The sequence below is a fragment of the Pinus tabuliformis genome, chromosome 4_2 (genome assembly GCF_031772625.1).
Source record: "Pinus tabuliformis cultivar Carrire ecotype Pingquan chromosome 4_2, CPIR1, whole genome shotgun sequence".
Lineage (NCBI taxonomy): Eukaryota > Viridiplantae > Streptophyta > Pinopsida > Pinales > Pinaceae > Pinus > Pinus tabuliformis.
The window spans coordinates 1,118,712,838-1,118,784,926 of NC_142304.1; positions in this window are offsets into that span (position 1 = coordinate 1,118,712,838).

The window sequence follows — 72,089 nt, forward strand, 5'->3', positions numbered from 1 at the left end:
TTTGTTCAAGAAAATCAAGAGGTGAAAGAAGTGGAGTCGCCACTTGAACAATGAATCTAATTCTAGGATCCAAAAAGCAACCAACAAGCAGATATGAGGGAGGCTTCTTGTCTGGGAAAAAATAAATGAAAAGAAATGGAGTTGCCACCCAAACAAGAAACGAACTGAAGAGTAGGTGCTGATATGACAAAAGATAAGGCGATGAAAAGATCCAAATGATGCCAAAAAATGTTGACTTTGCCAACTCAAATGAAAGATGAGAAAGATGAAAGAATGATGAATGTCAAATAAACCTAGGGCAAAAAAAACTCTATCCCTGGCAACGACGCCAAAAAATGTTGTCGTTGCCGGTTCAAATGAAAAGATGAGAAATGAGAAGAATGATGAGGAAATGTTGTTGAAACGCCCAGAATAAAATGTTTCTGGCAACGGTGCCAAAAAATGTTGTCGCACAGACTATCTAGGCAGCACAACAACGCTCAGACCCGGGGCTATCACCCTGATCCCCGATCCCTCCGTTTAAGCCGTCTCCTGAGGCTAAGGGGGGTAGACCCTGGGATAAAGGAAGACCAACTGGGGACCAGTTGGGTTGGGAGACACAACAAGACAATTTAGTACTTGATTGATTTAGAAATTAATGTACCAGTGCCTTATGGAGTTAATGATTAAATGATTATTTATTAAATGTCGCAGAAATATGAACCTTGTAAATCAATAATTTATCATCAAATAATCCAAGCGATGCAAGATGTTCAATAAATGCACAATGCTTTAATAATGAAAATCAAATTCTTTAGATGATCATAAAATTTAAATGTTGACCAGTTAACACTTTCATATAGCTAATCTGCAAATAAACATTTAAGCATGTTTAACTATATAAAAATGATAAATATTAATCCCGCAACAGAAAAAAGACATGGAAAGGTATTTTCAATTTTTAATTAGTCTTTCTTCAAAAGTTTTTATTTTTAAATATTTTTATTTTTAATGACTTTTTGATTTACTCTAAAATAAAATAAAACTAAACTAAAATATAACATATCTGATTTTAAGACCAAAAAGAAACCTAAACTACATGAAACTTAAAAGTAAATAATAAATAAGAATCTTAACACCTAATAGTATCGAATATACAATATAAAAAAAAATCAAATTTCTTTTTATTATTTTTATATTTTTTATGTTTTTTTTTAATAGATTGTAAAATTCTAAATTTATAATCAAAACAGAATAAAACTAAAATCTAATGAAAAATAAAAAAAAATCTAAATCCTAACTAAAACTAAAATATTAATCTAAACTAAACTCTGTCTAAAAAAAAATACTAAAGATACTTGAAAAAAAAACTTTTATGATTTTATTTTATTTTAATTTATTTTTTTATGATTCTAAAACTCTAAATAGAAGAATTAAAATCTAAGTTAAATAAAATCAAAAGTAAAAAATAAATACAAAAAATCTAATTCTAACACCTAATCGTATGAAACAAGAAAAAAGATTTAACAGACATCTCCTAAAAATATATACGCTAATCTAAAAACCAAATGTTATCCAACTTATACTTACACTAACCCTAAGCATGAAATCAAAAGATATAATAAAAAAAAATCGGAGAGTTGTGTGTGCGTGCAGGTGAAGCGGTTGAGAGAAAACCTCGACGGCCAAGGGGCGAATGGCTAAGGAAAAGGCTGCGGCTGGAACAACGATGGAAGCTGCGGATGATAGACTCGAAGGCAGCGTGCAGGATGGGTAATTAAAATGGCAGCAAATCTGGAGCAGCAGACTTTGGTGGATAACACATAGGTTTAGGAGCTACGAATTTGTTTAGCAGGTATGTTGATGGAGCAAGGAACAACGAAAACCGTGGGATAGTCTGCGTGAAGGGATGACGTGAGGCAGTGTGGAGCTGCAATGAAGAAATCCGTGGGGAGATGAGTAGCTCGGAGGTGCAGAGAAACCTGGACGGTGGCGGAAGAGATGCAGGTCTGAGGGTTTTGCTTGCAGCATGGGAGAAAGAAAAAGAAAACGTGAGATGACATCGTAGGGATGACTGTCAGGTTTGGGAGCTGCGTAGGGAGATTGGATGGACTTGGAAGCGTGAAGGAGGTGGACGGCAGCAAAATGCGATGGCGCTGGAGTAGCGGATGCGTTATGGAGGCTATGTAGGGAGATTGGATGGACCTGGCAGTGTGAAGGAGGTGGGCGGCAGCCAAATGCGATGGCGCTGGAGCAGCGGATGCATTATGGATGTTGCGTATGGCATCAGTTGAGAATTTACTGCAAAACACTTCCAAATTCTCCACTCCAGTAAATTTTAAATCATATTGCTTTAGATTTGCACAATGGAAACCCTGATCAGATTTCCTGATGGAAAACCCTAAAGAATTTTCAAAATTTGTACCTGCAACCTGCAAAAATTGAACACCGACAAATAAAATGTGCAAGAAACAAAACTAAAAAGAACCTAAAACCAACTAAATAATTACAGTAATTATAGCCCAGAGGCTCTAAATAGCCAGATTTGTCAATATGCCACAAAAATATTTTCATAATTTTAAATTTAATGTGAGATGCTTCAGAAAACTCTTCATGCATTCATAATTTTTTTTTCAAATTATAAGCCCAGGATCAAAACTGGCTGGGCTCTTTCAGAAAACGCAATCCAGGAGTTGGTTGGTTTAGCTGAGAACTTCCCCGAATGCCCGGTAATCCAAAAAAAGGATTTCCTGCACAGTTTAAATCAACCATTAATATAGAGGGAGAAAACAACAGTGAAATTTAGATCAAATGGAGATACCTATCATTATATTCAGAAATTAAACTATCATTCAAACCCCAGAGATCATACAAGATACCTGTGCCTAAATCAATCTTCATCAAGCTATTATCAATGGCTGAAAATAAAATTATGCAGAAAAATAAAACATCTTACAACATTTCCAAAAGAGTAACACTAGCAAGATTTTCAATCCCAAAGTCTTTCTTTATTACACAAAAAATGACTACGAGAGAGCTTTCTTTAGCACCAGACTCTCAGATTCAATGATCTCAAATGACCCGACACCCTATTTAAAGGAAAAATTCCCAACGGCTAGTTCGAGTGATCCATGTCAAACTAATCTCGACCGTCGATGAGGACCAAAATCCCTTTCAATCTCATCCATCAAAATTTTAAATGCATTTTAATATATTAAAAATTAAAATTTTGCATTTATTTTCTCAAAATTTTGACTTATTATTGTTTTTCAATTTTATTTATTTTATTTTATCTTTTTATTTTTTTAGTTATTTTTTAATTTTTAATTTTTGGATCTTCGAACTTAGCCTTTGGAAAAATCACCTAGGACCTAGGACTTAGGATTTAGGATTTATGAGGGGATAAAACCTTTTCTAACCCTCAAGATACTCTACATCATGACTTTTACAATTTTACATTTCAAGGGGGGGAACCCATTTGACATAGACCCTCATAGACCACCTAGTTCTGCGACACAAATATAATCTAGCAGATCAAGCAATTTGTAATAACCTAACCAAATAATTATGATTATTTCCAAATTACTTTTACATAGACTCAAAGCACACTAAGAATCCCCTAAGATTCTAATGACAGAATTCATTCCAGCTTTGGGGTTAGGCTGAAGGAAAACTTTTCCGATCATGGATCGGTGAGACAGAAAACCTTCTGGAACGTAGATTATTACTAGAAAATTAGGTTTGCCTAGGCAAATACATACATGGCACAAATCTGCTAAGATTATTTACAATTTACACATGCAGACTGGGTTTACAACATAACATGATCGGGCTGATGATGATAGTCGAATGGCATGGACATATCGATCAAGCGCTATCCCTTTTGCGAAAAAGGGGGTGTACTGCTATGGGTAGTTGACACATAGCGGTCAACAAGGCTCATAAACTTTTGATAGATGACAACCTCGACCATATTATTTCCATTATGGTCCTTATCATTTATGTCATATGTTATGGCCTCTATAAGATTATAATTAGTAGGTAATGGAGATTGATGAGATGGTAAAACATAATTAGGTCGCCCATGATGATCATACCAAAAAGGGGGGATTATAAACTGATCATGATTTTGAGGGTGTGTCAAAGGAGATAAAGAATAGTCAATGAGGGGTTCTTCATTGACACCATACTTAGAAGGGGGAAGGGATCATGGTCACTCGGGGTCATTTGAAAAGGGTTGAGGGAATTAATTTTGGAATACTTGAAGTGATGAACAACAGGATAAGACACAGGGGAGGGTGAAGTATTATATTCAACGGGGTTTTCCTCCTCAAAATAATCCTTTTCATGTAAGGGAAAATAATGACCCTTCTTCTTAATGGTATCGATGGATATGTCATCATAAATAATGTCTAAGAGAAAGGGGATACCACTCTCAACCTCATCTTCTTTGTCGGTGTCATAATTCGGAGCACAATCAAATTGAGGACCAACAATTTCCCATTTCTCATTTTCAATGTGGAAGTAATCTTCAATGTCATCTTCCAAGGGGCTAATGGGGTCACCTTCTTCAAAGTTCTCAAAAGGAGATTCATCGAGAGCAATATCCTTGACAAAGGTAAGGTTAGACTCAACTTCACTTTCCATGGACTCATCCTTCCCAACACGTGCTCTCAAAATCATTATTTTCACCATGTGGACCCAAGGTGGACTCATCTTCCCATTCATCACTTAGATTCTCAAGGTCTTGATGATGCTTGATGAAGCCTTGCTCTTGAATGCTCAATGCGGGGCATACTTGAAAATGCCTAAGAAAGCCATCAACGAACTCCTCAATAGATGAGATGCTCCTAGGTTTGTGATTTTGCAACCATGAGTTATGACCATAGAGAGAACTAAAGAATAACAACATAAGGACATCCTAGTGGACCACTTTCTCCTTTGAAGTATGTGCATTAAATATTTCCACATGGTCAATTGCGGAGCTTGGGTCACCATCAAACATGGGTACCCGACATACCATCCTTCCCATGACATGATTGGTGTGCCTAGGGACGTTACCAATGTTAAAATCGTGAAAATCATCAAAGAAAGACACCTTCATTCGGTTATACATGTAAATTCTATAGGAGTTGCCAAGGTGATTTTAAAGATATCTAGAAAAATGCTTGCTTCACCCTATTGAAATTTGATGACTGAAAAAAGTTTCCAACAATCCCAACCCGGTTTTAATTTCACCTTATCACTCCCATTTAGTTAAACGCCCTTTCCCATAAACATACATTCAACATATAGAATTCTGGAAATGAAATTTTCAGATTAAAACACATGGGACTGTCAACACATGTTGAAAATAAATATGGACATAACTAGACTAGCAACACACATAAAAATACACACAGATTTTTGGTCAACTTAGACCTAGGCAAAACCCATTCAATCTTTTCCGGGGAAAACCTGTTAGAGAGCTCTTCAAATTTATTTATCATTCAAGTTTAGGAAAAATACATTTGCAGACAAAACAAAACAACAAAATTCAACTTATTTCTTCAACCCAAAACTCCTTGAAAACCGTGCCCACTTTGCTTCGATTTTTGTGCCCATTTGAAGCTAAAAATATGTACTGTATGGATACGATTGTACGGTCTATACGGATTTTTTTATTTTTATTTTAATTTTTTTAAAACTTCTCTCAAACGACGTGAAACTCACAACATTTAATGTTGTTTGTATTGTACTTTCTGTTATCTTAGAAACCTTGATTTCCATGCCCAACTTTGCCCAGAAATCACTCCTTCAACTTGTTGCATCAAATTTCTCCTTCAGAACTTTTCTTTAGCTCTCAACCTTCTTTCTCCAATTTGTTCATGAAGAATGAATGTAGTCTCTCTTTTCTTTTCCCCCTTTTGTTTTCCTAAATGAATTTTGGGCAACCCTAAGATCTAATGGCTCAAATTCATTTAGATCAAGGGATGAGAATAAATTTGCATTTAATTCTCACTTCTATTTTTTAACTCACCCATTAAATAAAGTAACCACATGGTACTTTATGTCTAAAGTCACTTTTCACTTTATAATTTAACGTTGACCTTACCACTTATAAATTCACTTTCACTTTATAAAGTCACACTTAGGAAGATAACTATTTTGGAAACCTTTCCCTAGGTAGAGACTAACCCATGGGAAACCACTTGTCCAAGGTACATTAAAAATAAATACTCCCTCTTACTGAGGAAAGTGTTTCTCACCACACCCATTTTGTCCTTGAAATGGACATGCTTGCCTCTTGGCAAGGACTTCGTGAGAACATCAACCACTTGCTCATCTGTTGATACATACTCCAATTTCAGTGCCCCCTTCTGAACATAGTCCCTGATGAAATGATATCTGATGTCAATGTGTTTGGACCTGTCATGAAACACTGGATTCTCTGTGAGTTTAATGCAACTTTGATTATCACAGTGAATAATCGTTGGTCTCAACTCCTAATCAAATAATCCATACAACAACATGCGAAGCCAAATAGCCACACAACTAGCTAGCTAGCAGCCATATACTCAGCGTTAGAAGAACTCAAAGCATTGTCTTTTTCTTTCGACTGAACCATGACACAACTGCCGAACCCAATCCAAAGCAACACCTTGAAGTGCTTTTCCTGTCATAAGCACAACCTACCCAATCTGAATCTGTGTAACCTGCCAACCTCACTCCATCTCCCCGCCTATAGTCCATACCATAATCAACAGACCCCTGCATGTAGCGAAAATGTGCTTTGCAGCTACCTAGTGAACCTTTTTGGGCTCAACCATTAACTGGCTAAGTGTGTTCATTGCAAAGCATATATTTGGCCTAGTGTTGACCAGATACATCAAGGACTCAATAAGTTGCCTATACAATGTGGGATCCACCAAACTAGAATTTCAAGCATAAAGCTTCTTCCAGTTGGTGATCATAGGTGTATACATGGGTCTACAGTCTGCCATGTGAAATCTTCTCAACACATCCCAACATATCACCCCTGCCCTAGAAAGATATGCCCCTCCTCCTACCACACCTCAAGCCCCAAAAAGTAATGCATCAACCCAATGTCCTTGTTAGGATATTCCGACACATAGGAAATAATTAAGTTCAACTTGGTCTAGTATAGAGTTAGGTAAAGTGTGTTTCTTTACCGTTGTACATTTTGTAACTTACAATCCGACGGTCACGATATGTAGTGATCCGACAGTTCACTCTCTCCTCGGTATTACCGACACTTGATCCGTGACTTGACACCCGATTGGTCCATGAGTTCTGTTTAAAGCGCATGGAGGGTCATTGTTCGGGTAATCCGTCTATGAGAGAAAGCTTATGTAAATTTTCATTCTTTGATTAATAAATTGCCTGAAGTGGCCACGTTGGCTCAGGCCATGGACTGTTTGCCTCTTTGAGGGTTTTAACCACGTCAAAAATACTGGTGTATTGATTTGAGATCTGGTTGTGAGCGGTGTCCTTTTGGTGTTCTTTCTGAGGAACTTACCCTGTAAATTCCTACATGGTATCAGAGCTATTTGAGGGCCGCGTCCGTTGGTGATCCAAATCTGAAGCCAGTAGAACTGCATGCGGCTGTCGTTTCCTAGATCTACTATTTTTGACTGCTTTCGGGTCGAGAGGAATGCTCTGTTGTGTTCGGAGCATCTGTTCCAGTGAGGAACCCCTTTCGTTTCACGCGAAAAGGTTTCCGGTAGCCCTATCTGCGTCATTTTTAAGATCTAGAGGTATACAGTGTTTATCTGCAGTTTACTGTTATTTTCTCTTTGGTTATTTCGGTTTCTGTTTATTTAGCTTTTTTTTATTACCGGATCTATACCTTTCATTTCTGCGTATGCTCTTTGCCTTGCGACTCTGTGCGATTTGGGCAAATCAGAAACAGAAAGGAAGTTTTTTTTCTCATGCGTATGCTCTTTTCCCTGCACCTTAGTGTGATCTTGGAAAATCAGAAACATTGAGAAAAATATTTAGTTTCCGGCTAAAGCTAACTTTGAGCCGTAAGGTTCGTTTTTCTTTGCATATTCGTGTTGGATTTTGTGCTTTTGTTTTGTAGGAAAAAAGAGCTTTCTCAAGGCAAGCACGCAACCCAAGGCCCCCCCCTCTCTCTCTCTCTCTCAAATTTTTTGTATAGCTCAATTGGTTCAAAGCTATTTTAAGAGAGTAGAGGTCTTGGGTTCAAATCTCCATTTTGTGGGGGCATTTTTTCATTCCCGCACATTCGCGCACTTTGCCGGCAACTTCAACAATTTTTTTTCAAAAAGCCATAATTTCTTCATCCGGAAGCCTTTTTCAGAGCCGTTTTTTTTAAAACAGCCTAATTTTTCAAGATCTATCCAATGGAATACTTACTTTCAGAATTTTCAGCTTCAGTTTTTAAAAAAAATGGAAAGTCCATGCCAAGTCATTCTTGACAGCACTAACTACTTCCAATGGATAGCCTACATGGAAGATTTACTTAGAAGTAAAGGTCTCTACAGAATAGCCACAGGCCAAGAGAAGAAACCAAAAGATGAAGACAAGGCTGCAAAATGGGAAAATAGACAAGATCAAGCACGTGGTTTGATGGGGATGTCTATTTCTCATGATCTTAGATTCCATATTGCAGAACTTTAGACTCCTCATGAAGCATTGGAACAAATCACTAAAGTTTTTGGGATTAAAAATGAAATTAAAGCCCATCAACTTGAAAATGAGTTGCTTACATTGGATCCTAATAATTTTTCTTGCATTGAAGATTTCTTGTCCAAATTCAAGACCCTTAGATATCTCTTGGAAGGTGTTAAGGTTAAGAAAGAAGATAGTAACCTTATTTATTCCATCCTTACTAAGTTGGGACCAGCCTACTCTGTATTTGTTTCCACCTTCCATTCTACAAGGGAAGCTTTCATTTGTCAAGGAAAAGACTACAAGACCCCTTCCTTTGACTCTTTTTGTGATTCTTTAATAAGAGAACAAGAAAAACTCTTACACCTTGGTTTTCTTAATCTTGGAAACTCTTCCAAGAAAGCGTTAGCCGCCCAGCAGCAACCAAATTCAAAGAATCCTAAGAAGTCATATCCTAAAAAGAATGGTCCTAAACCAAACAAGGGTCCTAAGAAAACTCAACCTCAAAATGAAAGATCATTTCAGCAAAATGATAGGACCAATAAAAACAAATGGAAGAAGACTGATAGACATTGTAACTTTTGTAATCGAGATGGCCACTTAGAATCTAAATGCTTTAAGAAGATGGAAGCCTTGGAAGCCGCAATGAAGAAACATAACATCCATGTGGAGCATTCTTCAACTTCAACTTCAAGTTCATCTTCAGGAATGTCACTTTCTGCATGTCGTTGTCAATCATCTCAGTCTGGTTATGCATTAAATGTATCTTCTTCTTCTCATTCTCATGAGTGGCTCATTGATTCTGGAGCCTCTTATCACATGGCCAAAAACAAAGCCATGTTTTCTTCTTTAAATGATTGTAACACCAAAAATATATATGTTGGTGATGATAGATCTCTTAATGTTGTAGGGACTGGAACTGTTCATCTAGACAATGGTCAGTTTAATGATGTATTATGTGTTCCAACCTTATCCTGCAACCTTCTATCTGTATATCAGATAACTCATTCAGGTGAAGGTAAAATTGTTGAATTTTCACCTCATGATGTTGTAATCAAGGATCTAAGAGATCCTAAACAGATTCTAGCTACTGGTATTGCTGATGATTCCACAAGGTTGTATAAGTTTCACAACTTTGGGTCATCAAATCTTCCCTCAGTATTTGTTTCTCATAATGATGAAGTGAGCAAACTTTGGCATGAGCGATTTGGTCACTTAAACTATCGCTCCCTTCAGCATCTATGCAAAGAAAAAATGGTGACAGGTCTTCCTATGGTATCTTGCAGAGATGGTGTTTGTTCCGGATGTGTACTCGGAAAACATCATCGGGACAGTTTTGAAAAACGTGCCTCTTGGCACGCCTCAACCCCTTTACAACTTGTGCACAGTGATTTATGTGGTCCACTTCCTGTTGCTTCATTCTATGGCTGCAAGTATTTCTTAACTTTCATTGATGATTTCTCCAGACGCACTTGGGTATACTTCTTAAAACTCAAGAGCGAAGTATTTAACACTTTTTTGGCCTTCAAAGCCTTTGTTGAAAAACAATCTAGACATCAAATTCTTAAGCTAAGAACTGATAATGGTGGAGAATATGTTAAAAACACATTCATCAACTTTTGCACCGAAAATGGAATTCAAATGAAACATACTGTTCCATAAACTCCACAACAAAATGGTGTAGCTGAAAGGAAAAATCGCACCTTAAAGGAAATGGCTAATTGTCTGCTGCAATATAAAGGACTCAGTCTTAGTTTTTGGGTTGAAGCAATTAATTGTGCAAATTATATAATCAATCGCACTCCTACTAAGGTTCTAAAGAATATCATTCCAGTAGAAGCTTGGAGTTCCATTAAACCAGATGTAAGTCACTTTCGTGTTTTTGGAAGTGAAGCATGGGCCCATATTCCAGATGAAAAGCATAAAGCTTTAGAACCTAAGAGTGAGAAATGTACTTTTGTTGGATATTCTGAAGATGTAAAAGGTTATAGACTTATTCCATTTAAGTCCAAAAATGTTATCATTAGAAGAGATGTAAAATTTGATGAAAATAAATCGGCTTGCGAGCCTAGTCCGGCGGATGTGCCACCTCTTCCTATCTCTTCTACTTTTGAAAACATTTCTTCTTCAGATGATGAAAGTGAGGATGACAATCCTCCCCCACCTTCTCAGGATCCTCAACTTCCAAGATGGGTCCGTGCTACTCGGGATGCAGCAGGTGATCTTGCCGGTGATCCTACAGATCAGCGACGTACACGTTCTCAGTTTGAAAGAGCCTCTTCTTTACTGGCTCAAGCTCCAGTAAATCATGATCCTGACACTTTTGCAGAAGCTTCAGGCCATCCACATTGGGAAGCAGCTATGAATGAAGAATATCATTCATTGTTGGCAAATGATACATGGGATCTTGTTCCTCTACCAAAGGGACGCAAACTTGTTAGATGTAAATGGGTTTACAGAACCAAGTATGGACCAGATGGGAAAGTTGATAAACATAAAGCTCGTCTTGTTGCTAAGGGCTTTTCACAGGTTGAAGGCATTGACTACACTAAAACCTTCTCCCCTGTTGCCAAAATGAACTCTATATGCCTTGTTCTTTCCCTTGCTGCCTCTTTAAAATGGGAAGTCCATCAGATGGATGTTAAATCTGCCTTCTTGCATGGGGACTTGCATGAAGAAATCTATATGGAACAACCCATTGGCTTCATCCAAACAGACTCCAGCCTTGTATGTCGACTTAAGAAATCTCTTTATGGTCTCAAGCAAGCTCCTCGGGCTTGGTATGCCAAAATGGATAGCTTTCTTTTAGAATCTGGCTTTTCTAGGTGTTATTCTGACAATACTGTCTACACCAAGAAAGTGGGCAACTCTCTTATCATCCTTGTTCTTTATGTTGATGATCTTATTCTTACTGGTAGTGATCCCAACCTTATAAACCATGTGAAGTCCAGCCTTAAAAAGAAATTTGAAATGACAGACTTAGGACACTTACACTATTTTCTCGGTCTTCAAGTCTTGCAATCCAAGGAGGGTATTTCCCTTTCCCAGTCCAAGTATGCTTGTGATATTCTTCGTCATTTTCACATGGAAGACTGTAAGCCAGCCCCTTCTCCCTTTCAGTCTGGAGTCAAACTTTCAGTCTCTTGTACTTCTCCTGAAGTCGATGCTACCTTATACCATCAACTTGTAGGAAAACTCTTGTATTTAACCCATACTCGTCCTGACCTTTCCTTTGATGTTGGCCTTGTTGCTCGTTTTATGCAAAACCCCCGTGAAAGTCATTGGAAAGAAGCTAAAAGAATACTTCGTTATGTTTGAGGTACAATACAGTTTGGGATTCATTACAGTGTCAAAGCAGCTCCTCTATTAGTTGGTTTCACTGATTCTGATTGGGCTGGTGACCTTGATGATCGGAAGTCTACTGCCGGTTATGTCTTCACTCTTGGTTCAGGACCTATTACATGGGATTGTAAGAAACAGGCTGCCATTTCTCTTTCATCAGCAGAAGCAGAGTATCGTGGTGCCGTGGAAGCTAGTAAGGGAGCCTTGTGGCTTCGTCAGATCCTATCAGAGTCTGGCTTTGAGCAGAAGCATCCAACCACACTTTGGGGTGATAATCAAAGTGCCATTCAGCTATGCAAAGATCTAGTCTAGCATCAGCGGAGCAAACACATTGAACTACACATGCACTTCATCAGAAAGCTCATTCATGACCATGTTCTTGAAGTGCAATATTGTTCAACAGATGATCAGGTTGCAGACATCTTCACAAAGGCTGTCACAGAGGCGAAGTTCACTAAACTTCGATATATGCTTGGAGTTCAGGAAGTTGTCACTAAGGGGGGATAGGCTCTAGTGCCTCCTTCCTTCTCCTATTGTGTCATATTTGTAAATCCTTCAATCCTATCCCAAGTTGTTCTTAAGGGGGGATGTTAGGGTATTCCGACACATAGGATATAGTTAAGTTCAACTTGGTCTAGTATAGAGTTAGGTAAAGTGTGTTTCTTTACCATTGTACATTTTGTAACTTACAATCCGACATTCACGATATGTAGTGATCCGACGGTTCACTCTCTCCTCGGTATTACCGACACTTGATCCGTGACTTGACACCCGATTGGTCCATGAGTTCTATTTAAAGCGCATGGAGAGTCATTGTTCGGGTAATCCGTCTATGAGAGAAAGTTTATGTAAATTTTCATTCTTTGATTAATAAATTGCCTGAAGTGGCCACGTTGGCTCAGGCCGTGGACTGTTTCCCTCTTTGAGGGTTTTAACCACGTCAAAAATACTGGTGTATTGATTTGAGATCTGGTTGTGAGCGGTGTCCTTTTGGTGTCCTTTCTGAGGAACTTACCCTGTAAATTCCTACAGTCCTTCATCTCAAACTCCATAGCAAGATCCTCCTTACAACCACTAATTAGTCTCTTTTCCCTAGTAATGAACAATTCATCAACATACAACACAAGAATGAGCGGATCATCCCTTAAAACAATGTAGTATAGGTTTGGATTTGCATCACTCTTCGTGAAACCCATCTACTGCAAGTATGTATGAATACTCAAATACCAAGCTCTCGGAGCTTGCTTAAGTCCGTAGAGTGCTTGCCTTAACCGGCATACATGGGTCTCCTGCACAAGTACCTCAAAACCCTGTGGTTGCTCAACATACACCTCCTCCTCTATAACTCCGTTTAGAAATGCGGTCTTCACATCCATCTGATGGATCTGCCAACCCATTTTTGCAACAATAGAAATAAGAGATCAGATAGAAGTGTATCGAGCTACGGGAGCAAAGGTCTCATCATAGTCAACTCCCTCTATTTGTGAGAACCCTCTAGCCACAAACCTCGCCTTGAACTTCTCAATGCTGCCATCTGCAACATGCTTGATCTTGTAGAGCCACCTGGAAGTCACAACTGACTTGCCCTCAGGCCTAGGCACCACTTCCCAAACATTGTTCTTAATGATATAGGCATACTCCTCCACTGTAGCCTCTCTCCATACCTCCTGGCTGGCAACCTCCTCATAGCTAGTAGGCTCAGAGTCAATAACGTTGGTAGCCTTGGCTACATAACTGCAAAACCGCTTAGGTGGCACGCTCTCCCTATTCACCCTTTTCGGAGGACCAACAAACTTTGCTTCCTTCAAGGTGCCTTGAAGCCACTTGGGCCTCCTCTTCCCTGAAGAAGCTTCCCCATAGGGAACCTCATCCTCTGTCCCCCAGTCTGGTGAACCTAAAGGTCTGCCAACTGACCTTGGTGTGCCTGTACCAACACCTGTCCTCAAAGAACCTGTACTGGCACCTGTTCCTGTGTCAGTTGAAGTGCCATGTGAACTCTGTACCAATGGACTCCCTAAAGAAGTGCTCGGTGAACTCGCCACTGGTGCCCTAGATGTCACTGACATTGAAGTACCTCTTGCACTGGTCGATCCAGAACCTTGAGGTCATGCTCCCTGTATTTGACCTCCCCGTTGAGGAGAAGTTTGTGACTCTCTCATCATACTCCCATGATCTCCGATAGGCCCTCTCCTCCTCAAACTTCGCATCCCTCCTAATCATCACTCTAAATTTAAAAGGAATGAAGATCCAATAGGCCTTCGAAGTTTCATTGTAACCCATAAAGATACCCTTCTCTGCCATGGGGGTCCAGTGTCGTCCTCTACTCCTTGGGGATATAAGAATATGTGAGACATCCAAAGATACGAAGATGTGCCACATGAGGCTTCTCTCCAGTGAAAGCCTCCTCTAGAGTCATATTCCCCAATACTCTGTGAGGACTCTTGTTTTGAAGATAAACAACAGTATTGCAGGCCCGAGCCCACAAAAACAAAGGCAACCCCTGATCATGAATCATCGCTCTAGCAACCCCAACAATAACTTTGTTCTTCCTTTAAGACACCCCATTCTGCTGGGGGTTGTAAGGAACCATGAACTCTCTCCTAATGCCCTCCTGTGCATAGAAGTCAGAAAACCCACTATCTGTGTATTCACCACCATTGTCTGACCTCAAGACCTGAATATTCCTACCTGTCTGCTTTTCTACAAGAGCTTTGAACTCTTTAAAGCTACTGAAGACCTCACCCTTGGTCTTCAGGAAATATATCCAAGTCCTCCTAGAGTAGTCATCAATGAATATAACATAACACTCATAACTACCCAAAGACACATGAGGCATACAACCACTAACATCAATATGAATAAAGTCTAGTATATTTGTAGATCTGTTGTCGCTTGTTGGGAATGGTAACATGGTGTACTTGCCCAAAGCACACCCTCTGCAGACCTCATAATGCTTGACAATGAATGAGGAACTCCAGGTAGTGATCTCCCTCAGTACTCTCAAAGCTCCATGATGCATATGTGCCATCCTCTGATGCCATAACTCACACAAGTCTCTACTGCTAGTGGTACTAGTGTGAGTGCTACTAGATGTGATACTCACCAATGCTCCTGCCGATTGAAAATTGAACCTGTATAGTTTTCTAGAGCGGACTCCAATCACTTTGGCCGAAGTCATGGAAGCTCCCCTGCGATGCATCCATACCTGCCCTCCTGAGAAAGTGGCATTGTTGTCGCACAAAGTGTCTAAGCACTGCGACAAGCTCAGAGTAAGGGTTGTCACTCTTGATCCTTACTACCTCCATTTAGACTCTCTCCTAGGGAAGTCAAGGGGGGTAGTCCCTAAGGTAAATGGATGAGAAAGCCTATGGAACACGGGCTCTAAGAGATTTTAATGATGGACAACTTAACAAATTTAAATGAATCTTGATTAACTCAGATTAACAGATTAAACACTAATGTAACCAAGACACGACCACCAACTAGAGATAATTATAGACCAGTGCTTTTAATTTGAATTAACCATAGGTCAAGTAAGAAAACAAGTCATCCAGAATATTTTTCCAATATGTGACGAACAATGACAATCATGAATGATTAATATAAACACCTAGAAAAATAAATGAAATCCCAGAAACCCTAATCAGAGAAATTAAAAAATTTACATATCTATGCACAGGGACAATCGATTTATCAGATCTGGCGAGTGTGAGTCCAACTCCACTCCCAAATCTGATAATCTAAGGCTCTTAAAAGCCAGAGTTTATCAATTTAGCACAGAAAAAATATTTTTTTTGAATTTTAAAGGAGGTACTGAGCTCAAAACCTTTCATGCATCACCCACAAAAAAAAATCTTATGATAAACCCGAGATCAAATTTAAGTTGGGCTCTTCAAAAAACGTGGATCGGGAGTTGGTTGGTTCAACTGAGAACTTCCCCGAATGCCCGATGATCTAAAAAAAAATCAAGACTTTCTTGCAAAACTCAATTTAGCCATCAACATAGAGCGAGAAAATGATAATAAAATTTAGATAAATAGAGATATCTGCTATTATATTCAAAACTTAAATTATCATTCAAACCCCAGTGACTAAGCAAGATACCTGTACTCAAATCGCTCTTTAGAAAGCTATCATCAATGGCTAAAAAGAAATTACGCATGAAAACAATACATCTTACAACATTCCATGAAGAGTAACATCGGCAAAATTTAACCCCAAAGTCTTTCTTTATTGCTCATAAAAAGATTACAAGAGAGCTTTTCGCTTAGGACACGATCTAGCGATCACCTACATTGGCTGACAAATGACCTCCTATTTAAAGATAAATCCTCCAATGGCTAGTTCTAGTGATCCTCGTCAAAGCAATCTCGATTGTTGATGAGAATCAAAATTTCTTTTAATCCCATCCGTCAAAATTTTAAATTATTGAGGAAATTCGAATTTTTCAATTAAATGTATTTTAAATAATTCAATTTTTTTTTTTTTTTTTGAAGTAATTTCCTTAAAATTTTGACTTTGACTTAACTCCAGAGACCAAAGACTTAAAATATAACACAACAATTAATTTATTTAAGTCCCTGGACCTCTTAAACTTTAATTTTTTAAGGATCAACGAATTTTACTTTTAGAGAATTTAAATTTAGCTAGGACCTAGAATTAATTAAATTCCTGGATTAGGATTTTAATTAATTTTGGCCATAAAATTTAATTAATTAACATACGAGGGGATAAATTATTTTTCCAACCCTAAAGACACTTTATATCACGATTTTCACATTTTTTATATCTCAAGGGAAAACCCATCTAAAAAGGACCCTCACAAACTACCGAGTTCTGTGACACAAATATAATCTAGCAAATCAAGAAATTTGTAATCAAATAACCTAACCAAATAGTTAAGATTATTCCCAAATCACTTTTACATAGACTCGATCTAGAACACTAGAACTCCCCTAAGACCTTAGTGACAAAATCCATTCCGACTTTGGGGTAAGGCTGAAGGAAAACTCTGCCGATTATCCGAGAATGGATTGGTGAGACAAAAAACCTCTCGAAATGTAGATCGTCACCAGAAAAATAGGTTTACCTAGGTGTTGACATACACGATACTAATCTGCTGAGATTATTTACATTATACACATGCAGACTGGGTTTACATTATAAAATGATGATCAAGTTGATGATGATAGTTGGACGACACGAACACATTAATCAGGCACTATCCCTTTTGCGAAAAAAGGGGGTGTACTGCTATGGGTTGTTGACACATAGTGGTCAACATCTGGCTCTACTTGGGGACACGTTGCTACACTAGAGGAATGTGAGAATCCAGAATCTGCATCCACACAACACACACCATAACATAAGTAGCGTCCATCCAAAAATCATCATATAACGTTAAGCACGGGAAAGATATAAACTCCTCATTTATTAACTAGTCTAACAACATGAAAAACAAAAATCTAACTACAAAATGAAATACTCAAATAACAGGGCATAAGGTTAGAAACACAATACAAAAATGCCCCATGGCATCAGATGCGTTCAATATAGTGCATACTTAGCATTTTCCTGCTTTTCAGCAAATCTGTCGGCTGCTTCTCCGATATGCCATGTCCAATCCTGCATACAGTACGACCTTTTCCTATCCGAAAATCACGTTGTTCACGACCATTAGATGCATCAAGTCGCTTTCTCATTCTCTTTCTCTTGCACTTTTTCTTTGTGGCAGGTTGTATCACTAATGATGTTGAACATTCTGCTTCAAAACTCTCAAGTGAAGTATGTAAGATATGCATTACATGTCTATTTTTATTTTTCATTTGCTATGTCAAGAATGATGGACCAATCTCACAAGTGTCATGAGTTATAACTTGATCTTCTATGACTCGTGGATTAACCATGTGAGCTTCAACTTGATTCTTATCAATTTCAATTTTATCCGGGTCACCTTCAATTAACCACTTTTCAATGGAATAAATGACCTCCTCATAATAAGATGGAGCTTGTTATAGCAGATAAGGAGGCTTCTGATTTGTTGACATATCCTTGTTTCTTTCATCCTCTGACCAATATTGAAATATCTGTACCTGTATTGTTATGGAATCCATCTGGTTAGAGCGTCCAACCTTCATAGCACTGATTTCCTTGGCATGGTTTTCCTCCTTGGTCAATAACTTATTTAGAATACATATCTGACCAATTTCCACATCTTTTATTACTTTTTCATTCTTTGCTTTCATGCCCATGAAATAGTTTTGCATATAGTTTATCTCTTTCTTATGATTTGCTTGCATGGTAGCCAACTGATTATTATAATCGAATCTCATGATGGTCATTTCTTCATCCATGGTTAATAACTTGCTTTACATAGAATTAATTTCTCTGCCATGATTACTTTCATGGTTTCCATTTCCTTCTGCATGTCGGTCCTCATATCCTCCATATTCTGAGCACACTTTTCTACTACGTTGGTTATGTGATCGAAGTGTTTAATTTTCATGATTTCCATCTCCTCATCACATTTTTCCAGTTGAGTGTATAAAGTTCTCATATCCTTGATGTAATCAGTTACAAATTTCTCTTGATTAAGCTCCATATTTTTTGCCAGTTGCATTTGACTGAAATGCATTTCTTTAAGCAACTGCTTTAGTTCTTCTATAATTTGCTTATCATTTTCCCTTTCATTGTTGACACTGATTTGACAACTTGTTCCTGTTTTTCCACTGCCATGGATTTGACTTGCAACGGTACAAGTGGATGGCACATTCTGATATGGAGAATTGTCTTGAAATCTTTCATTGATCGTTGGATCTAGTCAGTTACCTATACCAATAGGTTTCATATTTCATGATTGGCACTGAAAAGGTCCAAATATGCTCTGCTTTGATGATGCAAAGATCACATATTTCCATAAGAATACAATTTGTGCTTATAGCTTGGTATGGACTCAAATTTTGATGGATGGTCCAACAGTCTAATCTGGATCATGTCATGTTTTAAATTTTCAGTTGTAGAATAGAGAAAGAAGTCTGTCCAAACTGTTTAATCTTGGCAGACAGGTAGTTAAGGTAGAGAAGAAAAGGCTCCCAACAGCTTAATCTGGGACCTTGGAAGAAATAAGGGTAGAAGTAGATAGAAAAACAAAAGAAAAGCCAAAGAAAAGAAAAGGCAAGTAAGGGTCTGCAAGCCCAAGTGCACCCTCCAAGAAGAAACAAAAAATGCTAGACAAAGTAGCTGGGTAAGTAGATTGGGTTGCAGAAGTGGTATTCATTTCAGATTGAATCTTGCTGGTCAAAGATAAGAAAAGCAAGGCAAAGGAGCATGTCTAACTCCCCAATTTCCCCTTCCACTTTTATTACTAACATCCCTTCATCCATGGAGATTGATGATAAATCTAAGGTATTATGGTGGTTCTTGTCCCTTTAAAAGCCACATTTCTTGTGTAAAAATCTTTTCATTTTGATCTACTCCCTAAGCTAAGTGTTTCTCAAATAAACCTAGCTTTGTCTCCCCTAATCCACTTCTTTCATCCATATTAACCCCTAACTCTATTATATAAACCCCCATATTACCCTTTCCCTAAGTATTATAACACCATGGTGTATAAACCCCCAAGCATTCTATAAATATCCTCCTCTTAGCATTATAGCTAAATATGTTTGTCTAAAGGGAGACATCAGTCCACCAGGGGCTGTGGCCAACCCTGTCTTGGGGCTGCTCTAACCTCTGGTTACTAGCAACAACCTTCCCCTAAGCCCTCACCTTCCCTCTGCTCAAAAACCTAAAAAACCCCTTTTCCCTTATAAAACCCTTGAAAAACCCAAAAATCCCCGAAAAACCCACGAAAACCCTCAATCCTAAAGTTTTCCGCCCAAAAGTATTTAATTGAATATTTTAATAAACCGGCGGGTCCCCCCAAACCTGCGCGATCCGTCGGAGGACCCGCCAGCCGTCCGATCTCTGCCGCCCAGATCTAACGGTGGGCGGTCATTTTCAACCCCCGACCTGCCGACCTTTAGCGTCCGGGGAAAGTGGTTTTGGGCGCCGTACCCCGGACGCGTGTCAAACGCTGGGGTTGTTCGGAGCCCCCCTCCCCAATACCACTTATCAACAAAGGCGGTGCGGGGAACCCGCTTACCACCATCCCGTTACCGCCTCCCCCTTGCGTCATGCTTGCGTCATCCTGACGTAGCACCCTCCCCCGCCCCTGCGCCGTGTGGCCCTCCACGTAACCCTGCCACCTTATCCACCCGCCTCCGTGTCCTGACACCCTGGCCGACACCTCAGCAGCCACGTCACCTCCGTACCCGGGCCCCGCCATGACGTCATGCTGACGTCATCGGCGGAAAAGCGCCAATTGCACGTTTTGTCCAAATTTGTCGTTATAAACGACCAAATTAGCCGTTTGCGGTCATTTTCACGCACAAATGACGTAGCCGTTGTCAACCAGCTGCCGCGAAAATTCGTTTCCAGCCATCAAATTCAAGTTTCAGACCGCTACAAGTCAAGAATTCAGCTGCCTTAAGCCTTCACGGTTTAGCCCGCAGGCTTTCCAGCTAGTTTGTCCAGGTATTCACCGTAAAGCTTACTTTTCACCCATGCATTCCTTTTCTCTATAAAATTGCCATTAAAACACCTGTAAAAGTCCACATAACTCTGCACCTACTACCTAAAACAAGCTAAGCTGACCTGTTGACCCCCAGAACCACAAATTCAGCATAAAAGCAGTCAATTCGTGGGCCAGAAACTGTAAAATTCTCCTCGAGGTGCTCGGCATTGTTCCCTTTTGCCGAGTACAGGCCAGCTGCAATTTCTACCAAAGGAAACCTCATACACTCGACAACTTATCCTTTGCAACTCACATCCCAGTGAATTTGCAACAAAATACAGAAACCAACTTGCATTTCCCTCTAAGAAAAACACAAGAGACTTGGTCTACATTTGGCCTGTTACCTGAGTTCTCAAAGAACTTTGCAAGCCATTACCATTACCTTATTTCAAACTCAAGTGTCACAATGGCTGCTTCTACATCCTCATCCCTTAGTGTGGCTCCATTAAATCCACCAAATAAAGAGCTGGAGGCCCTGGCATTTGCTGACAAGGATTATCTTATTGAAGACTTTGAGGGCAGCAGAGACTTCTTGCAGACCTTCACTCAACTAAGAGAGGATTATAAGGATGGTCATGGTACACATGGGATATGGGAGTCAAACCTACCATATTACTGTCTCCCAGCTGTAAATGTCTTCCCTGAAATCATTCACCTATGTGCTGAAAACTATGATGTGCAGCACAGAGCTATTAACACCCCATCTGGGAGGATCCTTTTCTACATTAATGCTGAGTCCATCAACAAAATGTTACATTTTGATCAGACAGAGTTGCTGATCCCGTTTTCCATGAATTATTTGTTGGAGACTGGTGAAAAGATGACCAGTGAGGAGATTCAAAAGGTCACTAGGACATTCATGAGACCTGAGTACCAGCCTACAGGGGCACCTCCCTACCTGGATGTCCATTTCAATGATGTAGGCAAGTTTTTACTGGACATGATTGCCTATGTGTTGGGATACAAAATAAATGAGTATGTGGACAAGACAATGCTGGTATTGCTGTCTGCTTACAGCCCACGCCAACCCCCTGCCCGCAAATATAATTTTGCTAAGTTCATAGCTAACAAGATTCATGATCAGTTGAGCAGAGTGGACAGACAGGGGGTCTTCAAGTACTCGGCCTATATTTACCACCTATTCATGTACTATCATTCTGAAGCCTTCCCATGCTACATTAGAAGGCTGGATCACAGAGGGGAAAGAAGATCAGTCATCTTCTGGACCTATGTCTATCACAAAGTCACAAATTCACCCTATACCTACTGTGAATTTGTTGACCAATTTGTATACCCAGTCTCTTGCCTGTTGATGAGGTCCCCTCCTCCCAGAATATCAAATGAGATCAAGAAAGCTCTGCAGCTTTCCAAAAAATATAAAATAGGTGACTGGTACCTATATGAGAACCACACTGTCATCAGGGTCTATGGCTGTGAGATCTGTCCATACAGGCTCCCAAAATATGTGCCTATGAGGTTATTTGCCTTGGAGTATTACAGGCAGTTGATTCAGTCCGACCTCACCCATTTCCACAGTGCCAAAAAGAAGGCCCACCTCAAGTTTAAACACCAGTTGGGCCCTTTCATCATGAACAAGAAAGAAGGGTGGGAAGATGCAGACCTAATCCTTAAGGATAAATACAAGCTGTCTTATAGTTTTCGGTGGGTCCATTATGACCCTGAAGGTTTCATCACTACTAGGAGAAACAAGTATAGGCTTATGGGCATTAAGCATTGCCAGTACCCTCACATTGAAAAATATGCCAACCTGCAAGAATGGCAGATGGATACTTTAGTTGAAAATCTAACTGAGGAAGAGACAATGCTTAAAAACAGGAGGGAGCTTGAAAAAACTATTGACCTAGACTATGTGCAGCGGGTACCTTTCAGACCGCCTTATTCAGTAGGAGAAGGGACCTCGGCCACAAGGACTGCACCACAGGCACCCTCTACATCAGCACCGGTCACAGACAAAGGAAAAGGCATAATGGGTGCAGAGGAGGAAGCAGTGAAGGAAAAGTCTGCCCCTGTAACAGAGCAGCAGCCAGAACAGCAGCAAGGGCAAACTGCCCTACCACAAACTGGGCTGCCAACAGCTCCAGCACTGCAAATTCCACCCCCACAAACTGAGCCAATAACTGCTCCAATTTTGCAGACCCCAGCACATGAGGAAAGGGGTACAAAAAGAGATAGAGAAGAGTCCACTCCCCTTAGTGGATCCTCCCACCAGCCAGAAGCCAAAAGGCAAAGAGCAGACTCCCCAGAGGTAGAAGACATTACTGAAGATGTCTTGGACAGTGCAAGAAAAGACAGGGAGGGCAGTCAACACACAGGTACCAGCTCCTTTCAGCAGGAGAAAACTTTACAGCTCGGTTAGGAAGTGTCCTCCTCTTCCCAGCAGACCAAGAAGCCCAAGAGCACCAAGGCTTCTTTCAAAGAAATAAAGGCTCAGAATGAGCTACTGAGGGCTGAGGTCTACAAGCAATTTATAGATGCTACACCAACCCAGCAAGAGAGATTAATGTCTGTATATGACATTAAAGAAGAAAAAATGATATTTAGCCACTTTAAGCCCAAAGGGCCGCAGCCTAAGACAGCTGCAGATTTTGTAAAGACAAGGGTGGAGGTCCTAGCCAGAGATATACATCCCATGGACCAGATTGAACTCCACAAGCAAGTTGGGGAGATGGTCTATGCAACCTTGGTGGAGAAGGCGACCATGGCCCATGAGCTGAAAGAATCCCTCAAAAACACCAACACCCAGTTGGATTTTGAGAGAATGTCCTCTCAGGCCAAAGACAATAGAATAAAGTCTCTTGAGAAGATCATTATTGATCTAGGACATGACCCTAGTGATCCAACGGGTGTGAAGGCCCTCATGAAGAAGAAAGATGATGACCTCAATGCTTTAAAGAAGAGGTTAAAGCTGCAGCCTACAGAGCATCCTCAAACAGCAGAACTTCAAAAGCAAAAACAGGCTGAGGACCAACTAGACCTCCTAATGCAGCAAGACCAGAGGATCAGGGAATTGGAAAAAGAGCTGGAAGGAGCACTACAAGACAAATAGGCAGAGTCCACTTCCCAAGCTCCTCCAACTACTTCAACAACAGCAGCAACATGAGGGACATCAGTGGCCCCCACAACAGAAGCAGCAACAACAACAGCAGCTCCAGATGCCAGCCCAAGTGTTGAGGAATTGACCAAGGCAGTCAGAGCAATGGAGATCCAGGCAGATGAAATAAAGAAAGCCAAGGAGAAGTTGGCAGAACTGGATTCCAAGTATGACAAGTCCAAAGTGACTGTGGCAGAACAGGGCAGAGAAATAAAGGCCCAAAAGGAAAAAATAAAGGCCTTAGAGAAAGAGTTGAATTTGGAGACTGCTATGGCCGACATAAAGAGAATCTTATGGGCCAAAATTGGCCAATCCATCAAACAACAATGGAGGTCAATAAAAATAATGCATGAGAAGATGGATTTAATGGGCCAAGCTCAAACAGAAATTCAGAAGGCCAAGACAGTGCTAGGGAACAGAGCAGAGCAGGCAAACAGAATGATAGATTTCCTGAACAGGCACGAGAAGGAGGAATTGGCAGCCATAGGCATTCCCAACAGAACAGAGGCTGTCCTCTCTGTCAGGAAGGCACTAACTCTCAGGAACTATATACAAACGGTGGAGAGGAAGTTCTATGAGATGCAAGCAGATGTGGAGGAATACAAAGTTAAAATGGGAGTGCTGCAAGCAAAAGGCCTTCCGAGCTTACTTAGTGGTGCAGGAAAACTGATCTCTCCAGATCAAATGGCCAACAGAATGGCAAGCACTATTGAAAATCAGATTATTGCATCTGGCAGTTCATTTGAACAAGCAGGGCCTCCCACAGGACAGAGATTATATGAAAAACTTGTAGGCATGTTCTTCATTGAGAATGAAGTAAATCACCTATTTGAAACCCCTCGCAATCTTTATAGACATACAGAGGCCGAGGAAACATTGATAAAGATGCGCAGACATCAAATGCCTAAGGAGGATTGGTGGCAATTCATGCTTCAGATTTTGCCACGATAGCTTCAGTCATTCGGCCACTGCCAGCTCCAGGTCACTACAAAACAAGCAACATGACAAGTGTCAGCAGTTAAAGCAGCTAAAAAGTGACTCATCACACAGACAACGACAGCTAGCCAAGTTTGAACAGCGCATCTCCAACCGACTCTAACAGCCATAAAGTCTGAAATATCTTCTGACTAGTTTGACAGCTGAAGCATTAAGGAATTACTGCAGCATTCACTCCTTCAGCTACTGCATTCCGGAGATTAGCATATCATAAATGAGATATTAACTCATTCGTTGATATTTTTGATGTAAAATTTTGTATATAAACTCCCCTGAGTAACTCATAAGGGGTTGGTAATTTTCTCTATGAGACTTGTATTGTACACTTTCAGAATTATCTAATACAAAGGGCTGGATGAGCTCAGTGATTTCCTGAAATTATTTGATGTCTGGAGGATGCTCCATGTGTTGATGCAGAATTCCTGTGCTGTCTGACGAAATAACAAGTTTTCTTCAAAACTCTGTTCTTGTTTTTCTTATGTTTATCAAATCATACTTATCTCACACTAAGCTAGCAGTGAAGAAAAAGAATAGTACGAGATTTTTTTTATTACACCTTGTGCTCAATTTTTACTGCTGTAAATGTTTGTCTTCAGGGTTAAATATGTACATGAATTCTTAACTGCTCATGTGTCTGTTAATTCTATATGTATGAATATCACCTAGAAATTCTTAAATGCTCCTGGGTCAATATTCTCACTGTCTTACTCCAACAGTTTACTGTAAGATTCTTAATTGCCTTGCACTAACTGGATACACTCCATTCAATCACTATTACAAACGTTATTTCTCAGACACTAATCTGGCTCTGCAGCATCACTACAGTATCACAGCAGCACATCAAACATCTAAAGGACCACTGACTCCATTGCCCAATGGACTAGAACATCCTGGAAATTGCATAAGTATCTTGACTAAAACTATCATCCAACCAAAACTTTAAACAAACCCGAAACTTATAGCTAGCCTAAAATCTCCAACAGAACAGAGACAAATTATAAAGAGAGAGCCCTCTCTGATTACAGTGTGGCTAGGCACTGTAATCCAAAGATTGGTTAGTGGTTACTCCGACCGTATTCCCTTGGGAGTCATAGGGAACACAACCTGGGTGTTAACATAATTGGCGACTCCACTGGGGACTTCTTAGGATTTTCCAATTTCTATACATCTCTCAAAGCCTGAAACAAGTCAGGAGGCCTTCAAAACCGTTTCTGTGTAACATTGACAGTTTTAGGGAAGAGCTCTTTCAGTGAATCTTCATCTCAGCTTTGAAATATATATAACCATTCCAAAATCTTTATCCAGTCCTTGAAGATATAAAAACTTCCTACAAAATCCTAAAAATAGTTGGAAGCTGGCTCCCAAGAAAAATCCACGACATACTAGGGCAAATCCTAACCCTAATCCACCCATCATTGTTGATAATCCAAATACCATCCCTAGAAACATTAGGAGGCAGCAAAGGCAGGAGCAGCCTGCTGATTTAACCTCAGATTCAGATCATCCCAGCCTTATCTCTACCCCATGCAAGGTCCTCTTCCGGTCTACCCCAAATTCCCCTAGTTCACCATCCACATCTCAGAGTCCTCCCCTCACATCTTCATCCACTGCACATATCCCCTTGACCAACACTGTAGGTTCACCCTTGCCTATCACCCCTGCAGTACCCACTGTCCCTCTTATCCCAGCTGCCCCTGTTAACCCTCTAAACCCTGTAAATATGGCTAACAGATATGCACCTTTGCAGATACCAGCTAATGCTGCAGCTCTACCCCAAGATTACCAAACCAAAATCTCATATTTTGACTCCAATGGCCCTCTGACCGTTGTCCAGCATGCTAAGAGGATGCAAGACCATTTTGAGACCTATGAAATAGATGATGACAGTGTCAGAATGAGGATGTTTGTTCAAAGCCTAACTGGGGATGTAAGAACTTGGTTTAGATCCCTGAATGCAAATTCCATCACAACCCCTGATGAACTATATCAAGCCTTTACTAGTAGATGGGAGAAGAAGAAAGATCCTCTGCACATACTTGGGGAATATGACACTATCAAAAGAGGTCCCCAAGAGACTGTTTTGGAGTATTGTGCAAGATTTAACAATGTATATAACGCGATTCCACAAAATTTAAGGCCTCCTCCTGATTTAGCCTTGTACAAATTCCCTGATGGTTTTGACCCTGACATGGCCTATCAGTTGAAGGAAAGAGATCCTCAATCCCTTGCAGAGGCCCAAAGGGTTGCTGTTACAATGGAAGCCAACCTAATTGCCAAAAGGAACAGGGCAAGGTTGGAAAAGAGGACTGCTTTCAAAGAGGAACCCTCTGCCTTTGATCAAAAGCTAGATGCAATTCTCACTGGAATGAAAAGATTGGGTGATAGAGTGGAATCGGTTGAAAGAAAGTCATCATGGGAAGCACCACAAAACAACCCTCCAAGGAATCCAAATTTCAGGAGAACTCAAAACCCAAATGTTGGCAAGGCCAGTACTGACCAAGTCATAAGACCCCCTTTCCAAGAAAATTATGCAGAAACTTCCACATCAATAGAGCCCAATGAGGATCCTGAGATTAATTTAATGGGTCTAGATGGTGAAAGTCAAGTTTTCTTAACACAAGAAAATCATGAGGATGATGAAATCAAACTGTTCCAAACTAAATCAGGTGAATCCTTTGACTTCAAACAAGGCTATGATACTGCTGTCTATGAAGTCCATAAACAGTACAAGCTAAGGAGCAGAACTGTGAATATAAATCAGCCTGAAAAGATAAAGGATAATCAGCAGCCTAAAAGAGCCATAGTCACAGAAACTAATGACAAAACAAATTCACCTGCAGAAGAAGTGATTATTGAAGAGATCACAGAACCACTGTCCTTAAAACAGCAGCCTATGGCCATTTCACCTTCTCATCCTAATTTAAATGTTACTCCCCAAGAGGTGAGTAAAAGAGGTAAGTCCCAAAGTCAAGATAAAAATCAAGAAGAAGATTTAACGAACAAGGAAAGGACTGTTATCCACAACCCCAAGACCCAATCTGAAAAACCTTTTGACCTAGAAACTGAAATTGGCAAACTAAAAATAGCAATCCCTCTTTCAGAACTAGCCAAACATGACATCTATAAACTACAGATCAAGAAGTCCCTTCAACTCACTAGCAACAAAGATGATGTCAATGTGCTGGATGACACCCCAGAATTACTGTTTGGCCCAGAAGTGGATGGAAAAACGGCAGTCACAGGGGTATTACCGTTCTATGTCAGTTTACATATTCATGATAAAATATTACATAATGCAATGTTTGACTCAGGTGCCTCTCACAATCTCATGCCAAAAGCAGTCATGGAGAGATTGAATCTAGACATAACAAGACCATATAAGGACTTGTTTTCCTTTGACTCCAGCCAAGTCAAGTGTCTAGGTCTCATAAAAGATTTGTGTGTGTCTCTGGTTCAATACCCAAACAAGACAATCCTAATGGATGTGGTAGTTGCCGATATTCCACCGAAGTATGGGATGCTGTTATCAAGATCTTGGGGAGCTAAACTCCAAGGTTCCTTACAATTAGACATGTCATATGCCACCATCTCTGTTTTTGGGCAACCAAAAAGACTGTACAGAGAAACACTCATGAAATACATGGTCAGCAGTGAAGAAAAGCCTCAAAAATTTCCCATATATGCTGTCCATTCAGACATAGACTCATATATTCTCTTCAATAACAGCACAACTCCCTTACAAGGTGAGGTTGACACCAAGTTACTCATACAGGAGGAAGACTCAACTGAGAGAATGAAACAACAGTCAATCAAACACTAGATACTGCTACTGTTCCAAATATCAAGCATACCAAATCAAATGATGAAACTGTCCTAGAAGACAAGCTAGATAAAAAACCACAACTTCTACTCACATTGCCAGCCCATGAACAGATCATTAAATCTCCTTCCCAACAGGATATTCTATGGTTCCTTGAATTTGATGGCTCAGTCAACAAGTTAGGGGCAGGAGCTGGAGTTTGGGTACACAATAAAGAAAATAGTCATGCAGAAGGCAGAGCCTATAGATTGAACTTCAGATGTACTAATAACATGGCAGAATATGAAGCTCTTTTACTAGGCCTCAAGTTAGTAAAGTTCTTACAAGCTGCCAGGGTTTCAATCATGGGTGATTCAGATCTAGTTATTCAACAAGTGAAGGGAAACTTTGTCACCAATGACAAAAGACTAAGGACTTATAGGTCTGCTGTTGCTGAGGTACTAAACTTTTTCTCTGAATTCCAAATCACTAAAATTCCTAGAACCCACAATCTACATGCTCATAGTTTAGCCCCCTTTGCAAGTACCTGCAAGCTTTCTTTTGAGCCTCATCATTGTTTTACAGCTGAGGTAAAACACAGACCCTCCATTCCAAACAATGTTAATGATTGGCAAGTATTCGAGGATGACAAGCAAATAAACCATTTTTTAACTCTGCAGCAAGAATTTGTAGGATTAAATATTGACACTGATACAGCAAGTCAATCACAAATACTTGATACAGCAAGTCAATCACAAATACTTGATATAGCAAGTCCATCACAAATACAGTTTCAGAAAACTACTCACCCAATGTCTCCAAGAACAGCAAAACAAATGCTAAATCCAACTATTTTCAACAAAGACAACATTCAGCAAATTCAATCAATCAATTGTGAGGAAGCGGCCAATGCTGAAACTGAAATCATAGAGCTAAAAGACAATTTTCTACCAACAGGCCTAACTCCACTAGAGGACATCTTTGATTCAAATGATATCCCCAGAAAACCAAAAATGCAGCCCTTAAATGCAGCCATTGAAGAATGCAACATAGGTACAATTGACAAACCCAAAATAATTAAATTGTCTGCTTCTTTACCTCCTGACCAAAAGCCTAAATACATTGACCTCTTTAAAGAGTTCCAGGATGTCTTTGCATGGAGTTATGAGGACCTAAAGTCCTATGACACCTCTGTTATCCAGCATACAATCCCTCTCAAGCCTGATCAGAAACCCTTTAAACAAAACTGAGGAGAATCAATCCTATGCTTCTCCCAGCAATGGAACAAGAGGTACATAAAATGTTCAAGGCTGGCATCATAGCACCAATCAGATTCTCTGAATGGATCTCCAACTTAGTCCCTACAAGAAAGAAGACTGGTGAAATAAGGCTGTGTGTGGACTTAAGGAATCTGAACCAAGTATCCCTCAAAGACAACTATCCCTTACCAAATATGGATCAGATTCTCCAAAGGGTGGTAGGGGCCTCAAGGATCTCATTACTGGATGGATTTTCAGGCTTCAATCAAATCCTGGTGCACCCTGATGATCAAGATAAAACAACATTCACTACCCCGTGGGGAACTTTCAAATATGTAAAGATGCCTTTTGGATTGAAAAATACAGGGGCAACTTTTCAAAGAGCCATGGATATTGCTTTTGCCAAGGAGATTCATGACTTTTTAGTCATTTACCTAGATGACCTTACACCTTTCTCAAAATCAGACCAAGAACATATAAAACATTTGAGACAGATCTTCCTAAAATGCAGAAAATATGGAATTTCCTTGAATCCCAAAAAATCCTTGTTTGGTTTAGAGGAAGGTAAGCTATTGGGCCATATCATTTCTAAAGATGGCATTAGAATTGACCCAGATAGGATACAGGCTATCCTACAAATGCCCCACCCAAGAAATGTCAAAGAGTTGCAAGGATTCTTGGGAAAAATCAATTTCTTAAGAAGGTTTATCCCAAACTTAGCAGAACTAATCAGATTATTAAATAACATGCTAAAGAAAGATTCAAAAGTCAAATGGACTGTTGAAGCCAATCAGACCTTTGAAGGTATAAAACTGGCCCTTACCCAAACCCCAATCTTGACCAATCCTCAATTTAACAGGGACTTCATCATTTTCTCTTTTTCCTCCCAGCATACTATTGTTGTTGTTTTATTGCAAAAAGATGACCAAGGAAATGAGAAGCCAATTGCTTTCTTTAGCAAAGCTCTTAGAGATGCACCTTTAAAGTATCAAATCATGGAAAAGCAGGCTTATGCTTTGGTCAAAGCCATTAAAGACTTTAGGATTTATATCCTTTATTCCCATGTTATAGCATATGTGCCAAGTCCTATTGTCAAAGATATTCTCACCCAAGAAAATTTAGAGGGCAGAAGAGGAAAGTGGATTGCCAACATCTTGGAATTTGACATTGAGATAAAACCTACAAAACTAATAAAAGGGCAAGGCTTGGACAAATTAATGACAGAAGCAAATTTCCAAGCCTTAGACATTAACCAGCTGGACAGTGAACCGGAGCTGGCGACTCCAAAGATCAATGTAGCCTTTGAACAATCCCCTTGGTACTCTGATATATGTTATGTATTGCAAAACCTGTGTGCTCCCCCAGGATTGTCCAGAACTAAATGTAGGTTTTTAAAAATGAAAGCTTCTAAATTTTGTGTTATGGATGGAAATTTATTGTGGAAAAACCATGAAGGAATATTGCTAAACTGCCTAATTGAGAATGAAACTGACAATATCATAAAGGAATTTCATGCAGGTGACTGTGGTGGACACTTGTACTGGAAGTCCACTGTGGATAAAATACTAAGGGCTGGGTACTACTGGCCCACCATGTTCTCTGATGTCAAGAAATTCACCACCTCATGTCATAAATGTCAAGTGTTTGAGGGAAAGAGACAGCTGCTGCCACTTCCCTTAAGACCTATTGCAACAGAGAGACCTTTTCAGCAATGGGGCTTGGATTTCATTGGGGAAATTCATCCCTCATCTTCAGGCCAACATAGATGGATCTTAACAGCCACAGACTACTTCACTAAGTGGATCGAAGCTGTTCCATGCAGACAAGCAAATGATTTCACCATCATTCAGTTTTTGGAGAACAACATATTGGCTAGATTTGGCTGTCCTGACAAAATAATAACAGACAATGCCGCTGCTTTTAGATCCAAGAAAATGGTGAACTTCTGCCATAAATTTCACATCACCTTGGGCCATTCTACTGCATACTATCTCCAAGGAAATGGCCTTGCTGAGTCATCAAATAAAAGTCTGGTAAACATCATAAAGAAAGTACTAGAAGAGAACAAAAAGAATTGGCATAAGAAACTTGTGAACGCCCTATGGGCAGATAGACTAACAACCAAAAGATCAATTGGGACCAGCCCATATGAGTTGGTTTATGGATTAGAGGCCAAATTTCCTTCATCACTAGGAGTGCCTATTATGAAACTTCTTCAAGAAAGCCAAGCTGAACCAAATGATATGCAAAGAAGAATCAATCAAATCATATGTTTACAGCAAACTAGAGACCAAGTTTTCAGCAGAGTTCAAGTTCTACAAGAAAAATTAAAGAAGGCTTTTGATAGAAGAACTAAGGCAGAAGATTTCAGCATTGGAGACAAAGTCCTCAAGTGGGATGCAAGAAGAGAGGATAAAGGAAAACATGGAAAATTTGATTCCCTTTGGAGAGGACCATTTGTTGTCCAAGCAGTACAAGGAAATAACACTTATTTCCTTAAGAGTCTCAATGAAACTGATTTAGATGAGGGTCCTGTGAATGGCAGGATGCTGAAGCACTATTTTGACTACCATCCATAAGTACATCCTGAGTTTCCATTGTACATATCCAAATGTATATATTACTTTTTGTTAAAATGTAAAAATGCAGTTTCTCAAGTTTGATTAACTACCAGCACAAGGTGAATAGAATCAGAGGTCTACCAAGAAGAGAAGCACACAATTTTGGCATTCCAAAGCAGAAAACTGCAAGATTGGCAAGAGCAGTCAAGGAGCAAGGCAATCTGACCTGCTGTTCTTGGTCTTTCAAATGAAACACCATCCCCATGTGGAGCCACTGTTAGTTACCTATACCAATAGATTTCATATTTTATGATTGGCACTGAAAAGGTCCAAATATGCTCTGCTTTGATGATGCAAAGACCACATATTTCCATAAGAATACAATTTGTGCTTATAGCTTGGTATGGACTCAAATTTTGATGGATGGTCCAACAGTCTAATCTGGATCATGTCATGTTTTAAATTTTCAGTTGTAGAATAGAGAAAGAAGTCTGTCCAAACTGTTTAATCTTGGCAGACAGGTAGTTCAGGTAGAGAAGAAAAGGCTCCCAACAGCTTAATCTGGGACCTTGGAAGGAATAAGGGTAGAAGTAGATAGAAAAACAAAAGAAAAGCCAAAGAAAAGAAAAGGCAAGTAAGGGTCTGCAAGCCCAAGTGCACCCTCCAAGAAGAAACAAAAAATGCTAGACAAAGTAGCTGGGTAAGTAGATGGAGTTGCAGAAGTGGTATTCATTTCAGATTGAATCTTGCTGGTCAAAGATAAGAAAAGCAAGGCAAAGGAGCATGTCTAACTCCCCAATTTCCCCTTCCACTTTTATTACTAACATCCCTTCATCCATGGAGATTGATGATAAATCTAAGGTATTATGGTGGTTCTTGTCCCTTTAAAAGCCACATTTCTTGTGTAAAAATCTTTTCATTTTGATCTACTCCCTAAGCTAAGTGTTTCTCAAATAAACCTAGCTTTGTCTTCCCTAATCCACTTCTCTCATCCATATTAACCCCTAACTCTATTATATAAACCCCCATATTACCCTTTCCCTAAGTATTATAACACCATGGTGTATAAACCCCCAAGCATTCTATAAATATCCTCCTCTTAGCATTATAGCTAAATATGTTTGTCTAAAGGGAGACATCAGTCCACTAGGGGCTGTGGCCAACCCTGTCTTGGGGCTGCTCTAACCTCTGGTTACTAGCAACAACCTTCCCCTAAGCCCTCACCTTCCCTCTGCTTAAAAACACAGAAAACCCCTTTCCCCCTGCTAAAACCCACTTCTAAAAAACCCCTTTTCCCTTATAAAACCCTTGAAAAACCCAAAAATCCCCCAAAAACCCACGAAAACCCTCAATCCTAAAGTTTTCCGCCCAAAAGTATTTAATTGAATATTTTAATAAACTGGCGGGTCCCCCCCAAACCTGTGCGATCCGTCGGAGGACCCGCCAGCCGTCTGATCTCTGCCGCCCAGATCTAATGTTGGGCGGTCATTTTCAACCCCCGACCTGCTGACCTTTAGCGTCCGGGGAAAGTGGTTTTGGGCGCCGTACCCCGGACGCATGTCAAACGCTGAGGTTGTTCGGAGCCCCCCTCCCCAATACCACTTATCAACAAAGGCGGTGCAGGGAACCCGCTTACCACCATCCCGTTACCGCCTCCCCCTTGCGTCATGCTTGCGTCATCATGATGTAGCGCCCTCCCCCGCCCCTGCGCCGTGTAGCCCTCCACGTAACCCTGCCACCTTATCCACTCGCCTCCGTGTCCTGACACCCTGGCCGACACCTCAGCAGCCACGTCACCTCCGTACCCGGGCCCCGCCATGACGTCATCGGTGGAAAAGCGCCAATTGCACGTTTTGTCCAAATTTGTCGTTATAAACGACCAAATTAGCCGTTTGCGGTCATTTTCACGCACAAACGACGTAGCCGTTGTCAACCAGCTGCCGCAAAAATTCGTTTTCAGCCATCAAATTCAAGTTTCAGACCGCTACAAGTCAAGAATTCAGCTGCCTTAAGCCTTCACGGTCCAGCCCGCAGGCTTTCCAGCTAGTTTGTCCAGGTATTCACCGTAAAGCTTACTTTTCACCCATGCATTCCTTTTCTCTGTAAAATTGCCATTAAAACACCTGTAAAAGTCCACATAACTCTGCACCTACTACCTAAAACAAGCTAAGCTGACCTGTTGACCCCCAGAACCACAAATTCAGCATAAAAGCAGTCAATTCACGGGCTAGAAACTGTAAAATTCTCCTCGAGGTGCTCGGCATTGTTCCCTTTTGCCGAGTACAGGCCAGCTGCAATTTCTACCAAAGGAAACCTCATACACTCGGCAAATTATCCTTTGCAACTCACATCCCAGTGAATTTGCAACAAAATACAGAAACCAACTTGCATTTCCCTCTGAGAAAAACACAAGAGACTTGGTCTACATTTGGCCTGTTACCTGAGTTCTCAAAGAACTTTGCAAGCCATTACCATCACCTTATTTCAAACTCAAGTGTCACAATGGCTGCTTCTGCATCCTCATCCCTTAGTGTGGCTCCATTAAATCCACCAAATAAAGAGCTGGAGGCCCTGGCATTTGCTGACAAGGATTATCTTATTGAAGACTTTGAGGGCAGCAGAGACTTCTTGCAGACCTTCACTCAACTAAGAGAGGATTATAAGGATGGTCATGGTACACATGGGATATGGGAGTCAAACCTACCATATTACTGTCTCCCAGCTGTAAATGTCTTCCCTGAAATCATTCACCTATGTGCTGAAAACTATGATGTGCAGCACAGAGCTATTAGCACCCCATCTGGGAGGATCCTTTTCTACATTAATGCTGAGTCCATCAAAAAAATGTTACATTTTGATCAGACAGAGTTGTTGATCCCGTTTTCCATGAATTATTTGCTGGATACTGGTGAAAAGATGACCAGTGAGGAGATTCAAAAGGTCACCAGGACATTCATGAGACCTGAGTGCCAACCTACAGGGCCACCTCCCTACCTGGATGTCCATTTCAATGATGTAGGCAGGCTTTTACTGGACATGATTGCCTATGTGTTGGGATACAAAAACAGTGAGTATGTGGACAAGACAATGCTGGTATTGCTGTCTGCTTACAGCCCACGCCAACCCCCTGCCCGCAAATATAATTTTGCTAAGTTCATAGCTAACAAGATTCATGATCAGTTGAGCAGAGTGGACAGACAGGGGGTCTTCAAGTAATCGGCCTATATTTACCACTTATTCATGTACTATCATTCTGAAGCCTTCCCATGCTACATTAGAAGGCTGGATCACAGAGGGGAAAGAAGATCAGTCATCTTCTGGACCTCTGTCTATCACAAAGTCACAAATTCACCCTATACCTACTGTGAATTTGTTGACCAATTTGTATACCCAGTCTCTTGCCTGTTGATGAGGTCCCCTCCTCCCAGAATATCAAATGAGATCAAGAAAGCTCTGCAGCTTTCCAAAAAATATAAAATAGGTGACTGGTACCTATATGAGAACCACACTGTCATCAGGGTCTATGGCTGTGAGCTCTGTCCATATAGGCTCCCAAAATATGTGCCTATGAGGTTATTTGCCTTGGAGTATTACAGGCAGTTGATTCAGTCCGACCTCACCCATTTCCACAGTGCCAAAAAGAAGGCCCACCTCAAGTTTAAACACCAGTTGGGCCCTTTCATCATGAACAAGAAAGAAGGGTGGGAAGATGCAGACCTAATCCTTAAGGATAAATACAAGTTGTCCTATAGTTTTCGGTGGGTCCATTATGACCCTGAAGGTTTCATCACTACTAGGAGAAACAAGTATAGGCTTATGGGCATTAAGCATTGCCAGTACCCTCACATTGAAAAATATGCCAACCTGCAAGAATGGCAGATGGATACTTTAGTTGAAAATCTAACTGAGGAAGAGACAATGCTTAAAAATAGGAAGGAGCTTGAAAAAACTATTGACCTAGACTATGTGCAGCAGGTACCTTTCAGACCGCCTTATTCAGTGGGAGAAGGGACCTCGGCCACAAGGACTGCACCACAGGCACCCTCTACATCAGCACCGGTCACAGACAAAGGCAAAGGCATAATGGGTGCAGAGGAGGAAGCAGTGAAGGAAAAGTCTGCCCCTGTAACAGAGCAGCAGCCAGAACAGCAACAAGGGCAAACTGTCCTACCACAAACTGGGCTGCCAGCAGCTCCAGCACTGCAAATTCCACCCCCACAAACTGAGCCAATAACTGCTCCAATTTTGCAGACCCCAGCACATGAGGAAAGGGGTACAAAAAGAGATAGAGAAGAGTCCACTCCCCTTAGTGGATCCTCCCACCAGCCAGAAGCCAAAAGGCAAAGAGCAGAATCCCCAGAGGTAGAAGACATTACTGAAGATGTCTTGGACAGTGCAAGAAAAGACAGGGAGGGCAGTCAACACACAGGTACCAGCTCCTTTCAGCAGGAGCAAACTTTACAGCTCGGTTTGGAAGTGTCCTCCTCTTCCCAGCAGACCAAGAAGCCCAAGAGCACCAAGGCTTCTTTCAAAGAAATAAAGGCTCAGAATGAGCTGCTGAGGGCTGAGGTCTACAAGAAATTTATAGATGCTACACCAGCCCAACAAGAGAGATTAATGTCTGTATATGACATTAAAGAAGAAAAAATGATATTTAGCCACTTTAAGCCCAAAGGGCCGCAACCTAAGACAGCTGCAGATTTTTTAAAGACAAGGGTGGAGGTCCTAGCCAGAGATATACATCCCATGGACCATATTGAACTCCACAAGCAAGCTGGGGAGATGGTCTATGCAACCTTGGTGGAGAAGGCCACCATGGCCCATGAGTGAAAGAATCCCTCAAAAACACCAACACCCAGTTGGATTTTGAGAGAATGTCCTCTCAGGCCAAAGACAATAGAATAAAGTCTCTTGAGGAGATCATTATTGATCTAGGACATGACCCTAGTGATCCAACGGGTGTGAAGGCCCTCATGAAGAAGAAAGATGATGACCTCAATGCATTGAAGAAGAGGTTAAAGCTGCAGCCTACAGAGCATCCTCAAACAGCAGAACTTTAAAAGCAAAAACAGGCTGAGGACCAACTAGACCTCCTAATGCAGCAAGACCAGAGGATCAGGGAATTGGAAAAAGAGCTGGAAGGAGCACTACAAGACAAACAGGCAGAGTCCACTTCCCAAGCTCCTCCAACTACTTCAACAACAGCAGCAACATCAGGGACAGCAGTGGCCCCCACAACAGAAGCAACAACAACAGCAGCAGCTCCAGATGCCAGCCCAAGTGTTGAGGAATTGACCAAGGCAGTCAGAGCAATGGAGATCCAGGCAGATGAAATAAAGAAAGCCAAGGAGAAGTTGGCAGAACTGGATGCCAAGTATGACAAGTCCAAAGTGACTGTGGCAGAACAGGGCAGAGAAATAAAGGCCCAAAAGGAAAAAATAAAGGACTTAGAGAAAGAGTTGAATTTGGAGACTGCTATGGCCGACATAAAGAGAATCTTATGGGCCAAAATTGGCCAATCCATCAAACAGCAATGGAGGTCAATAAAAATAATGCATGAGCAGATGGATTTAATGGGCCAAGCTCAAACAGAAATTCAGAAGGCCAAGACAGTGCTAGGGAACAGAGCAGAGCAAGCAAACAGAATGATAGATTTCCTGAACAGGCACGAGAAGGAGGAATTGGCAGCTATAGGCATTCCCAACAGAACAGAGGCTGTCCTCTCTGCCAAGAAGGCACTAACTCTCAGGAACTATATACAAACGGTGGAGAGGAAGTTCTATGAGATGCAAGCAGATGTGGAGGAATACAAAGTTAAAATGGGAGTGCTGCAAGCAAAAGGCCTGCCCAGCTTACTTAGTGGTGCAGGAAAACTGATCTCTCCAGATCAAATGGCCAACAGAATGGCAAGCACTATTGAAAATCAGATTATTGCATCCGGCAGTTCATCTGAACAAGCAGGGCCTCCCACAGGATAGAGCTTATATGAAAAACTTGTAGGCCTGTTCTTCATTGAGAATGAAGTAAATCACCTATTTGAAACCCCTCGCAATCTTTATAGACATACAGAGGCCGAGGAAACATTTATAAAGATGCGTAGACATCAAATGCCTAAGGAGGATTGGTGGCAATTCATGCTTCAGATTTTGCCACGATAGCTTCAGTCATTCGGCCACTGCCAGCTCCAGGTCACTACAAAACAAGCAACATGACAAGTGTCAGCAGTTAAAGCAGCTAAAAAGTGACTCATCACACAGACAACGACAGCTAGCCAAGTTTGAACAGCGCATCTCCAACCGACTCGAACAGCCATAAAGTCTGAAATATCTTCTGACTAGTTTGACAGCTGAAGCATTAAGGAATTACTGCAGCATTCACTCCTTCAGCTACTGCATTCCGGAGATTAGCATATCATAAATGAGATATTAACTCATTCGTTGATATTTTTGATGTAAAATTTTGTATATAAACTCCCCTGAGTAACTCATAAGGGGTTGGTAATTTTCTCTATGAGACTTGTATTGTACACTTTCAGAATTATCTAATACAGAGGGCTGGATGAGCTCAGTGATTTCCTGAAATTATTTGATGTCTGGAGGATGCTCCATGTGTTGACGCAGAATTCTTGTGCTGTCTGACGAAATAACAAGTTTTCTTCAAAACTTTGTTCTTGTTTTTCTTATGTTTATCAAATCATACTTATCTCACACTAAGCTAGCAGTGAAGAAAAAGAATAGTACAAGATTTGTTTTATTACACCTTGTGCTCAATTTTTACTGCTGTAAATGTTTGTCTTCAGGGTTAAATATGTACATGAATTCTTAACTGCTCATGTGTCTGTTAATTCTATATGTATGAATATCACCTAGAAATTCTTAAATGCTCCTGGGTCAATATTCTCACTGTCTTACTCCAACAGTTTACTGTAAGATTCTTAATTGCCTTGCACTAACTGGATACACTCCATTCAATCACTATTACAAACGTTATTTCTCAGACACTAATCTGGCTCTGCAGCATCACTACAGTATCACAGCAGCACATCAAACATCTAAAGGACCACTGACTCCATTGCCCAATGGACTAGAACACCCTGGAAATTGCATAAGTATCTTGACTAAAACTATCATCCAACCAAAACCTTAAACAAACCCGAAACTTATAGCTAGCCTAAAATCTCCAATAGAACAGAGACAAATTATAAAGAGAGAGACCTCTCTGATTACAATGTGGCTAGGCACTGTAATCCAAAGATTGGTTAGTGGTTACCCCGGCCGTATTCCCTTGGGAGTCATAGGGAACAACCTGGGTGTTAACAGATCCTTCACAAGATCACTTTCATTTTGTTGCATAATTTTAGGGGCACAAGGTGAGCTACCTTGATAACCATATCTATCTGTAAAAGCATTGGCAATGTCTTGTAAAGAATCAAAAGGATCTTCAGGAAAATTATTAAACTAATTCAAAGCATCACCCTCTAAAGAAAATGTAAATAGATGCATTTTGACATCTTCATGATCATACTGGGGAGAACTACAATATCTGAGTATTGTATGAGTAAACTTGTATAGATGCTTTCTAACAGCGACTGAATCACCACCTAAGAACAAAGACAATTTATGAATGGCCACTTCCTCAATATCATGGAGAAAATCAATAAAATGACACGGGGTAAACGAATCATCCATGATGAATTGCTTGAAGGAATAATAAGGGATTGAATGGATGATAGAGACAGACCCTTGCTCAAGAAAATCAAGAGATCCACAAGAAGAGAGCTTCTAGTAGAAATTCTTGTAAGAAATGAAAGAAGTGGAGTCGCCACTTGAACATGAATCTAACTCTAGGATCCAAATGGCAACAAACAACTGGATATAAGGGAGGGCTTCTTGTCTGAAAAATAATAAATGGAAGAAGTGGAGTCGCCACCCAAACAAGAAACAAAGCGAAATGTCTAGGTGCTAAAGGTGCAGATGAAACGATTAATGAGACGACGAAATATAGGGCGATGAAAATATCAAATGATGCTAGGAAATGTTGTGCTGCTTGACAAGTTAATGAATGGTAGAAAAGATGAGATGTTTGAAATGATGTCGAAGAAACCAAGGACATGAAAACTCCGCTCTCTGCAACGGCGCCAAAAAATGTTGTCATTGCCGGCTGAAATGAAAAGATGAGAAATGAGAAGAATGATGAGGAAATGTCATTGAAACGCCAAGAATAAAATGTCTCCAACAACGACGCCAAAAAATGTTGTCACACAAAGTGTATAGGCACTGCGACCACACTCAGAGTAAGGGATATCACTCTTGATCCTTACTCCGTTTTGACTCTCTCCTAGGAAAATTAAGGGGGGTAGTCCCTAAGGTAAATGGATGAGAAAGCCTGTGGAACACAGGCTCTAGGAGATTTTAATGATGGACAACTTAATGAATTTAAATGAATCTTGATTAACTCAGATTAAGATTAAACACTAATGTAACCAAGACACGACCACCAACTAGAGATAATTATAGACCAGTGCCTTTAATTTGAATTAACCATAGATCAAGTGAGAAAAAAAGTCATCCATAATATTTTTCCAATATGTGATGAACAGTGACAATCATGAATGATTAATATAAACACCCAGAAAAATAAATGAAACCCCAGAAACCCTAGTTAGAGAAATTAAAAAATTTACAGATCTATGCATAGGGACAGCAGATCTATATCAGATCTGGCGAGTGCGAGTCCAACTTCGCTCCTAGATCTGATAATCTAAGGCTCTTAAAAGCCAGATTTATCAATTTAGCACAGAAAATTTAATTTTTTGAATTTTAAAAGAGGTATTGAGCTCAAAACTCTTCATGCATCACCCACAAAAAATTATCTTATGATAAGCCGGGGATCAAATTTAAGCTAGGCTCTTCAGAAAATACGGATCAGGAGTTGGCTAGTTCAATTGAGAACTTACTCGAACGCCCGATGATCTAAAAAAAAATCAAGGCTTTCTTGCAAAACTCGATTTAACCATCAACATAGAGCGAGAAAAGGATAATAAAATTAAGATAAATAGAGATATCTGCTATTATATTCAAAATTTAAATTATCATTCAAACCCGAGCGATTGAGCAAGATACCTGTACTCAAATCGCTCTTCAAAAAGCTATCATCAATGGCTAAAAAGAAATTACGCATGAAAACAATACATCTTACAACATTTCCATGAAGAGTAACACTGGCGAAATTTAACCCCAAAGTATTTCTTTATTTCTCATAAAAAGATTACAATAGAGCTTTTCGCTTAGTACACGATCCAGTGATCGCTTCCACTGACTGACAAATGACCTCCTATTTAAAGATAAATCCTCCAACGGCTAGTTCTAGTGATTCTCGTCAAAGCAATCTCGACTGTTGATAAGGATCAAAATTTCTTTTAATCTCATACGTCAAAATTTTAAATTATTGAGGAAATTTGAATTTTTCAATTAAATGTATTTTAATTAATTCAAAAATTAAATTTTTGAATTAATTTCCTCAAAATTTTGACTTTTACTTAACCTCAGGGACTAAAGGCTTAAAATTTAACAAAATAATTAATTTACCTTAGTCCCTGAACCTCTTTAACTTTAATTTTTTAAGGACCAACGAATTTTCCCTTTGGAGAATTTAAATTTTCCTAGGACCTAGAATTAATTAAATCCCTGGTTTAGGATTTTAATTAATGGCCAGAAAATTTAATTAATTAACCTATGAGGGGATAAATTATTTATCCAACCCTTATGACACTTTACATCATGATTTTCACATTTTTTACATCTTAAGGGGAAAAACCCATCTAAAAATGACCCTCACAGACTACCTAGTTTTGCGACACAAATATAATCTAGCAGATTAAGAAATTTGTAATAAATAACCTAGCCAAATAGTTAGGATTATTCTCAAATCACTTTTACATAGATTCGATCTAGAACACTAGGACTCCGCTAAGTCCCTAGTGACAAAATCCATTCTAGCTTTGGGGTAAGGCTGAAGGAAAACTCTGCCGACCATCCAAGGATGGATCAGTGAGACAAAAAACCTCCAAAATGTAGATCGTCACCAGAAAAGTAGGTTTACCTAGGTGATTACATACACGACACAGATCTACTGAGATTATTTACATTATACACATGCAAACTAGGTTTACATTATAAGATGATGATGAAGCTGATGATGATAGTTGGACAACACGAACACATCGATCAGACACTAGCCCTTTTGTGAAAAAAGGGGGTGTACTGCTATGGGTCGTTGACACGTAGTGGTCAACAGTTGTCAAACTCATTCTCCTCCATAACAGACACTGAAATCAAGTTCTTCTTCATCCTCGGAACATACAAAACATCCATGACCTTCAAAGGAGGCAAAGACTCCCTCTCAAAGGTCACAGTCCCCACACCAACAACTCTCACAGTGCGGTCATCTCCTAGTACAATTTCAATATCAAGTGCCCTCTTTGCAAGCTATGAAAATAACTCCCGTGCACCTATCATATGGTGGGAAGCCCCGCTGTCTATGTAACACACGTCAGATGATGTACTCCTACTAGATGTAGAAGTAATAAATGCAAAGTGTTGGTCAAACTGTGAAGCATACGACTCCACCTTTGCTAAAGTCGTAGTACCCTTCTTCTCCTTGTTCTTCCTCTGAGGACACGTAGCAGCATAGTGTTCCATCTTCTGACATGCCCAACATTTGACTTTGGACATATCAGTATCCTTCTTCTTCTTCTTCTCCTTTCCCTTAGCCCCATTTGATGAGGTTGCTTTCTTGGCCTTCCCTTTGTTCTTTCCCCTCGCTGTCAAGGCTACATCCTCCTCATCTGTTGTCTTCACCCCACCACTGCTAGTCTTCCGTATCTCATGCTGCACACAATCATCCTTGAATATGTCCCAATTGGGAAGATTCTCCCTAGAGGTAACAACATCTCCAAAGACCTCCCAAGGCTTAGTAAGTCTTGCTACAACTATCTTGACTAACTCCGTGGGTGCAACTGTCTCATTAATAGCAGTCAAATCATCACGTACCTGTTTGACCCTGCCAAGATAATGAACTACACTTTCAGTCTTTGTCATCCTGATGTTCTTCAATTGTTTTTTGAGTACCATCTTCCCGTTATCATTGGTACTCTGATAGAGAGTGGTTAGAGTTGTCCACATCTGATATGCATATGTGTTTTCTCTCACTTGAGGAACCACATGATCTTTTAGACTGTCCATCAAAATCCTTTTTGCCTTTGCATTATTTTTTGTGAATTCAGTAAGTTCATCTACAGCAGTAGGAGGTACAACCACTTGCTGTACTATGTCTCAAACAACTGCCTCCTCAAACAATGTCTAAATTCTATCCTTCCAAACGGTATAGTTGTATATCCCATCTAGTTTGTCCTCTATCCTTAAGAACATGGCCATGATTGATGTCCAAAATTTACAAAACCAAGAAAATGGAGAAATGAACTTCCCAACACACCTTGCTGTCCCAAAAGTTTAGTCTGTGTGAAATTTCACCTTGCTGTCCCAAAATATCAGTTTGTTGTTCAAAAATTTAGTTTGTTCTCCAAAGTTCAAACCACTGTTTGCTGTCCAAAAATTCAGTTTGTTGTCCAAACCACTGTTTGCTGTCCCAAACTACTGTCTGTTGTTCAAACTGCAATTTTCACCCTATACCTCTGATACCATATTGAAATTTGATGACTAATTTTTTTTTCCAAAAATCCCAACCCGGTTTTAATTTCACCTCCCATAAACATACATTCAACAAATAGAATTCTGGAAATGAAATTTTCAGATTAAAACACATGGGACTATCAACAAATGCTGAAAATAAATATAGAAATAACCAGACCAACAACACACATAAAAATACGTAGATTTTTGGTCAACTTAGACCCAGGGAAAACCCCTTCAATCTTCTCCGTGGAAAACCTGTTAGAGAGCTCTTCAAATTTATTTATCTTTGAAGTTCTTCAAAAATACATTTGTAGAAAAACAAAATAGGAAAGTACAATTTATCTCTTTAGCCCAAAACTCCTTGAATTCCATGCCCACTTTGCCTCGATTTCCATGCCCACTTGAAGCTGAAAATATGTACTATACATATACTACTGTATATACTGTCCCATATGGACTGTACGGATTTCTATATTGTTGTATGAAGTGTACAATTTTTTATTTTTTATTTTCGTTCAGATTTTTTTTCAAAACTTCTCTCGAATGACGCACAACTCACAAAATTCAATGTTGTTCATACTGTACCATCTGTTGTCTTCTAAACCTTGATTTCGATGCCTAACTGTGACCAGAAATCACTCCTTCAACTTGCTGCAACAAATTTTTCCTTTAGAACTTTTCTCTAGCTCTCAACCTCCTTTCTCCAATCTGCTCATGAAAAATGAATGCAGTCTCTCTTTTCTTTTCCCCCTTTTGTTCCCCTAAATGAATTTTGGGCAACCCTAAGATCTAATGGTTCAAATTCATTTAGATCAAGGGATGAGAATAAATGTGCATTTAATTCTCACTTTCTATTTTTTAACTCACCCATTGAATAAAGTACCCACATTGTACTCTGTGTAAAATTACTTTTCACTTTATAGTTTAACATTGACTTTACCAGTTATAAAGTCACTTTCACTTTATAGAGTCACACTTAGGAAAAGAATTATTTTGGACACTTTTCCCCGGGTAGAGACTAACCCATGGGAAACCACTTGTCCAAGTTACATTAAAAATCAATAGAGAGAATCACATGGATGGTAAGGTCAGTGGGAGGTAGGAAAACAGAATGGCCACACATGGATGATCACGTGAGAAGAGGAAAGAAAAGAATGTAATCTAGTCCATGAGATCCTCTCTTCTAGCCAAAATATAGGGATGTCAATGATTAGGCTCATAAAATTTGATAGATGGAAACCTCGGGCATATTATTTTCATTATGGTCCTCATCATTTATGTCGTATTTTATGGCCTCTATAGGATTATGATTAGCATGCAAGGGAGACTGATGAGATGGAAAAACATAAGTAGGTCGCCCATGATGATCATACCGAAAAGGGGGGATTATAAATTGATCATGATTTTGAGGGTGCATCAAAGGAGATAAGTATAAATGAGGGGTTCTTCATTGACACCATACTCAGAAGGGGGAAAGGGCTCATAGTCACTCAAGATCATTTGAAAAGGGAGGGGGGGTGTGGGGATTACTTGTGGAAGACTTGAAGTGATGAACAAAAGGATAAGGCAAAGGGGAGGGTGAAGTATTATATTCAACGGTTTTTCCTCCTCAAAATCATCCTTTTCATGTAAGGGAAAATAATGACCCTTCTTCTCAAGGGTATCGATGGATATGTCATCATAAATAATGTCTGAGAGAAAGGGGAGACCACTCTCAACTCATCTTCCTTGTCAGTGTCATAAATGGGATCACAATCAAATTGAGGACCAACAATTTCCAATTTCTCCTTTTCAATGTGGAAGTAATCTTCAATGTCATCTTCCAAGGGGCTAATGGGGTCACCTTTTTCAAGGTTCTGTAAAGGAGATTCATCGAGAGCAATATCCTTGACGAAGGTAAGGTTAGTCTCAACTTCACTTTCCATGGACTCATCCTTCCCAACACGTGTTCTCAAAATCATTATTTTCATCATGTGGACCCAAGGAGGACTCATCTTCCCATTCATCACTTAGATTCTCAAGGTCTTGATGATGCTTGGTGAGGTCTTGCTTTTGAATACTCAATGTGGAGCATACTTGAAAATGCCTAAGAAAGCCATCAATAAACTCCTCAATAGATGAGATGTTCCTAGGTTTGTGAGTTTGCAACCATGAGTTATGACCATAGAGAGAACTAAAGAATAACAACATAAGGACATCCTAGTGGACCACTTTCTCATTTGAAGTATGTGCATTAAATATTTCCACATGGTCAATTACGGAGCTTGGGTCACCATCAAACATGGGTACCCCACATACCATCCTTCCTGTGACATGATTGGTGTGCCTAGGGACGTTAGTGATGTTCAAATCATGAAAATCATCAAAGAAAGACACCCTCCTTTTAGTATACATGTAAATTTTGTAGGAGTTTTCAAAGTGATTTTAAAGATACCGAGAAAAATGCTTGCTTCACCCTACAAGCATCAACTTTAAAGTTCAATGAAGAACTAGGGATTTTTTCTTCCAATGGAGTCACCAATAATGATATGTCAATGTGTTGTATGGGGAACAAAATACACGTTTCGTGTCCCCCATAATGGCACCAAAATGTTACCACTTAAACTAGCAAGGGGTCCTAAAGGGGCATTTGCTAGGTCAAGAGCAACAATGAAGCTAAAGCCCACTGTAACCATAACAAAGCTCCCTACTCTTTACAGTCTTTCATCCATGGGAAGAGACTCAATATATAGAGAATCACTTATGGAGAATAAATCAACTAAGATGGATGTGAAGTGATCTCGATAACCCTTTCCTAGGAGAGACTCTAGAGTGGGACTTGCTTGCTTCTTAAGCAAGGTACAAGATTCGCTAGGATAGGGGAGTAGGGATATGGGGGCTTGACTTAGGGAATGTGACTTGTAAAGGAGCTTCCTAAACCCTAAAATCTTTGTGGAACTTGGCTTCCCAAGTGGTTTTTGAAGAGTTGACTTTAATAAGATATGGGATCACATGGGACCAAGTGGACCTAGGTTAGGTCAAGGGGATAGGATTTAGCAACCAATGATATGCTTGACCTAATTAGGGAGGGGAAAGGGATCAAGGAATGAATTTTCAATGAAAGGAAATGCAAGGATCCCAATGAGGATTCTAGCCTAAGGGAAACCCAGGGCAAGAATTGTTCTTCGAGCTAGGGTTTGTGATATCTCAATATCCCACTGTTGGAATCTCATGAAATTTGGAGGGATTCTTTAGGACACACCAACGCATTTGTGGACCAAAAATTGAAGTATTTGGATGGCTATATTGTGAGATATTCGATGCCCTAGGTGAACTATGGGGCTAGACCTAGAAAGAAGAGGAGAAGGTGAAGAAAAATAAGTTTTAGGGTGATCACCTATGGTAGACCAGTGCCTAATCCTTTGGGGAGATTGGAGTCAAGAATGATTATGAATTTGGATTTGATTTTCTTGGTCAAGGAGGCCTTAAAGGCAGCTTCACTGAGCACTAGGGAAAAGGAGAGCAAATTCAAAGACATTATACATTTCTTTGCAAAATAGATGGCTTATCAAGATAAATTTCAACCATTAAATATCCCTAGGAACATTCACTCATCATACATGGCCCATACATGAAGCATCACTATCTAGAAACAAAATTTCCACAACTTTGCAATAATAGATGCAACAAATTAGCCCTAAAATAGTGAAATCCCATCAACAATGTATGTGACAAAAATAGAGCAAAGAATAGCTTTAAAATTGCACTTACATGTATTAGATTATATTCAACCATAAAAAATTGCCAAACAAGAAGCTCCAAGACGAGAAAATGACCCAAACATCAAAAATCATTCTATGCTCCAAAATTTCGTCCACCAAGAAGGATAACGAAGTTCTCTAAAGAGATACAAGTCTAACCAAGTGATCAAGCTAAAATGAATTCACATCACTTGTATTTATACACTTCTAATGAGTTTGATTTAGCTAGTTAGGCCTACATTGGCCCCTACAATAAGATAATGTGCAAAATAATTAACTTTTGGTGACAAGCCCACCAAACTAGCTCATAAACAAAAGAATAAGCCTCTCAAGAGGTAGAATAATGAATCGTGGATGTCATTGGGTCTTGGAGGAGGCCTAATGGGGTCCATATGTGCCATAATGTGTAGTTTAACTGCCAAAAGCAAGGGACAAGGGGTTGGCCCCTTGTAATAATCTATGGTGCTCCAAATGACATGTGGGGGCACATAATGTCCTCATGGGTCTCCAATAAAATCGAACATGCCTTTAGATCGCCTGCAAGGGTGAGGATGATGGTGTAGGTGATGCCACATCATTGTGCAAGTCCTGGATCATCTACCAAGTGTATGGTGCAACACTGGGGCTAGTTGGGCATGATGGGTCAGGTGCATATTCCTTGTCCAATAAGTGAACCACGAGCAATCTCTGAATGACTGTGGGGATCCATGGAGTGTTGTCTGTTGCTGTGGAGGCCCATGGCTCTCTACACACACCCTACATGTACCAATGTAGCCCTCTGGGGTCAAGACCTCGTATAGGGAAACAAAACCAAAATGGAAACCACCTACAATCTTGCATAAGATCCAATGTGTCCCTATGCCTTCCAGCACACCAATTTGTTAAGGAAATCAAGTAAAAGAGTTTATAAACCATGGATAACAAGTGAGCACTTCATAATGGCATGCCCTTCCATAGTGGGTGTTGGCATGTGCTAATGTCTTCTAGCTCCAAATTGGGTTAACCATGCATCCTACTAGGTGGTTTCTACCTCTAAAGGGGGTGGTATGTTCACGGTACATCCTTCAAATGGTGGTGGCATGTGACATAATGATGAAATGGAGTAGGGAATGAAAGTGGGCAACCTAGATCACATGTCATGGTAAAAGGGTAGCTAATAAAAGGGAAGCTCACACTTGGGTAAATGTGCAAGAGGGAGCAATTGTTGTGCATGAGTTACCCCGACTTTGATTTTTCCACCCTTCTTCATATCCCTTTTTCATTTTTATGATTTCCTTTGATTAATTGCTCGGGCCTCTAAGTAATGACAACATGATGTGTAAAGTATAGCAGTGGATACCCCCTTATAAGGTGGGGCATTTCATCTCCCACCGGGGTTTGGGACAATCATGGGTTCTTGAATGATAAAGGAGGCTCATCAAGGACCATGTAGGAACCAGGGTGATGGTCATGGAATGGGGTAGAGCCCATGTCATGGCTTTTGTCCACGTGCGAAATGCCTTTGTCCTAGCCATCTTTCGCATTTTGTGGTACAATTTTGTGTTGAATGTGGCCAATTATGCTTTTTCTTTTTTCTTTTAGCTACATCAACCTCCGGGCATCATTTTGTTAGTTTTTGGTAGCATCGAAAGTGCTCTAGCCTTGAAAATTAGTGGAGAGGCTAAGGCACATGATTTCTAAAGAACTCAGGAACTGTTTGGTGAAATTCCTCTCGGATTGTATTTTATTAAAATAATTAATATATTTAATGGAGTTCCTAAGTCTAAACTTAGGGAAATTAAAATATTAATGGGTATTAATCAAAATATGGGTGAGAATGATCTAGAAGGCGGATCAAGTCATGTTTTAATCTTAGCCGTTGATTAGAGACTTAATCTCGGCCGTTGAAGTCTCAACAGGAAAAGTATAAGATGGAGGCTTGGGGTTCACTTGAAGACATACAAAGAGTTGATTAGTCAGTTCAATTTTCCTAGGGCAGGGTTTGCTAACGAATTCGAACCAGTGATCAAGCAATGAAGCTCAGAGGTAGCACTGGAAGGAAGTGATTTCTAGTTCGAGTGAATACACGAAGAAGGAAAATAGAGCTAGCGCTGGTCCAAGAAGGGACATCATAGCAGTTGAAGGAGATTGACGTAGAGGGTCAGCACAAAATCTGGAGGAGGTTGACACACAAGTGCTAGGGATGAGAAGAGTTCAGTGCTGGGAATCACAGTAGTTGATTGGTAGCAAAAATCTCTATTTCTCAGCAGCAACAGTCCAGGTTGACACACTCAGAGGGAGCCTCCACGCAAAAATCACGCAAAGCCTGCATAGGCTCACGCAGGGACTATGCAGTGCGTTGGGGACAGAGTGAAATCTCCAGAATCAGTGTGAGAGAATTCTCAGTTATCTTCTCTAAGTGGATTGCCATTTTTCTCTAGGGCATCTAAATTGTATTCAGATATTTACTGCCAATAATAAGAATCCTCAAATCTACTGCATTGGTTTTCCCACATTGGGTTTTCCCGAGGACGATTGTCCAAAAACAAGTGTGTCAATGTGATTATTCATATGTTGATGTTTCTCTTGCCTTTTAATTTTCAGTTCCAATTTGTGAAGTCTGCAACTGAATTTATTTTGGTATTTACTGAAGTATTGGTGAATAACCTATCATAAATAAGTAGGAGAAATAAATCAATTATTGCAGCAAACTATCACATGGTATCGGAGCAAGGTTCAGGCAAGATGGAAGCAAATAAAAAGGGCATGGAGAACAGTAGGGATCAAAATATTTTTGAATTAGCTTCTAGGCTAGAAGAGGAGTTTGCTTTCTTATCAAATTCCGCATCAGCCGAGGACTGTTACATTGATAGTGGGGCTTTATCTCATATGAGTGGAGAACAAATGAACTTCCAAATCACAATGGGTAATAGGACGAAGTGCACCCTAGTAGGAAAAATAACCGTTATATTCCAGACAACAGCAGGAGATAGCCTTCAGGCCATGAATGTACTGAATGTGCCAGGTATGGGAATGAATTTGATTTCTGTCTCTCAATTACAAGATAAGGGATATGATGTATACTTCATTGATAATAGAGTATATATCAAGCATCCAAAGTGGAAAAAGAGGGCCTAGATTGGAACTTGAAGCAACAGATTATACAAGTTTCAACTTGAGTCTCTTATGGAACTGATCAACAGTAATGTCGATGGAGAAAAAGAATTAAATGAGCTGTGGCATAGGAGGATGGGACACTTACATCATGGGGCTTTATGAATGCTCAAGGAAACTGTTACGGGGGTTCTAGTGCTTACTACCAAGCATGATGATACATTTTGTTGATTTGGGGTAGCATCGATGTGCTCTAGCCATGAAAATTGGTGCAGAGGCTAAAGCACATGAGATTTCCAATACCCATAAATGGTTTGGGCAGATTCTAAACAATTTGGGAGATATTAAAATAATTAATATTTTTAATGAAGTCCAATAAAATATTAATGTGAATTAATATAAAAATGTGTTAGAAGAGTTCAAAAGTCATGGATCAATCCAGAGTTAATCTGGGTCGTTGATTAGGGACTTAGTCTTGGCTGTTGATTTTTCAATGAGAAAAGTATAAGAGGAGGCTTGAGGGTCACTTGGAAGACACACTGAGGGAGACCAGTCAGTGCAATTTCTGGAGTGGGGTTACCTGAGAAATTCGAACTAGTGGTTTGGTGAGCAGTCAGGAGGCAGCAAGTATCGAACAGAGAGAAGGGATCAACCACTAGAGATCAACGTTGAGGCAAGAGAGGTAGATGCAGGGCATTTCAGGTAGATGCAAAGGCAGCAGGAGATTGTGCAGTCACTAGAGGGCCTGCGTGGGTGATGTAGAGAGGCCCAGGGCTGACGCAGTCAAGAAGGGGTTGACGTAATCAAGCAAGGGCTGATGGAGAGTGTTGGTAAGGTAAATCCCCTCTGCGGACAGAGGCGATCCCACTAGCCTATCACAGAACTAGCCACAAACAAACCATGCTGCTACGCAAGTTCCTAGTTATGCATCAAAGGTGAATCAAGAAGATTAACCTGGAGTCCAACGCTATGATTGAAGCAGAGTTGATATCCTCGCTCCCTTGCTCCAACAGATCATAACGAATACCTGCACATGCAAAGGAAGAGACAGATACCAACACAAAAACTACCAAGGCACAACTATATTTCAGTCAGAAAGGAAATAAATCAACATATCACCATGATAGATAATGAGATTGGAACTATAATAGCAGTCGCTCATCATTTAATAAACAGGAAAAGTTTCAACCATTGTTCTGACATCGACCCTTCTCCTGGCTGGGCGAGTAACTATATGTGTCTTGACATGCATCTCCTCTCCGGCATCATGACCTCTCTAGCACTCACTAGCATTCCTCCAAGAACTCAACCAATAATCATCACTACTATCACTCAATCACCAAATCACTAGCATAACACTAACACCAACACTCTAGCTTGTCCAATGCATAATGACAAGCTTATATAGATGAAGAAGGGAGGAGGATGCGATGAACCGGGACACCTTTCGCGGATTTAGCAAAAGCCATAAAGATGGATAAAGCTCGACAAAAGACTGATTTTTTATCCTCAGAAAAGCTCCATGTAATGAAGGAAACAACAGCCGAACGTGCATTAAGGCAAAAAGCACGACTAAATTTGGTTGGCGCGATTGTTGCTCTAAGACAGAGCGCCAATGGTCGCGCCCTCTTTTGAGGATCTCCACCATTGGCACGGGTAGAATACTGTGGACTTGCGCCAATGGAAAAATAGCACTTTTTAGGGATGATCTGCAGAAGGTGTCTTCAGGGAACATGGAGTACATACTCAGGGGAACATAATGCAAGTGTTTTTAGCCTTTGTCACTTCTTATAACTCCCGGGATGTGTCCTCCAAGGTACGACAAGAGGAGTAACAGGGATGGTGACAAATTACTGTGTAACAGATGCCCCCTAAAGCATGAAGCCCGAGAGGTGGAGAGGGGTGAAATGCTTTACAAGAACACACATAAGAGCACATATAAGAGCACATATAGTTACTGCCGCCGAGGAGCCGTATTAAGAGACATGACTGATAGTTCAATTACAAGATGTACGTGGTATGGTCGCAGCCATCCATAAGAGAGTACATAAATAATCTAGATCCATAGTATGGACGCAACCATCTGGTTAGGATCAATGAACTGACTCAGGTATGGTCGCAGCCATCCAGTGAATGAGTCAAGTACCAAGAATCACACCTGGATTACAACAGACACAATCCAGGGTCTTGCGCTCCATCTCGACCCGAACAAGAGTACAAGTTCAAGCATGTGAATATATGAGCTGAAGTCGAACATGCATGAACATCGTCTGATTACCAGTCAATGGTGGGAACTGTTAACAGACGCGAGAGGTACCACCAATAATGACAATGGCCCTCAAGGTACTATAGGTACAATCTACGGCGTGTGAATCAATGAGCTGAAGTCGAACACCCGTAGAATCATTTGATCGGAGGCCAATGATGAAAACCTCATGTCGAACACGAAGAACCTGCCATTGAGGCATGCAGGCTCCAAGGCACCGGAAGGGAGTCTCTAGGTCAACTTCCTGGATAATGAGCTGAAGTCGACAGGGAGTGACCTTGATTGAAGGTGGGCCATAATGTTTCCCACATCATCGACACGAGACAGAGAGATGAAGTTTGTGAATCAAGATTGTGCAAACTATCAGAAGGAGGTTGTTTTTTCAGAGGTCAACTTCTCTTGAACATATCGGCGGCACATTAACGGAATTGGTAGTATTTGACATCAATGTATCAAAGGTCATTATGACGAGGCAATGAGTGATAGGGTACCCAAATCCATGGAAGCAAGTGAAAGATATGAGATGAAATATCCCCACCCCGGACACGAAAACAAAAAGTGCCATGTTCAAGAGCGACATACTACCTTTACGGTAATGATTATGGTTCAAAATTTTCTTTTCCCCCTGCCATTTCTAGCGAGTACCCCAGTTATTTTTAACAAGCTTGATGGGGATAGCATGTGCTTGTATTGTGATAAAATCCGATGTCATTAAGTTTTAACGAGTTTGACAAAGGAAGAACTCGGCATCTTTTCATGTTTAGAGAGTTTGAAAAGACAACAGAAAAGGAAACTCCAGGGATGTCCTTTTTCGTAAAGTTGGGTCTCTCGGGCCTGAAAAAAGTATAAAATAATACCCGAAAGAACCGCCCGATCATTACGATCGAGGAGTACTTTTCATGATTAGTGACTTCGACCTGAAAAAGTAAAAAAGCGGTCAAAACCACGTCGTTTCGTAACCATTAACGAGTTTGGAACGACAAAAACCCGGTAATCTTTTTATGTTTTAACGGTCGACAAAAAGAACTTAAAACGACCGCCCCTTATCATCATTTAACGAGTCAAGAGGAGCGACTCGACAATCTTTTCCTCTTTAAATGGTCAGAAAAGAGCTGAAAGCGGACCTTCATTTTTATTTTCTTTAACGAGTCAAAAAGGGAAAAATACTCGGCAATATTTTCATATTTTACGAGTCAGAAAAGAGCTTAAAGGCGACTCGTCCTAGAGGAACGAGTGGTATAAAGGGTAGCAACTAGTTCTGGTAGTGGTGGAACTGCTTAAAACATGTAATGGTAAAGAGGTTGGTTAATAAAACCACGCATCGCTGTGGTTCCTCAGGAAAGGAAAACAACCAAGTGAAAGCATATGATCGGCCAAAGAGATGGTGGCGATGGAATAAAACAACCAAGGTTCATCTAGCAGAATTTAGCAGATAAAAGGCAATCACGGGATGTAAATCAGGTATGGGTTCATTTTTACACAAGCTTGAACCATGGAGAACTCTGCTTGGATTCGGTTTCATGTTTACAAAAGCTTGAAACGAAAAAACTATGCTTGCTATAACTTTGCATGCCCCCAGCATGATAACGCAAATCGAGGTACATGCCCCCCAAGCTTCATGGCATTCACGGAGTGGATGGAATGAAGGTTCACTCTCGAGATCTGTGAAAGACTCGACTTGTATTTTACGAGATCTTAATCAAAAGACTCGATTTGGAAAGGGAGTTGTTTCATTTTTTTTTAATGAGGTTGACACAGTAAAAGAACTATCCTCATAACCCTTGTTTCATTTTTTAAGGATCTTGAAATAGGAAAACGAACTATGCTCCGGCAGACCTAGTTTCATTTTTTAAGGAGCTTGACATAGGAAAACGAACTATGCTCCAACAGACCTAGTTTCATTTTTTAAGGAGCTTGACATAGGAAAACGAACTATGCTCCACCCGACCTTCATCATAATGAATAGGAAGTCGAGGCTTCCAAGAGTTATTCCCCAGGACACTATGCACGACGGCGGCATCGCTGGATACAGGCATGGGATAGGTGGCCACGTAGTTGACCTGCGGTGGGGCAGATGCAACTGGTGGATGACAACCAGGAGGGGATGACGACTGCACAGGAGGGACCCGTGGACGAACGAACGATAATTGATCGATAGTCACAATTCTTCCATCGTGTGGAAAGCAAACCACACGGAAAAGTGAAGAGACAAGGGCCCCCATGGCATAAACATAGTCACGGCCAAGGAGAAGATTGAAGTCTAACGCACCTTGGGTAACCCATACATTGAGATAGACGGTCTTGCCTCCCAAAGTAATAGGGAACTTTGGAAGGAGCCCTAATGGTTGGCTAGTTTTTCCATTAAAAGCAGTCAGATTCGATGCTACGGGCACAAGCTGTGGGGATCCCAAAGCTTGCCAAATAGTGGCAGACAGAAGACTAACAGATGCGTCCTCATCCAAGACAGTGCCAGGTATTGCCTTGTCATAAGCGTGTACCATGACCCAAAAAGGCACATGAGATGGGAGGCGGAAGGTAGTCAAACATCTCCAGTCGAAGGAAGCGACTGAATTACTTGGTGGGGGAATCATATGATTGCCCCCCTGCTCGGGAGAGAGCGCAGTAGGACTCTCAGATGTAGGAGAATCTGAGGAGACAAGAAGAACAGGAGAATGAATAGAGTGGTCGGCGGGTGATGAACTCGAGTCGACACTCTTACCGACCAATGGTTGGTTTGGAACAGGCTTGGAAGAGCCAGATTCAGGAAGAGGAGGCTAGACAAGAGAGGAATCTTGGTTGATTTCTTTGTCAACAGGGGAACGTTCTGCAGTTGCAGAAAGACGTTGATAACCAGTAGGAAGTTGGGTTGAGGGAGCTGTAAGACTTTCCAATACAATAGTGGCTCTATCCATGAATGGACAAAGGTGAAGGGGATGATTGCCTTCACAAAGTTTACAAGGGATTCGAATCTTCTCTTTTCCCTTACCGTTTCCAGGTGATAAGGTAACATCGCCATGATCGACAGAGGACGATGCAGGGCGGTCCGGATCATGAAACCATACTTCTAAAACCCTGGGAATACCAGGACAATCACGGAGAAGATGGTTTTCCTTGCATAACTTACAAGAAAATTTGACCTTCCGCGAAGGAGCACAAGGTGGCTCGACTTGGGTTATACCTTTAACCTCTAGTTTAGGGGTCTTCTTCTTCTTTGTCTTCTTCTTCTTTTTCTTCTTAGCCACCTGGTTACTTGAATCCAGAGGTTCACCAGGCGAAGTAGAAGATGAGGACGCAGCAGTAGGCGAAGAAGGGGAAGGGTCCACCTTGGAATCAGCAAGACGTTGTTTGGGTGGAGGAGGTGGTTGTGGACCCGAACTGAACGGAGGAGCACTAGAGGGTATCTCAGGCTCCTTCCCGGTAGATGGCGGGTAATATTTTGTTCGAGTACTGATATTGATGGGTATTGTTCCAGCCATAAACACTTGAGAACCAAAGGAAGAGGGAGGCTGAGATGGGTCAGCCACCATTTGAGTTTTTTGAGTTTGCTGTGAGGGAAAGGGTTCTTTAAGCACTGCAGGAGTCCCGGGAGTGCCTTTCAACAAATGACTAACTTCGGACTGCCTGGGGCAGTCCTTTGTATAGTGATCCTCATCACAGATAAGACAAGGATACTTGGGTTTGCGTTTGGCACCATCCTCGGGCGGAGGGTTAGGGGCTTCCTGCTTGGGTTGATCTGGCTTATTCTTCGGTTTCCCTTTCTTCTTTGCTTTCGAGGCTTTGTTTGCCGTGGTGGTTTGGACGGCATTGACCTCGGAAGTAACATTCGAAGTGGGTATTACCTGGGAGGTGGGTTCATTCGGAGCAGAAGTTATCGCACTCGAGACCACCGAGTTTGAAAACAACCATACGGGTAAACCAATGGTCAACCCAGGCAAAGACAATGTTGCGATAGACTGAACACCGACATTTCCAACAGAAGGAAGGCCGGTGGGCGCCGGGAAGGCTTCCATTGAACGAGAAATAATCCTACTCAAGCTAACGCAAACAAAATCTAATTGGGTAATGTTATCGTGGCCAATAAATTTTAAGACACTGAACTTAACCTTTTCATTTCTTAAGAGTCAAGAAAAGGGTAAAAGATGACTCTAGTCTCCTTAGAATATTTAATGAGCACGAAGCGACAAGATGCTCACAGGCACCTTTTCGTTTAGGGAGTCCGAAAGGATCAAAAGTGACTGCTCTGGAATGCTAGGTAGAGGGTGTGCCAAACTTTTCGCAAAACCACAGAATACTTTTTAGGGTACGGGTGGTCGATCTTCGTGAATGCTGTGTTCACTGCATTGCGAATCGTAGGGCGGCTGACACGGCTTCCTATGGATAATGGCTTTATTCCTATAGGGGTCTCCCAATATATACTCGACGGTACGTGGGAGCACAGTCCGTATTGGCACTTATCGTTTCACCATGGAGGAATCACCCAACTACTCGACGATAAACTACCAGGTTTAACGACGCCGGAACACGTCTCTAACCTAGACCTCTAGAGTGTTTGCGTTATGTTCCAATGCGTTGTTATGTTTATTTGGTTCATTTTAAAGTTTATCTTTGATTATGTTTCAGTTTTTTGGTCCTACCGTATGTGATATCTCGAAAACTTCTTACATGCAAACTATATGCCGAAATTAAATAATTTGATTCAATGAATTCTATCTACAGGAGGGTTGAGATCTTTTTCACAAACGAAATGATCACTTCAACAAAGATCCTAATGCAGCTAATAACAAGAAACGAAATTTTTTCTTTTTCTTTTTAATAGCAACAAATAACAATAAATGCTAACTACTATGATGCAAGAGATTTTTTGTTTTTCTTTCCTTTAAGATGGCATGATGCATGTAAACAAATTCTAAGAGATATACACAATCCAAGTTCAGTCAATGAAATAGAACCAATTCTAAAACACAAAATGAACCATGCAAGCAAGGAAAAACACAAAAACTAGTGAAATCCAAAAAAGCTAGAAGTGAAGTATTCAGAGTATAGAAGATCAAGCTTTAACAAATCATTGGATAAGTGTAGAACAATCAACAGGCTGACTGGATGATCAAGAGACCGAAACTTCCCACAGAAGGCTAGACATGCAAAGTCACTGGAAATAAGCAAACAGCTGAGGGATACAGGCTAAGACCAGTCAAGCAGAGGTTCAACACAGTTCCAGAGGCTGAAAGAGATATATAAAGAGACTGAATGAGCTTTCCACCCACACACAGGCAAAATTTACAGAGCTGGCGCGACTGTTAGCCTGCAACTTGTGCTACCACAGAATTGGCGCGAGTTGCTTTTGAGCAACATGCGCCAACTGGCGTGACTGTCAGAGAATTAACCGCGCCAATTAAGCTTGCCAACTAGAAAAATGAATGGTACGACCTCAGGTCGGGTTGACAGTGCTCAGATGGGTCAAACAGTAAAGAATAAACTCAAAACTGACTCAGGAAGCTCATTCACTCAAGCAAGCAGAAGAAAATTAACATGCAAGACAAAAATCAAATAGTTCCTCCCCAGCGGAGTCGCCAATTTGTTGGTAAGGTAAATCCCCTCTGCGGATAGAGGCGATCCCACTAGCCTATCATAGAACTAGCCACAAACAAACCACGCTACTACGCAAGTTCCTAGTTATGCATCAAAGGTGAATCAAGAAGATTAACCTGGAGTCCAACGCTATGATTGAAGCAGAGTTGATATCCTCGCTCCCTTGCTCCAACAGATCATAACGAATACCTGCACATGCAAAGGAAGAGACAGATACCAACATAAAAACTACCAAGGCACAACTATATTTCAGTCAGAAAGGAAATAAATCAACATATCACCATGATAGATAATGAGATTGGAACTATAATAGCAGTCGCTCATCATTTAATAAACAGGAAAAGTTACAACCATTATTCTGACGTCGACCCTTCTCCTGGCTGGGCGAGTAACTATATGTGTCTTGACATGCATCTCCTCTCCGGCAGCATGACCTCTCTAGCACTCCTCCAAGAACTCAACCAATAATCATCACTACTATCACTCAATCACCAAATCACTAGCATAACACTAACACCAACACTCTAGCTTGTCCAATGCATAATGACAAGCTTATATAGATGAAGAAGGGAGGAGGATGCGATGAACCGGGACACCTTTCGCGGATTTAGCAAAAGCCATAAAGATGGATAAAGCTCGACAAAAGACTGATTTTTTATCCTCAGAAAAGCTCCATGTAATGAATGAAACAATAGTCGGACGTGCATTAAGGCAAAAAGCACGACTAAATTTGGTTGGCGTGATTGTTTCTCTAAGACAGAGCGCCAATGGTCGCGCCCTCTTTTGAGGATCTCCACCATTGGCGCGGGTAGAATACTGTGGACTTGCGCCAATGGAAAAATAGCACTTTTTAGGGATGATCTGCAGAAGGTGTCTTCAGGGAACATGGAGTACATACTCAGGGGAACATAATGCAAGTGTTTTTAGCCTTTGTCACTTCTTATAACTCCCGGGATGTGTCCTCCAAGGTACGACAAGAGGAGTAACAGGGATGGTGACAAATTACTGTGTAACACAGAGTGTTTGGGAGCCACGTAGAGGTCAGCCAAGCTGACGTTGGGACTAGGAGAAGTGTTGTAGAATTTTTCTCTCTGTAGGTAAGCCTGTTTGGCACCCTATTGTACTGAAGAATTGTTGAATAATAAAATCCTCTCTTGCTACACAAGTTTTTCCACATTGGGTTTTTTCGAGGACTATTGTCTAAAATATCTGTGTCAATTTGTTGATTCTTGTACATGTGTTTGTTTTTGTATTATGGTGTGAAATCTGCAGCATAATTTATTTTAATGTTTATTGAAGGAATTTCATAAATAACTTATTGAAGAATAAATAAAAAAAATAAATCAGATGTTGTAGTGATAGAATTTTCACATGGTGTCAGAGCGAGTAATCCGAGATAGGAAAGGAAAATCAGTTATAGGTCGAGACCACGATGCATAGCCATCCACGTCAGGGGAATCGCACAGATTTTCAGAAGATTGCACAAGAGAAAGAGACTTCTATTTCTCTATGTTGGCTTTCAGGTTGGAAGAAGAAGTGGCTTGTATGACTAGTTCTGCATCATTAGAAGTGTGGTATATAGATAGTGGAGCCTCGTGGCATATGACGGGAATCAAGGAATGTTTCTCAGAATATCGAGAAGAGAATATGAACTTTCAGATCACCATGGGGAACAAGGCAAAGTGTATTCCAGTAGGGAAGGGTACCATAGTTTTTGAAACAAAATCAGAAGAATGGTTCCATTCTACAAATGTGTTGCATGTACTAGGATTGGGGATGAACTTACTTTCCATGTCGCAACTTCAAGCCAAGGGCTATGATGTCTACTTCATCAAGGAGAAGGTATACGCCAAGGGCTATAGATTACAACTAGAATCACCAATGGCACTAATAGGCAGTCATGAAGACAAGGACTTGAATGAACTATGGCACAGAAGAATGGATCATTTGCACCATGGAGCTCTGAGAATTCTCAGGAGCACTGTAACAGGAGTTCCAGATCTGAGTACAGAATGAAATGATGTATGTAGAGGATGCGCTCTAGGAAAGTATGCCAAGGAAACATTTCCTAGGAGAAAACATAGGGCCAATAGTGTACTAGGATTGATACACTCAGATATCTGCCGACCTATGTCTATCAAAGCTCTCAGTGGTGCCGAGTATTTCCTTACCTTCATTGATGACCACTCAAGGAAAACTTGGATTTATTTTCTGAAAACCAAGGATGAGGTTTTCTGTTGATTCAAAGAGTTCAAGGCTCTGGTGGAGAATCTGACTGGGAAGAAAATAAAAGTTTTGCGCTCAAATAATGGTGGAGAGTATGTTGATAAGGACTTCATTGATTTTTGCGCTAAGGAGAGCAATAGAAGAGAGTTGAAAACTCCCTACAATCCGAAGCAGAATGGGGTAGTATAAAGAAAGAACAAGACTATTGTAGAAGCAGCTAGGGCCATGATATATGATCAGGATATGCCGAAATTCCTGTGGGCGGAAGCATGCAACACAACAGTCTATGTTCAGAACATGACTCCTCATCGGGCGTTGGGCAAGATTACTCCAAAGAAAGTTTTCACAGGGAAGACACTTGAAATCAGTCATTTTAGGATATTGGGGAGTTTAGCATATTGCCACATACCAGAGGAAAAGAGGAAGAAGCTGGATCAAACTGCAGAAAAGGGATATCTCGTGGGATATAGCGAGAACGCTAAGTCATACAGAATCTACCTTCCAGGAAGCAGGAAGGTAGTAGTTCGATGAGATGTAAAGTTCATGGAGGATAGGGCTTTCAGAAAATCTTATGAGATGCCTTCCGAGGAGCAGTCAAAAAAGGAGCCACTGGTTAAGCCTCTTCAACCAACATCATTAAAAAAATCTTCCTCGGGTCAGGAAGATTCTCAGGATGAGGAGGAGGAGCTCATAGAAGCACCTACTGGTAGAGGAAGAACTAGCAGGGAACTTCGTCAGATTCTGCGAGATGCTGAGGACTTCATCGGTGTGCCAAGAAACAATAAGAGGGAGTGAAAACAACGAGATAGATATCAGGCATTAGTAGCTGAAGATGGGGAGCCTGCCAGTTTCAAGGAGGCAGCTCAACATCAGGTTTGGCTAGACGCGATGGTAGAGGAGTACAACTCCATAATGGTGAACGATGTCTGGGAGGTAGTGCCAAGGTGTTGGCTTGTTGGGGCCTGACCCGGGTTCATAGTTAATTAGCCAAACAAATCCCTGTACTTTTGGCCCTTTCGGCAACAGTGCGTAGAGTGCGGACTGAGGTCTCACCCGCAGTAGTATGGGAGGGTGCTAGAACTAGGTTTCCACACCCGTGAGATGTCTGAGAGGTATGACTGGTCCTTTGTTAGTTCTTGCTCGTAGGTCGCTTCGCACACTTCCCGTTCCTCACGACCTAATACACTGCCTTCACACAACCCTAACGAGAGGTTGTGCCGCTCTTTGTGTTATTCCCCGAGACCTTACTTATCTTCCAATGTTAAATAGTTACCTTCGCCTACTTGAATGTCTTAAGTTATAATTAGCAATACAAAACATTCATACACAATCGCACAATAAATAAACAATTCACTTGCAAATTATATCCAATCATGCATTAGACGAGAAAAATATACACAGAATTATAGCAAAACTTCTCTTTATTGATTCTCCCAAGGGTTACAAACTCGACCTGCCCTGCGCACTCAACTGCAGGGGTCCGTGAACTCACCAGCGGACTACACTTAGAGCCTCACTCTATTTATACAATCCCATGGTCCGCGGACGATGGGTAGGTCTATCCAGCCGGCATTACATTACAAAAACTCTGGTCGAAAAGCCTATGACTCTTATACTTTCACGCCCCATGATCGCAATTCACGGAGCTTTTACAAAAATATTTGGTCAAAACTTGGGTTTTAAGCCCCAAAACATGCCTTGGGGGGATTCCATGCCCAACAGACCCCCAACACAAACATCGTGACTCGCCCTCCAGTGACTCTGTCAGTGCGGAGATCTTTGTGTAGAGTCCCTCCAACTGTTATCGAACTGCGGCAAGGTAAGGCTAAGAGAAACTGCGTACCCAGAGATATATAGATTTTTAATGACTTTCTCTCTTTCTTGGAGTTTGACATAGAGAGTAGAGGTATGAGGCTTGCCAAGGAGGATAGTATGACAGTTGATGGAGCCATACTAACTGCAAATAGTCATGGTGACAAATTTTAGTGTAACAGATTTCCCCCTAAAGTGTGAAGCCTGTAGTAGATAAGGGTTTCATATCATCTAGGAAGGGTGAAGTACTTTATCGTTTCAAGGATTATCTTGTGGAGAGCCCAGTTGGAACCTACAAATATTCAACACAAAATACATATATAAGATCATATCATTGCTGAGGTAGGCATTCCCATACTCAGATTGAAAACTTTAACTAATTGACTATCTATTGTTCTGACACATGAATGATTTTGCAGTACATCATAATCATAGACTTTTTGTAGACATAGTATGGACGCAACCATCTATTTATAGTTGGTCTACTATATAATGAATACAAAACTCCTCACAGCCTGGATGGTGGAAACTAGATCTAGGGTCTTCATTTCTACTTCCCGAACAGGGACAATTCTATCCATGCGAATAAATGAGTTGATGTCGAACATGGTAGAAACCACTTGATTACCAGTCAGTGATGTAAACTGTTAACAAGTGTGAGAGAGACCACCAGTGATGTCAATGGTTCTCAAAGTACCCAGTACAATCCATGAGATGTGAATGAATGAGTTGATGTTGAACATTTCACGGAATCCTTCGATCGAAAGTCGATGATGTAAATCGTCCTCAAAGGCGAGAAACCTGCCATTGATGCATGCAGATTTCAAGGTACTGATGATTCCTAGGTCATATTTCTACATAATGTGTTGATGTCGATAGAAAGCGACCCGTTGCAGGCAAGCCCACAACACGAAATCATAGATCAAGTTGAAGAAATGTAAGTGTAAGGACTGACTCAGGGATGGTCAAGATGGATGACGGGTATTTTGCAGATGAATGGTTTATATGCAGAGACTTCTTGAACACATAACGACACAACAGATGGCTTGGTGACACTTGACCCAAAGTTAATACCCGGCTAAAAACTTTCAATGTGGTTTGATCAACTGTGAGGCAAAGGATTTCCCAACCCAGGTGAATGCAAAGTGTCGTGTTCAAGAGTGGTAATAAGGCTTCTTCTGAGACAAAGGATAACAAATAGGCTCATTTTTCTCTCTTTTCCCCCACCGTTTTTGGAAAGTACCTCTTTATTTTTTACAAGCTTGAGGAGGATAACATATGCTTGATTATAAGCTCATCCTTCGGATGAGTCCAACTTAGTTTTGATTCTAACCCTAAGAAGGAGTGGTCCGTTCCTATTTGTAATCGAACATGTCCTTTACTGTGAAACTTTAACGAGTCCAGTATAGGAGAAACTCGGCGTTTTTCATTTTTAGAGAGTCTGAAAAAACTTAAGAAGACTCCAGGTTAAACTTTTTCGTAAAGTTGTGTCTCCCAAGCCCGAAAAAGTATAAAATAATACTTGAGAGAACTGCTTGATCTTGCGACCAAGGAGTACTTTCATGATTAGTGCCTCTGACCTGAAAAGTAAAAAGCGATCAAGGACACGTTGTTTTATTTCCAGTATCGAGTTTGAAACGAAAAAAACCCGGCAATCTTTTCCTGTTTTTACGGTCAGAAAAGGGCTATAAGGGGACCGTCTTTTAATTCCATTGTAACGAGAGTAAAAGAAATGCTCGGCAATCTTTTCATGTTTTAGGAGTCAGAAAAGGGCTTAAAAGATGACTCTGATGTTTGGGTTCGTGAAAAATGATAATTTTCCCTAAAAGTCCTTTTGTCCTGCACAAAAACGACACATTACACATACCTGTTTAAGATAGGCAAAAATACATTGAAAAATATCCTTCCATGGTGAAAAATAAACAAACTTAGCATTCATTTATCCAAAAAACCTATAAAAAGACCTTTTACCATGTCATTTTTACCATTTTACTGTTGAGGGAGAGAAAAGGGCTTTTGGCAAGAAACTTCCCGTGGACTTTGCGGAGAATCCGACCGTCGGAATCGAGCGCCGTCTCTTTCAGGTATTTCACAACATCCTCCTCTTTGTTTTCATCCATTTAGAATTTCATTTTAGGCCCTAGTTTGATTTTTTGGGGGCTTTGGGGTTTCAAGATCCGCTTTTCGGGGTACGCAGGTGCCCCATGGGTGACCTGCGTACCCCGACATTTTCTCCATTGGGAAAATGGCAGGTGTACGCAACCTACCTTTAGAGCAGTTGCGTACCCATGCTCTGTTTCTGAACGCGGGGTGCGTACTCCGCGCAAAGCATTTTTAAACCCCCAAATCTCAAATTTGAACCATTAATTTTTGATTTAGTGAATTCTAATGGATGTTTTCTGGTGTGTAGATTGCCCACCATGCTTGATTGGCGCGAAAGAGAACACAAAGATGTCGATTTGGCCGCAATAGATCATCAACCTTCCATTGATGCTTTGAAGGCATGCGGTCTCTACAAATACTGGGCCATACCTGGCATGAGGGCCCAGGTGCGATTCTTAGAGTGGCTGGTTGAAAGGTGGAACGTTCAGGATCAATGTTTTTACATCGGAGGGCACCAGCTCGAGATAGAGCCCTCAGACATATATTTTCTCATTGGTTTGCCGAATAGGGGCGAGCAACTTTCTCTGTTCGGGACTAGGCCGGGTGGCCAATCCCTTGCTAGTCTCTGGCTAGAGTGGTGCAATAATCAGAACCGGGAGAAGGGGATAGAAATCAAATACATATCCTGACCTGAACTTATGGTAATTGCCTTTACAGTTACCAGACTCTGCGGCACAGCCGCTTTGCACATTGCCACCGGGTCCCAAATGCGGATGGCGATTGATTGCTTCTGAGGCACCATTTTCAACTGGTGCGACGCTGTGTTGGCCAATATGAAGGGCCAACTGACTAGGGCAAAGAACGGGCAATTAAAGACCTTTGGGTATGGGCCTTTAGTTGTGAGCTTTTCCCTAGAGAGAGTTCCGATGTTAATCCCGCAACATCTCACTGTTGAGGTTGGGCCTCCTCGGGAGCCAAAGTTGATGCAATGGGTTGCGGTGATGGCCCGACCCTGGATCCTTGCTCACTGTGGTCCAGGCTGCGATTTTGTGGATGATCATTACATGACTCATCGATGGATGGCTGCGCCCATACCTGAGTCTTCATGGATGGCTGCGACCATACCTTGTCTTTATTATGGTCTCTTTAGCTGGGTGGCTGCGTCCATACCATAGACCAGTCTTGCATGTCTTTTGGATGGCTGCGCCCATACCTAGACTGCGTGTACATGATTGTCAGAGATTTTTCGGTACTTCCTGGTGGTGTTTCAGTTCGGCGTGTGTTGTAAAGCATTTCACCCCTCCCACTCTCTCGGTCTTCATGCTTTAGGGGGCATCTGTTACACAGTAATTTATCACTGCCTTCCTGTCAGTCACCCTGCTGTGTCCAAGAAGTCACAATCACTAAGTGTTTGATCCCTGAACTGGCTAAAAACCCATTTTTCCAAAGTTTTGTGCATCAGCGCGTCTGTTCCTAAAATAACCGCGATGACCAGCGCCCCACAGTCTATTTCGTGCGCTGCCATCGCGGAAGAACATCACTTTTCCGCGATGACGCACAGCGCGGCTTTCACGTGTCCTTCCGCGCTGACATGGCTTGTTCAGTTGTTGTCATGTGCTGACAGCGCGGAAGTCTCCATATAATCCGCGCTGATCCAGTTTGGGCGAATTTGTTCAAACAACCAGCCTTCCAGATCTCTCCAGGCTTGGTTGTTAGCTTTGTGAATGTCGACTCCCTTCTATGGCATGTCTGTTCGACCTTTTGCAACTACTCCCCTTGCAGATAAGCTCATCCTTCCACCTTTTTAGGAGACTCCTTCTCCTATATAAACTTCCACCATTACCATGAGCAGCTAGTTAGAAAATAGCTAGACTTAGCTTGGATTATACAAGAGCTTGTAGTGCTCAGATTGCTGCTATAGGTGTGGTGTGTTAGGAGTGGAAGTGATTGATTGCTTTGGGAAGTTTGTTTGTGACATTTGTGTGAGAGAGAGAGACTAGTTTGTCTTGGGAGAACCATCCTCAAAGGTGAATGCTTGAGATACATGCTGACTGATCCCTCCTGAGAAGTTTATCGACGTCAGAACATTTGGTTGTACTCTTCTCTATTCTGATTAATAATAGATGACTGCTATTATTGTTCCATTCTCGTTTGTTTATGCAATGGATAAATGTGAATTATGTCTTTTCTGACTGGCATATAGTTACTTTTACTAGATTTCACGCTTGCGTTTGCTTTCCCTTCGTGTGTGCAGGTGTCCGTTCGCGAGGATCGCGGAAGACTATGACCAGCTGAAGCGAAGGAGCAAGGGAAACATCACCTCGACAAACGACAGCGCAGGAATCCAAGTAGGTGCTCCTTACTTCTTGTCTAATTGTAACTAGGAACATGCGTGGCAACATTGTGTGATTGTTGCTAGACCCCTGTTGGGCTAGTAGGGATCGCCTCTATCCGTAGAGGGGATTTACCTTCTCAACAATTTGGCGACTCCGCTGGGGAGGGGCCTTTTTGTTTTTTGAGTCCACTTTTGTGTTTGGCTTTGATTGATCTCTTTGTGGGTTTTTGGGATTGTCTTTTGTGGCTTATGAACTTTCTGGGTGTTTCTGGAAAGCGTCTTTATTATTTAAAAGCTCCTGCCTTTGGTTTGGGAAGTTTTTGTTTTGGTTTTCCTTGTTTTTTACTCCCAGCGCGTTTTATTTCGGAACAGTCGCGCTGACATCGCGGCCCTGTTCTTTTGGTTTTCTCTTCATCGCGCCTGTACGTCTAACAGTCGCGCTGACCTCGTTTTCAAGGGCAGCGCGCTTTATTCGTGTTCTTCCGCGCTGACATCGCGCCCCCTCTTCTTTGCGATTTCGGTCATCGCGTCTGTGTGTCTTATATCCGCGCTGACCTCGTTTGTCTTAGGGCAGCGCGCTTTTTCCCTGACTTTCCGCGCTGACGTCGCAAAGTTGCTGAAGGCCTCCCCCTGTCAGCGCAAAGTTGCTGAAGGCTACCCGCGCTGAGCCTGAAAAACTTTTTTTTGTCCAATTTGACCTCCTGAACCTCTTGCTGTGACTTTCCCTGCTTCTCCCCACTTGTCTGATGACTTGTTTTTCACTCTCTGAACTTTGAACTGTTTGATTACGAAGCTCAACTCCATAGGTTTTCGTTTTGCTTGGTTTTAAGTTTGCAAACAACTTCCCTTCTAGCTGCTTGGTTCACGTTTTCGTCCTGACTTTCGCGATTACTGGATTGTGTTTGAGTCTCTAATTGACTGGTTGCAACTCTGGTCCATCGGATGTTTGCTTTTCTCTATTTGATTTCACGCTCTGAACCCTAGGACATCTAGCGGCCGTGTGTGTGTCAAGCCTCCCGCAAGGATCCCTGTTTGCTTGATTGACCAGCGCGTTCTAGACTCGCTTTTCGCATTTTTTCAGTGATTGTTAGAGTGTATTGGTTTGTGCTTCCAAGTGATCTTTTCCGCTTCCTCCTTGCTTGCAATCCTTGCTTGTTTTGCAGAGCTTAGATCACATAGCTCGTGCATTGCCTTGTTTCCTTCTGATTTCGAGACTTTGGTTGAGTGTTTTGGGAACTTCGTGTGCTCTCATTAAGTAGTTTACTTGGTGTTCAAGTTCCTCCAAATTCCTTTAGGTGTGTTATGTCACTAAAAGAAAATGAATTAGTAGCTTATTTTAAAATTCGAGAAGGAAAAGAACATTTCATTGATTTCCATTTTCAAAAGAAAAGTTTCCTTTCCTCGCTTTAGTTGCATTTAGCTACTTATTTGTTTGTTTTCGTTTTGTTTAAAAAATTCTTTGCCCTCTCATAGCTAGAATTCATCAAATGAAACGAAATTCTTTTGCATATAGATTGCATCTAAGTAATTGTGAGCGAACATACGATAGAGCTTGAAATCGAAACTTAATCTCAAGATCAACTATAAAATGAATCAAATGAATCTAAAAACGCATTGGAACTAAACGCAAATATTTAGAGGTCTAGGTTAGAGACGTGTTCCGGCGTCTTAAAAAATAGTCACTGTTGTTTCACATTAGGTTGGGTGATTCCTCCTTCTGTGACTCGATAGTGGTCTAATACGGACTGCGCTCCCACGTACCGTCGAGTATATAGGGAGACCCCACTAGGCTTTTATCCTTTATCCATAGGAAGCCGAGTCGGCCGCCCTACAATTCGCAATGCAGTGAACACAGCATTCACGAAGATTGACCACCCGTACCCTAAAAAGTATTCTGTGGTTTTGCGAAGAGTTTGGCACACCCTCTACCTAGAGTTCCAGAGCAGTCACTTTTGATCCTTTTCGGACTCCCTAAACGAAAAGGTGCCTGTGAGCGTCTTGTCACTTCGTGCTCATTAAACATTCGAAGGAGACTGGAGTCATCTTTGTCCTTTTCTCGACTCCTGAAATATGAAAAGGTCAAGTTTGGTCCTTGCGTCTTAAAAAATTAATTTGGCCACGATAACATCTCCTTTTTAGGTCTTGTGTGCGATAGTTTTGAGTAGGCTTTTATCGATAGTTTTCCTTTAAGAGTTCTAAGGGGTCTGGTCATCCTGGCTGACCCATCACCTCCCGGTACAAGTGACTTAGGTTCTCAATCCCCTGTTGCTCCCGAGGTACCAGTTGAAGGCGGTACTCTTCCCATTGTTCCGAGTATCCAGCCTATTAACGTACGGTCCCCAGGCAACCCAGATTACTTGGAGGATTGGAATCCCGTCTGGGAAGAAGATTGGGATACCCCCCAAACCCCCCGTACCCCTTTAGGTATGTCGTCTCCAATGGAGGGGGCAGCTTCCAGCACGGGTGAGACACCCGCAGTCACAGACATCGAGACACCCGCGGTCACAGACATTGAGACCCCGATCCCGTCTTCATCTCCCCTCCCTCCACGATATCAATCGCTAAGGGATAGGTATGATGCTAGAACAACTTCTACCACCATATGGGATCCTTCTCTCGCGGCCTCGATTGGCCCTTTTGTTTCACAGCCTCTTTTCCCACCCCTCACCTCAGAACTCAACCCGATCGTCACCTCAGTTCCCGCTCAACCTACTGTTTGTGTAGCACGTTCGACTCCGGTCGTCAGTGCTGCGCCGATTCCCTCGTCTGAAGTTCCTCAAGCTGGTTCTTTTGTTGGAGGCATTCCAGGATCAGGACCGTATGATGCTTATGGGGAACCTATAACAGACCCAGATTACGATGGTCCTGTTTTCTTCTTCGATGCAAATGGTGAGTTCCTTGAGGAAATCTCAGGTCTCCCTCGTCACCCCTTCGAAGAGAACGAGGAATCTTTGAATGTCAGGTATGACCACACTACTAAGTATTTTGGAAACCGAGACCCTCCTCGGCAGCCCATAGGACCACCCAATCAGGACCCGTCATTCTACGTGCAGCCCCCTCAAGGGCAACCATTATACGGCCTGCCTGACCCAGGACAATCTGGGCACCCACAAGGTCAACCTTACCAGGAACAACCTATGGACATGGGAGGTCCGCCATACCCATATCAGAATCAACCTACTGGGCAGCCAGAGCAACCATCTTCTCAAGATCAGCTTGGTTTCCAGCCAGGGTACCCCCCTGGACCAACTGGCTCAGTTTACAATCCCTCAAATCAACCAGCCGTCCAGCAAGGGTATCCTTATGGCCAGGGTGGACAACCCTATATTCAACAGGGCCCACCTACCCCTCGAAACGCAAACCCTTCTGGGCAAGGGGGGCAACCCTCTGCCCAGCCTATATACCAAAGAGGGCAGCCTGCCGTACAGCAAGCCCAACCCTCTTCCCAACCCGGTTACAGTGGGGGACAAACGGGCCAACCGTCTATACAGCCAAATCAACCCGGGGTCTACCCTCACCGTCAACCTGGACAAGCTGGCCAGCCTCAGCGTCAACCAGCTATCCAACCAATTCGACCACCCGTTCCGCGAAGACAGCCCTTGGTGGCACATGGACAACCTGGCGTTCAGCAAGGCTATCCTGCTGGCCAACCAGGTCCATCTCGAATCCGACCAAGTCAACCTTCAGGACGTGTAGTCCAACCTCAACCGGTTCAAGGACAATACTCTGGGCCTCAGACTCAAACAGGTTATCAACCTCCATATCAAACGCAGCCTGCCTACCAGGCTCCGTATGCGACCCAGCAGTCACATGGCTACCAGCAACCCCAGGGGCAAAATCAGTATGCTCCTTACCAAAATTATCAGCGACCACAGGTCACTCCCTATCAAAATTATCAATATGGTCAACCTGGTGGGCAAGCTGCTAATTCATGGGGAGCTGGGGGGCAAACACAGGGACAGTCGTCCGCACACGGACAAAACTCCTACGGACAAACTCCCTATGTGCCAGGTCCTTTCGGACCAGGTCCGTCGGGACAAAATTCCTATGCGGCCGGTCCTTTCGGGCCAGGTCCGTCTGGACAAAGTTCGTGGGGGCAACCCCAATCTGGGTGGAACCCTAATATCGCCTCGAACCCTCAGCCACAGATGTCCTTCAACCCGCAGCTACCATTTTTGGCTACGTTGGAGCTTCCCGATGTGTCCAAGTTAACAAATGATCCTATTTTGCATAACTCATGGTGGCCACCGGTTCCGACCAAAATACCAGGTGACTGTCCAAAGTTCGACGGCAAAGCTGGAGAGGATCCTCAAGCCCACGTAATGACCTATCACCTCTGGTGTTCATCTAACTCATGGCTTGATGATTCTATCCGACTGCGCCTCTTCCAGAGGACCCTCACTGGTTCAGCCGCAAAATGGTACATCGAACTTCATCGCGGTATGTTTTCAGACTTTAACTCGTTGGCTATGGCCTTTCTTACTCATTTTCAGTTACCCATTCGGTACGAGACTGGGACCCATTTGCTCACGTCTCTAAAACAGGATACGGCAACGCACATCTCTGATCATATACATGAATGGAGAAGGCGCCGTCGTTTGATTAAATTTTGGATTCCCGATCAACTCCTGACCGACTGGTTTACCACGTCCTTTGTTCCTAAAATTGCCAAAGATATTGCAATGGGGGCGTGTGTAACTGAAGAGCAAGCGATTGCGCGAGCTCAATACCTTGACTTGGTATATTCTCAGTCAGGTACTTTGTATGACTATTTGCCAGATGCCCCGAGGCACGGACAAACCAAAGCTCCACCGAAACCGTCTGTGGATGGAGTTATTGGCTCCGTAAATTCACCGAGTAAGAAATCAACCGCAAACTCTGGGAAGCAGAAACAAAACGCCTCTAACGAGAATGCTTCTCAGAGCCCATCTATTCC